The 72,089-nt window shown below is 43.5% G+C and overlaps 1 pseudogene; it reads right to left on the minus strand.

Annotated features, from left to right (window-relative positions):
- Positions 1-15,458: 15,458 nt before the first annotated feature.
- Positions 15,459-54,382, minus strand: LOC137372253 (nucleolin-like; annotated as a pseudogene).
- Positions 54,383-72,089: the final 17,707 nt, after the last annotated feature.

Consider the following 72,089-nt stretch of genomic DNA (forward strand, 5'->3'; position numbering starts at 1 on the left):
AGAGCCACACCCTTCCCTTGCTTCCGACCCCACTCTCCCCTGCGACCCCCACCCCGTGAGACCTTTCCTGCCCTGACCTACCTGAGGCCTGCTCCCACGATGCTCCTCGGCCTCCGGTAGGTGCAGCTACCGCAGCAACCATCGCCTCCACAGTGGTGCTGCTGTTGCCGGCCTCAAAATGGCTGGCAGCTCTGCAAAGACGGGACATCCGGCAAAGGGGTCCTAATTCCTATGGAAGGCCCGCTGCTGATCAGCTGCAAAATCCAGCCTAAGTATCTAATATGGCAGGCTGGACATGTTCACTCATTATGTGCTGGAAATGCTAATCGGGGTCCTAACGTCTGTTTCATTCACACACAAGCCAGTCCAAACTAATTTTTAGGTCAGTTTTTCTGTATACAATGAAGGGGAAAAAGTTGTAGTGTTGGGTGGATTAGTGTGGTAGCAAAAGGAATGGGTAGTGGATGTTGAAGGGAGTAGGGAACCCAATCGGAACAAGGGGATGAGAAGAATTATGTGATTTAAGAGGAAATAGGAAGGGAGAAATTGAAGGCTACATTTTCTCCACAACCCTGCCCTAAATGCCACCTTATACCTTTGGTGCCTCCATTACCTACCACACTATTCGTTACATCAACTCCCATCAGAAAGGGGAAAAAAAATGAAAAAGAACAGAGAGAGCAAAAGAAAGTGAAGAAGCAGAAGGTAAGAGAGAGAGAAAGATGGAACTAAAGGAAGAGAGACTGAGAGACAGCAACATAAAAATAGAAAAGACAGGTAAGAGTGACTATATTTTACAGCTTTATATAAGAGAGTGACAGATCATCCAATAGAGGTTATTTTGTTTGGTGTCTAGAATTGATGAAACCACTCTTACGGGGTAGTTATATTGCAGCTTCCACATTAATGTTGAGAGTTGATGAATCACATTTTTACCCAGTCCTGTATATCTAAAATTTGAGGTTTTCAGTCTCTGTATCTCATGCTTATCTGGTTGTGTGAGATGATCACGAGGAGGCAGTCCCACACTATTAAGTTTCACATTGGCTGGAGTATGACTGATGCTGGTGGGCAGGCATTTTTAAAGCTGTCGTTTCAAAATTAACCACCTATAAAAAACAACCTTTAAGTTTTTAATGTTGGTTATGGTAGACAGCTCTCTGTCAACACCAGGGAGTTCTTTGAACAGTAAGTACACTCTGAGGTTCTCTTCCACATTAAAAATAGTTTTAAAATCAGTGAACATATCAGTGCAAATTGGTATAAATAAAAAAGCAATGAACTTAATTTGAAGACAAAAGCACTTTTTATATAATTCCCTCTGTATAGCTCACTTCTGTTGTTTTACTCCCATTTCAAAGGCAAGGTCCCACTGAATAAGCATTTGATTCCCTTTGACTGAAAGTAAGACTCCTCCACAAAAAGAAAAAGTTCCTAATTAATATGCAATACCTACGATATCTAAAATTAATTTAATTGATTGAATAATGAGTGACATTTATTTGCCATCTTTGTCCAAATCAATTTTCCATTTGTGTTTAAATGCTTCCTTGCTTCTGTGTATGTCTACAAAAATAAAGCTCTGGAACATAATCTATTTAATTGTGGCATTTTGGTTTCTTGCTCAAAATCGTTACAACAATTCTCAGAATTATCTTTTTAAATGCTTCATGTAAATATGGTACAATATGAGAAAAGGGGATACAATATATGGCTTCCTCTAGCTTGTTACCATTTCCTAACCATGCTCTGGCACTCAAGAGTTTATTGACAGCTGAGCACACTGTGGTAAGTAAGCATGTTGCTAATGCTGACAGCTTCTTTTTATGGGATGAGTAGATGATGGGGATGATAAAATACAAATGACAGTTTAGTCCCTAACTATCTGTCTGTCCAGAAAGCAATGCAGCACACCACACATCATTATGTAAAGGTATTTTCCACCTTCATCATTAATTGATGTCAACGGGCAGTAGTTTTCAGTGAGTGATGTTACGATCACAGTGAGATCGTTAATGTGAAAAATACGAGATATGAAACCCCAAACCAATTTAAAGAATTATATGACAAGATTTCATGTTTTAGGACTTTAATTATAATAACTAAACTAAAAGAAATCCCCAATAACTGAATCGTACTTTGTAAGTATCTGATACCCCAGATTACAAAGAAAGGTTTTTTTCTTATTATAATACTTGAAAACCCCACACCACACTTATACATTACACAATTCTTTTTGATGGAAAAATCCTTTGTGCTTCAAAGTCCCAAACACCTCCCAGTAGCCATGGGTTGGATCTCCCAGATCTTTTAAAAAATCAACGTCCTCTTTGCTCACTTCCCTGAGCACTTCTGACCTGGATGTCTGTGAATAAGGCGATTCCTGGTGATCCAGTTGGTTTTGAACTTCTCCACAAACTTCAACTTTCAAAACAGGTTTAGGTATTTTCAGCCTTTTGCTGTGTCAGGCTGCCAAGGGCAGGTGTTCCTTCTCTCTCTCTCTCGAGGCTGCAACCACTGGTTTCCCTTCTTACAGCCTGCCCTGAGGCTGAAACCATTGGTTTCCTCTCTTACAGCCTGTCTGCCTTTGGAAAATCTATTAAATTTATCTAGACTCAAAAGTCAATAGCTTATTGTCCTATTCCAGTATGCAAAGTCCAGAAGTCTGGTTTCACAGAGCCACCTGGGCCTTCTATTGTTCCTAGGTGTTACCAGCTGTTTGGTACATCTTCAGAATTACTGACTCCTTTTTTTACGACCCCAAAGTCTGGGAGGGTGAAACACATTGTTCTACAGGTGGTACCACTGCAGTCTCTTTTTTTTCTAAATAAATCTTTGATCTGTCTTGTCCTTTATCAGAGTGGATGTGAGGTCACCTGACCTTCCAGACTCCATCTTAAACTGATCAAAAAATCACAATTTTTAAACCATCATGTTACAAAGTCCAATGTTCATAACAGTGGGCAATAGATCACAAAATGTTGTCAATAAGCACAGATTGTGAACTGCACAAAATGGGTGAAAGCTTATCCTATTTTTAAAAATGCATTTTGGTGCAAACAGCGACAAATGATTGATATATCACACTATCATGTGTGTCAGAAAATCATGGAATACAGAGTATTTCCATAAAGACCCAACCTCATAACCAATGCATAATTCTAGTGCTTATGGATTATGCAGTGAAGCCATCAAGATACATATTAATCATGTTCCACAATTATCCAGCAACTGCTTTCTTTATGCCACGGAAGTAACAATTCTTAAGGGTCTATTTTCAAGCTATTTATTTTTGTGTCATTTTACTGCTGTAAAATCTCACTTCAGACAGTAAAAGTTCTTTTAACTGCAGCTGTGCTAGCAATATACACATAGTTGCACACACAATGAGGCCAATATTGCAAGACAAAATACAATTTGGCTTTATGTGCTTGATCTGCTGAAGGAGCCCGGAAAACAGAATTTGTTCTTTTTTTGAACAAAGTATTAAAATCAAGGTAAACATGAGCTCTTCAATTTTTTATACAGTAACATTAAAAAACAGAAACAATGCATTCTGAATATTAACTGAGCTCCGTAATTGCTGCAACTAAGCACAGAAAGAGCCAATGCAGATGTAGCTGAGGAGAAAACTGATGAATGGAATAGGACTCAGGCAAGAATAACTTGCAACAGATCTTTATATTTTGCAACATATTCTTAATGGTTACACCATCAGAATCTAAAGGGATAAGGAGGATGAAGTAATTTTAACTGTGGCAAGCTCTGGGAGGACTGTAATATTTGGAAGAAAGCTCTGAAAAAGGGTGGAATCTTATGAGTGCCAGCGGCGTTCCCGGCAGCAGGACCTGAAGTTGTCGCAACTTCCGCTCCTGGCATAAATCCTGTTTTTTATGTAAATTAGCCATGCGGGGATGGGCACGGGGAACACATGGGATCATGCGATGGGGGTGACCTATCATTGGTGGAACCCATCGTCACTGCCCCAAGCACCATGATTGTCATGGATACAAAACATTCTGTGCCTGCAACCTCAAGGGTCAGCAGCCTTCCTTTCATGCAAGTATCTTCACACCAACTTAAATTGAAGCTTTTACTTAAATCAAAATGTGTTTGCCCACCTTATTTTGTGAAAGTCACCACCAACTACACATTTTTTTTCCCTGCAGCCAAAGTGACTCAAATGGCAGCCAGCAGGCAGCATCCCTCCCTGCAAGTTCTCCTCCAGGCCATCAGGGAAAGACGGGAGGTCGTCTTCCCTGCAAATGGAATTAGAAGACTCTCCCGCCGCACCAAGGTGTCCTGGATGGAGGTCGCAGAGGAGATCTCGAACCATGGGGTCACTCGTAGAACATGAATGCAGTGCCACAAGCGAATCAATAACTTTCTCAGATAAGCGAGGGTAAGTGATCCTGGTGAAGCTGCTCCATTGGTTTCTTACATGACCCTATGTCTTTAAGGCAGAATGCAGTGGAATGCGTGAGCAGCCTTGGTGTCATGTACTAATTGATGAAGATTGGTGTTGTTTATGTGATTGGATAGCCAATGCAGAATGAGTGATGTTGATACATGTGTGCAATGGTTCTGATACATTATCTGCCATGTCATTAAATCTGTTGCAGGAGAAATAAAGCCACAGCCAGAGTGAGACAGGAGGAGGAGTCCCTGACATCAGGCTGCTGACCACGGCTGAGGAGAAGGCTTTGGAGATCGCAAAAGAGGAGGGAGGCACGCTCATGATGATCCTCTGTTTGTTGCTACGAGACGTCTGCTGGATGTGCAGCAAAGCCATGTGGAAAATATGTTGGAGATCCTGAGGTCATGCGTGGCTTTGTGTGTGCCATGGAGGAATCCATGCAAGCCATGACATCTGCCATGTCCCAGGCATTTGAGCATGTGGCTTCCTCAGTTGAGAGTTTGGCGAGAACCGTGGCAAGTCTGTTGGACCACTCAAGAGACATCTGACCTGACCTGCTCTCCATCGCTGTTGCCGTGGGCTCCATGCAGCAGAGTCTAAGAGAGAGGGTAACAAGGAACCTGGACCTCCTTTCAGGTGCTCCTTCGTCTCAGGGAGACAGGCAGGTGCTATCGTGCACACAGATGGAAGAGGAGCACATGCCACATGCCCCGGGGCCGCCTTCTCAGGACACCCCAGGGTAAGTAATGCGTTGTCCTTCCCCCCGATATTGACCCTCTTACCTCCAGCAGGCAAGTACATAGGGGATACTCAAACGCCATTACTGCAGACCCCAAGTAGGATGGAGCTATCAAAGCCCCGGTCCTCCAGAGGACGCCCAGCACGGTCATCCACAGCAATTGGGCAGCGCACTGAGCACCTCAGCTGCTAATATTGGGGTAACACCTAGACATAGTGGGAGAGAAAGGAAATTGAAACAGTTTTGATCACAAAGGTGGCACGGGTGCTGTGCAAATTGTCACGATTGCAAAGATGTATTTAACATTTTTACTTAATGCAAAATTTGATCCATCCTCGGTAATATTTTGCTTGGTTGTAGAAGTCATGACTGCTTCCTGGGAAATGCGTACAAACATGCATGATTCTTCTCCTGTGATCGCAAACCAGATGTAATTTTAAAGAGTGGAAGTCTTTGCCATTGCCAGATGGATACAAAGAAGTCTTTTGGAGGCCTATGGCAGGAACGCAATGATGTTTGCAAAGCATCTCAGGAAATGTCCAGTGTCCATATCTCATTGAAATTTCAGCCTTCAATCGTCAATGATGGCTGGTTTCCTATTGATGATTAATACCTTTTTCCAATACTGTCATGCCTTACCTTTTTTTCTACTGTCATAACATAACGCTGCTTGCAGTGTTGTGTAATCGAATTCATCATAGCCCATAGATGATTTCAAATGCTAATCACATGAAAGTGCAGCATTAAGACTGCAGTGATCAATAAGGGAATTTCTATGGGGAATTGTTAAGTTTCTCCTCCCAACATTCCTTGATGATGTGGCTTATTGTTGGCTGAAATGTGCATAAATTAGGCTCTCCCTGATGTCCCTTGCATGTCTCTCCCTGGCCCTCATATCGATGAGAGCATCATTGTCATTGTTGTCCTCCTCCAATCCCTCTTCATAGAGGAGGACTGGTGTTCCTCCTATTCCTCCGCCTGCAGAATGTTGCTGCATCTAATTGCAAGGCTGTGCAAGGCACAGCAGACAACGATTATTTGTGACACCTAATGTGCCCTGTACTGAAGAGCTTCTCCAAGGCAGCGGAATCGCATTTTCAGTGTGCCAATGGCGTGTTCAATGATGGCTCTGGTGGATGAGTGAGCAACATTGTACCTCTCTTCAGCAGGGCTTTGGGGATGACATACTGGTGCCATCAACCATGTATAAGGAGGGTAACCCTTGTCACCCAAGACCCATCTGTCCACTTCGACTGCTTCGTCTAAAACTGCTGGCAACTGGGAGTTCTTCAAAATGTAGAAGTCATGACAGCTCCCTTGGAAATGCGCACAAACATGCATGATTCTTCTCCTGTGTTGGCAAACCAGGTGTAATTTTAAAGAGTGGAAGTCTTTGCCATTGCCAAAGACAGCAGGCTGGTCCCAGGGAGCTCTAATGGCCACATGAGTACAGTTGATCACCCCTTGCACTCTAGGGAAGCCAGTGATGGCGCCAAAGGCCGTAGACCTAGCTTCCTGGCTGTCCTCATCTCTATGTCCCAGCAACGCCACCAGGAACGTTGGACACTTCTGGGACTGCAACCCAACTGAGGACAGAAGATGTCGGGGCATCCCGGAGAACCGGTAAGTTTCTTGGGCCTCACCGGGGGCAATTGGTCAGGCCCCGTCAAGGCAAGGGTGGTTGATTGGGGGGATGAGGGGTAGGTTGGGCATTGGGGGTGGTTGGGGCATCAGGAGCCCTCCATTGGGCACAGTGTGCAGATCATGAGGGGGCCCCCTCCAGGCCTTCAGAAAGCCACCTACTTTTAACAGGCGGCTTTTCCCGAGCCTGGGCTGCTTGCCAGCCATAGGTAAAATCACCGTGGAGGTGGCGGAGGCCCTTAAGTGGCCATTAACTAGCCACTTAAGGGCCTTGAATGGTCTGGGGTGGGCGGGCTGTTTTTTGCCGCTGCCACCCTGCGTAAAATGGCAGTGGAGGCGGGAGCGTGTTGGAAAGGGCCTCCGGAGCCTCCTGAGCCTCCTGCTCCATCTTACGCCCCCCCCCCCCCCCCACAACCATCCTGCTCTTTGGGGGGACGTAAAATTCCAGCCTAAATCGTAACTGTGCATAAGGCAAAGAATATTCATGTCACTTAAATTAATACAAAGTTGCAGTCTGCCACCACGCAGGGGGACCCCAGAATGCTGCAAACCCGCTGCCGACTTAATTCCTCGAAAATAATCCGCTGTCAGGAATCCGAAAAAACACCTCCTGTCTAACTACATCACCCCGCACGCCCCCAAGTCCTCTGCAGTGGACTGCATAAAACTGCCCCCAAAGTCCTGAATTTAAATATAATTCTTTGAGCTGATTTTTCTGATAATGCTAAGTGCACAGTTATTAGACAAAGAAGGAAATATCTAAATAAGTTGAATAGTTTCTTAAGTTGTATGCACTTCTTGACCTTCTGTATTAACAACACACATTGAAACAGATGGGGAGTACATGAAAAGAGCTGCTCCTTCATATTATATTAAGAGATGTATTTATGTAAGTGAGCTATATGAAGGGAACACTATTATCCACAATAAGTTAGGAAATATTTATTTAGCAGGAGAATAATGTGCTTAACTTCAGGGAGCTTTCTTACAAACCTCTTTTAAAGTTATTTATGTAATGTACAATGTATCCAAAGAACAGCCCCCTTTTCAAGAGGGTAATTTCTTGCTCACCATGGTCTGTGCTGCATGAGATCTGCTAATATTTATAATTTCACAGCAATTGCATTTCAGACCACCACACTGCGTACCTTATATTTTCTATAAAACCAGCAAATAATGTTTAAAAAAATTAATAGAGAAAAATATCTAATTAGTTTCTGAGGTTTCTTCGGACTTTGAAATTGACTGGAGGGGTTGTTGAAAGGAGCCAAGCAGCTGGCAAACAAGAGGAACTTCTAACAAGAGCAATAATCACTACAAGATCAACTTTGACCACTTCCCAGTCGCAAGTACCAGAGCAATGGTCTTACAATAGAAAAATATTCCAACTGTGCACCAAGCTCTAGATGACCCAAAAGTAATGCAGTGGAAAGGCTAACTTGTTAACTGAGGGGCACATATTCATTGACAAGAGCCCAAGGGTCAATTTCTGGAAACGTCAACTTTTGATCCATGTTAATCCCCATGAACCAGAGTCAGAGATTTAACCCTCACACAATTTAACTCACAGGAACCCAATCTTTTTTAATATCCAAAGATATATATATTCTGCTAATTATTTTATTAGAGTTGAAAAGAGTGTTTATTTTAAATGAATTTGATCTTTTCAAGATCTTAACAAATGCGCTCAATGGAATTGTGGATAGTGACTCATGGGGAAAATTATAAAAATTTTAGAATCAATTAATGAAACCAATAATCTAGTTGGCAACTGTACTAGAATCTCAGCTTGTCATAATAATGGTAAATCTTAGCACAGATGGTGTTCACTCTGAACTACAAGAAGGTAGAGCATAAATCTACCACTGGGAAGCCCCATGACTGGTATAATAATTTTGCATTTTCAAACTGCAGTATGCTTAATTATAATCAGTAATGACACACTAACAATGTGTTGAATGAACATTTTTATTGCCTCTCTTCCATTGCCCAGTTAAATGTTCATTTAAAGTATGAGCCAAGCAGCTGAGGCATGTGGTTCATTCTGCTTCAGATCCAGACAACTCAGTGGGGGGAATTTTTCCAGGCCATTCGAGGCAGGATCGTAATCAGCAAGAAAATGCATCGGGCTGGTTTGCCAATTTGTTACTGCCTTTGGACTCTTTTCAGACAGCGGCAAACAGCGAGAGCGGAGCCGGAGTATAAAGAGACCGGGAGAGAAAGAGAGAGTTCACTCAGACAGTGGGAAACAGCGAGAGCGGAGCCGGGGCACTAAGAGACCGGGAGACAGAGTGAGAGTTCACTCAGACAGTGGGAAACAGCGAGAGCGGAGCCGGGGCACTAAGAGACCGGGAGAGAGAGACAGAGTTCACTCAGCGAGCCAGCTTACCTTCTGGGAGCAGTCCAGGCGCGCCAGAGTTTTGAAAAAAAAAGTCAACAGTGACATCACAGGAAAGCTGCAAGGTGATTAGTTGGTGAGTAGCAGCTGTTAGGGAATAACTCTAAATAGCTGGTTTCGTAAGTAAAGTAAAGAGAAAGGTCTACAGTTCTTTTTAATATAGTGTTTTTTTTTGGGAGGGGAATCAAGGTATCTAGTGTAAATCTAATTTTTGGGTAATTTAAGGGAGTAAAAACAGAGTGAAAAATAAAACAAAGAGTGACATCACAGGAAAACGTTAATTTCATTGGTTGGTAAATAACTGCTGATTTGAATTACCTATTCTAAGTTGATTTCAAATTAAAGGTGAATAGGACAAATATTTTACAGATTAAAAACTAAAGACCAGTTGGAAATTTTTAAAAACAAATTAAAATCTAATTAAATAAAATAGAGATGCAGGGCCAGGCGATGTGTTGTACCTGCATGATGTGGGAGCTGGTGGACCCCATTGTGGTTCCTAGTGACCACATCTGTAGCAAGTGTTGGCTGCTCGAGGAACTCCGGCTCAGAGTTGATGAGCTGGAGTCTGAGCTTCGGACACTGCGACACATCAGGGAGGGGAAGAGTAACCTGGATGCTGTATTTCAGGAGGCAGTCACACCCCTTAGATTAACTACCATGACAGGAGGGTGTGACTATGAGTGAGGCAGGTAGAGGGATCCAGTGCTGCAGGAGCCTCAGCCATTGTCCTTGTCCAACTGGTTCAAGATTCTTGCTCCCTGTGTGGACGAGAACAGAGTCTGTAGGGAAGATGAGCAAACTGACCACAGCACCGTGGTACAGGGAGCCATTCAAGTGGGGGGAGAAAAGACAAATGTAGTCGTATTCGGGGATAGTATCGTTAGGGGCATAGCCACTGTTCTCTGTGGCCAGGATCGAGAGTCCCGAAGGCTCTGTTGCCTACCTGGTGCCAGTGTTCAGGATATCTCATCTGGGCTGCAGAAGAACTTGGAGTGGGAGGGGAAAGATCCAGTTGTCGTGGTCCACGTTGGTACCAACGATACAGGTAGAATGAGGTTAGAGGTTCTGCTGAGGGAATATGAGCAGCTAGGGGCTAAATTAAAAAGCAGAACCAAAAAGGTAATAATCTCTGGATTACTACCTGAGCCACGAGCAAATTGGCAAAGGGTCAATAAGATGAAAGAGCTAAATGCATGGCTCAAAGATTGGCGTGGGAGAAATGGTTTTGAATTCGTGGGACATTGGCACCAGTACTGGGGAAGGAGGGAGCTGTTCCGATGGGACGGGCTCCATCTGAAACATGCTGGGACCAGAGTCCTGGCGAATCGTATAACTAGGGCTGTAGTTAGGGCTTTAAACTAAATAGTGGGAGGGAGGGTTCAGTTACATGGAAAAACAGGAAGTTAAAGAAGAAGGTAGGAGTGCAGGTTAGTGATGAGGCTGATTGTTACCAAACTGCAAGAAGTATACTGGTTAAACCAGAAGAGAGAAATAATAAACAGGCGAATAAAGCATCAGTGCTGAGGGACAGGTTAGGGGGTATAGCCCAAATAAGAGTTCTATATACAAATGCACGGAGTGTAAGAAATAAACTAGATGAACCGCAGGCACAAATTCAAATGGAAAATTATGATGTGGTGGCCATTGCGGAGACGTGGCTGCAGGATGGTCGGGACTGGGAAATAAATATACCTGGTTATAAAGTTTACAGGAGGGACAGGGAAAATGGCAGAGGGGGTGGAGTAGCCTTACTGATTAGAAATAATATCACCTCATTGGTGAGGGAGGATATAATGAGGGAATTGAGGAACAGAAAAGGATCTAAAACAGTGATGGGTGTTGTGTATAGACCCCCGGTAGCAGTTCTGAGGTGTTAGATTGTATAAATGCACAAATTAGGCAAGTGTGTAACAAAGGCAGAATAGTATTAATGGGGGATTTTAACTTACACATAGATTGGGAGAGGCAGACTAGCACCTGTCAGAAAGGTAGTGAATTTCTGGAATGTGTCCGGGATAGTTTCCTACAGCAATATGTCCTAGATGTAACAAGGGGGCAGGCAATATTAGATTTAGTTATGAGTGATGAGCCAAATTTAATTAGTCGCCTAACTGTGCATGAACATTTATCAAATAGTGATCATAACATGATCGAATTCAGGGTAGCGTTTGAAAGTGAAAAGCATGAATCAGCTACTAGAATTTTAGACTTGGGTAAGGCTGACTTTACCGGGATGAGACAGAGACTGTCCACGGTAAACTGGGTAGATCTGTTAATGGGTCAAACGACTGAAGAACAGTGGAGAATATTTAAAGAAACATTTAACGAAATACAGAGTGAGTCTCTACCCCTGAGAGGAAAAACTCCACTTCACAGAAAAAACAGCCATGGACAACGAAAGAGATTAGGGATCGCATAAAACAAAAAGAAATGGCTTACAAAAATGCAAAACGCAGATCCAGCCGAATGGGATCGATACAAAGACAGTGAAGAGTCACAAAGCAGCTTATCAGAGCTACTAAAAGAGATTATGAAAGGAAACTTGCAAGGGACATCAAAATCAATAAGAAGAACTTTTATAGTTACATAAAGGGAAAGCAGGTGGTCAAGAGCAATGTAGGCCCACTAAAAGCTGTTCTGGAGATATTGTCATTGATAATGGGGAAATGGCAGACATGTTGAACAATTACTTTGCCTCAGTATTTAATTTGAAAAGGAGGATAACTTGCCGGAAGTCCCGAAAAAATTAATAGCCGATAGGGGACAGGGACTTAATGCAATTAACGTAAGTAAATCATCAGTAACAAGGAAATTAATGGAACTAAAGAGTGAGAAATCCCCAGGACCTGACGGTTTCCATCCAAGGGTGTTAAAGGAAGTAGGCGAGCACATTGTAGATGCCCTAACTATAGTCTTTCAGAGTTCCCTCGATTCAGGAGTGGTCTCTCTGGATTGGAAAGTTGCATATGTCACTCCACTTTTTAAGAAAGGTGAAAGGGGGAACCAAGGAAATTACAAACCAGTTAGCCTGACATCTGTGGTGGGGAAGTTGCTGGTGTCTATAATCAAGGATAGGCTGACTGAACACCTAGAAAAATTTCAGTTAATCAGGGACAGCCAGCATGGATTCATGACGGGAAGGTCAGGCCTGACAAATCTCATTGAATTTTTTGAAGAGGTGACTAAGGTAGTGGACAGGGGAGTGTCCATGGATGTTATTTATATGGACTTCCAGAAGGCATTTGATAAAGTCCCACATAAGAAACTGTTAACTAAGGTAGAAGCCCATGGAGTTGAGGGCAAATTATTGACATGGTTAGAAAGTTGGTTGAGTGGTAGGCAGCAGAGAGTGGGGATAATGGGTAAGTACTCCGATTGGCAGGATGTAACCAGTGGCATCCCGCAGGGATCTGTGTTGGGGCCTCAATTATTCACATTATTCGTTAACGACTTGGATGATGGCATCGTAAGTCATATATCCAAATTTGATGATGATACAAAGTTAGGCGGCATTGTACACAGTCTAGATGATAGCATAAAATTGCAAAGAAATATTGACAGACTAGGTGAGTGGGCAAAACTGTGGCAGATGGATTTCAATGCGGGCAAGTGTGAAGTTATCCATTTTGAACCAAAAAAGGATAGAGCAGGATACTTTCTAAATGGGAAGAGGTTAAGTACAGTGGATGTCCAAAGAGACTTGGGGGTTCAGGTGCATAGATCTTTAAAATGCCACAAGCAAGTGCAGAAAATAATCAAAAAGGCTAATGGAATGCTAGCCTTTATATCTAGAGGATTGGAGTATAAAGACACAGAGGTTATGCTGCAGCTGTACAAAACCCTGGTTAGACCCCACTTGGAGTACTGTGAGCAGTTCTGGGTACCACACCTTAGGAAGGATATATTGGCCTTGGAGGGAGTGCAACGTAGGTTTACAAGAATGATACCTGGACTACAGGGGTTAAGTTACGAGGAGAGATTACACAAATTAGGCCTGTTTTCGCTAGAATTTAGAAGGTTAAGGGATGATCTGATTGACGTCTTCAAGATATTAACAGGAAAAGACAGGCTAGATAAAGATAAACTATTTCCACTGGTTGGAGATTCTAAAACTAGGGGGCATAGTCTAAAAATTAGGACCAGACCGTTCAGGAGAGATGTTAGGAAGCACTTCTTCACGCAAAGGGTGGTAGAGGTTTGGAACTCACTCCCACCAACAGCAGTTGAAGCTAGAACAGTTGTTAATTTTAAATCTGAGATAGATAGACTTTTGTTAAGCAAAGACATTAAGGGATATGGGCTAAAGGCAGGTATATGGAGTTAGGCCGCGGAGCAGCCATGATCTCATTGAATGGCGGGACTGGCTCAAGGGGCTGAATGGCCTACTCCTGTTCCGATCTTCCTATGTTTTCTTGAGGGCAGGACACGTGCGCAGACGGCAACCTGCCCATCAGCTGCAGGAAGCCAATTAAGGTAATTATGGAGGCAAGTAGCGGGCATTTTTGGAGGGCTATGGAATTTTGCTAGCAGACCACGGGCACTCTCCAGCCCCCCCATCCCACAGTGTCCACAGCTCATCTACTCTCAGGAGGCAGGAGCAAAGTGGGAGATTGGAGAAATTGGCAATCGTCAGAGCATTCGCAGGAAAATGCTTGCAATTGTTTGCTTGTCACCTGCAGATGGATCCACCAGACAGTGCTGGACATGAGGAATTGTCTGCCGGTCCCATTGGTAGTATGGCACCTTCATCTTGCGCTGTCCTCTCCTCCATTTACCATAGCAGCACACAACATTGACAATTCAGGTGCTGTGATTGGCCTTCCTGTATTCCCAGATTGCCTGGTGTCCCTAACTGGACAGCGCTCTTGGAGGCAGTTTCCTAATTGGTCTAGGAAGATCACGCCCATTGTTCCGCCACATGCATGTTCAGGTTTGTGACCCAGAAATCAGTCGGACGTTGAGCTCAAGGTTTGAACGGGAAAATTCTGCCCAATGTTCCTCCAGCTGAAACACTTGGGCTGAATTTTATTCTGGCAATTGGGGTCCCTTTAAGGGACGAGCTCCCACCTCTAAGAGCTGCCAATTGGAAGGCCAGCAGCTTTGCAGTACCTGCAGCACCACTGGGAGAGGTGGCCATTACCAGTACTGCAGACTGATGAAGACCCTGAGTCAGGTGAGTGGGTTCAGGGTTGCTGGGACCATTCAGGCAGGCCCCAGCAACAGGATGGGGGTGAGTGTTAGTGAGGGTGGGGGAGGTCTTCCTAGACTAAATTAGAAGGCATCAGGAAGACGACAGGCACTCAACCACTTCCCCTACCTTCTTTTCTGTAAAACTCTTAAGCAGGATGTCTCACTTCCCTCTAAGGTCCTGATCCCGTACTATCAATGGCACGAAACAAACTTTGGATACAATTTCCACTTTATGTGGAACACCTTTATTAACTCACCAAGCAATAGTATATACTTACAACACCAGTTGCTTAGTAGACCTGCGTACAGGAGCTCATTCCTGGGTGGTCAGATCTGCTGAACAAATTCTTCCGCATGACTTCCTGTGACTGACCAAGTCATGTTTCCCGGCTGCAGCCACAATGTCCCTGTGAGCTGTGGCTTTATAGCCCTTCTAGCCCACGTTCCTCAACATATAAGGTAATGTCTCGAATTGGGTCATCTGGTTGGGTTTCAGTGCCTTATCAATCCTACTGCGGCTTTGCAAGCATGTAGTCAAATCCTGCTCTCAGCAGAGGAAAGTTCAAATTTCTTTTTTGAAAAGTTACTGGTCTCTCCCGAGATTGTAACAAAATCATTAAATCAGAGGTCACATGTGTATGGCAAACCAAAATGTACAGAAGTATTTATCCAAATGTTCCCCTTTTCATCAAAGAAAAATTTGCATTTACATCGCAACTAAAATAAAACATAGGGAACACATTAGTAAAACAGAATACTTAATAAATTTGACAAAACCCACAAAGGTGTACCAACAATTTCTGCCTTTACTTAATTGTAAGTCCATTCAGAACCTTAGGGAGCTCCCACCATACTCTAAAGAGCATAGCCATCCAGTCCAGGCAGAACTCTGGAATATCCAACTCTGAGGCAAATCAACAGAGGCTCTGTCTGAACACAAAGAGGTATAGCAGTCCTATTAACCTTTATTAATCAAATTTGATTTTCTTTCCTTGAGGAATCGTCTTTCCAACTCTGAATCCTCCAAATCCACCCCTTCCTATTTTAGTTCTTCCAAAGCCTTGACCACCTCACTGCCTTACATCTTGCGGTGTAGCAGAGTCAAGTGTAAGTTTGAATCCATCAATTTCTCCATCTTCCGTCATTTCCTTAGCTGACTTTACATCTTCTTCTGATGGGAAGTTCACAAAGCCAAAACCTTTTGATCTTTCAGATTCTCTGTCTGTTGCAGTTCTAGCACTCTCAGCTCCTTTAAAGGCTTATTTTAAAGTATCTTCAGCTGTATCATCAGAAAAGCCACGAATAAACAATGTCTTGCTGGGACAATCACCACTCTGTGCCCTTGGTTGCTGAAGTCCAACCTCACAGTTCTCCCTGCAATTTCTGTACTGCTGTGATTCTCAAGAGCTTCTTTAGCATCCTCAATAGATTCAAATTTAACAATTGCAAATCCTTTCGGCCTGCCATTTCTTTCTGGTATTTTGACCAATGATGATTTTTCAAAAATACTCTGAAGGGTTTCTTCTGTTGCAGAATATGCCAAGTTATTCACAATGAGTGTGTCAGAATCTGGTTGCATTTGTCTACCCTTTATATTTAATGTACTCTTATTGCCAGGGAAATTAATAATGATGTGCCATGTTTCTGTTCCAATGCTGTTTCTGCAGCTGCTTCATTTTCAAATTCAATATATGCAGTGCCCCAGTCCCTGAAGCCTCACGAGAAACAGGAATTCTAATATCAATAGCATCCTTAAAAATCTCTTAGAGGCCATCCTGAGTTATCTTGAATGAGAGATAGTTGACAAGCAATGTCCTGCAGTCCCTTTCTCTTTTGCTATCTGCATTGCTTTCCTTGCTTCGTGCTTTGTCAAGTTTGACTCAAGTCCCAACACTTTGTTTCCATTAAAGTACAATGCCTTTTCCAATTGTTCTTCAGCCTCAAAGTCTACGTACCCAAATTTCCTGCTAGATCCGATTCGGACATCTGCGTCTGAAAATTAATTTTTGGTGAAGAAGGCATTCAGGGTTTTCTTTAGTTCCTCAACGATCTTTTCAGCATTCAAGTGTACAACAAATAGCAAAAAGGATGCATCAATTTCAGTCTTATGCTTCTGTTCTTTTTTCTCTTTCTGGTTTTCTTTGGCACAACTATCTCAACTTTTTTCTTTGCTTTTTTAGTCACAGTAGCTGCACACTTGGGAATAGATTTCTCTTCTGGTACATGGAGGGTTACCAGTCCAAGCTTTTGACTTGTTTCAGCTGAGATGAGGGGAACCCGCAATCGGGCAAAGTGCTGGAAAATGGGATTCGAATAGATAGGTGTTTGATGGCCGGCAGAGACACAATGGGCCCAAGGGCCTGTTTCTGTGCTGTATAATCTCTATGACGATGTGCTTAGTGTCCACTATCTGGAACTGAAGTTCTTCTTTCTTCCTGTTGTATTGGACTCTCAGCTTGGTTTGTCCTCTTGGGATGAGCATTGCTCCATTATTGAGCCTCACATTCAACTTCGGTGGCTTCATATTCAGGTCACCATCTTGTGCAATTTCACACAAGTTTGCGAAGCTCATGATGTTGCACGTGGATGCAGTCTCACAGCTCCAGTGACCCGGGTTCGGTTCTGGGCACTGCCTGTGCGGAGTTTGCAACTTCTCCCTGTGACCGGGTGGGTTTCCTCCGGGTGCTCCGGTTTCCTCCCATAGCCAAAGACTTGCGGGTTGATAGGTAAATTGGCCATTGTAAAAATTGCCCCTAGATAAGGTAGGTGGTAGGGGAAGGTAAGGATGTGAGAGGGGAAAAATGGGATTGATGTAGGATTAGAATAAATGGGTGGTTGATGGTTGGAGCGGATTCGGTGGGCCGAAGGGCCTGTGTCGGTGCTGTATCTCTCTATGACTCTATGACTCTAAGCCCTGTCTATCTGACACCTCACATCAGCTTGATGCTCATCTTCTGCAGTCATCATACCAAGAGACACAAACCACTTTCCACCTCGAGACCTGTCAGCACCAACAGTTTTATGGTGGAGAGTGATTGTCAGACTCATTGTCTGACATTTCTCCATCAACCATCTTTACAGGCTTGCTATTCTTCTTTCTAGCAAAACATTTGTGTGCAAAGTGGTTCAGCTTCTTGCAGTTAGAGCACCACTTTCCCCATGCTGGACAAGCTTCCCTTTCCTTCTTACTTACATCCAGTACTCTGGCCTTGATCTTTCTGCTGGCCCTTCTGAAAGTTGTGCTTCTTTTTCATCATTGACTCGTGCTTGGAAGACTTGGATTGCCTCTCAGCATAGTGCACAGCCTTGTCAGTTCACCCATCAATACTCTTCAGCTGCTGATTAACCACCTCGAGCTTCTGCACATGTCAATAGCTTTCTTGAGGGTAAGCTTCTCTTCTCTCAGCAGACATGCTCTCACAGTGGGATCTCTTGTTCCTAAGACAATCCTATCTCTGATGAGATCATCCTTCCATTGCCCAAACTCTCAAGACTCAGCTAGACGTCTCAGTACAGTCACATACTGATCAATATTCTTCCTTTCTTCCTGAGCTCTGGTGTTAAACACATAGCATTCATAAATGATATTAGTAGAGGGTTGAAAGTGGGTCTTTGAAGGGCTACCCATTGAAGATATGGCTACTGACATCTGTGAGGAACTCTTGCACTGCAGCAGAGGAGAAATACAACACCTGCCACGAGTCCACCCAAGCGACAGTTGAGCAGTCCATTGTGCTGCTGAAGATGAGATTCTAGTGCCTGGATCAATCCGGTGGATCTGAAGACAACTCCAGGTACCTTGCCCCTCACTCGCCTTGCCACCACTGTGTTGAGCTCATGGGCAAGGCATGGATATACATCTCTGGGATCTTGCTCTCCAGCAGCATCACCGACCTTTCGATTGAGGAAGCATGTGCTCACATGCCTGAGACATGACAGCACTCGTGACAATGATGGACTCCTCCATCACCCGCACATGACTGTGCATTGCCTTTGACAGGTCTGCCAGATGTTCCCTTACCTCTCTCTACAACTCTAGCATGTTCTGTGCTGCTGACAACAGAGGTTCATCCTCAGCCGGAGGCTCAACATGGGCCAGACCTGCCACAGTGATCTGATTGTCAGCTGCTTGGACGAGTGTGTGGTACTCTCACCTGCTTGTGACCCTGCATCTATGCCCGAGCGCATATCCACTGACGTGAGAGTATCTGCACTGGTGGAGGGTGCAGGGGAATGGTATGACAGTGCACCCTCTGAGGATTCTTCCTGCTCCTCCTCAGAGGACAATGCGTTTCCAGTGGCACCAGTAGACGATCTTCCCTCCGAGGTGCCATGATCTGCATGAGAAAACACAAACATTTTCGGGTTCTGCTGCATGGATCTGCCCAAGCCAACCATGTGTGATATGGTTCTCTAGAAGGGCAGTGGTGGACACATGAAAACAATGCCTTCTCAGTCTCTTTATTGGACACTCCATTCTCTCCGTCTGCTATGGAACAGCCATCCTGGGAGCCCACCAGTTCTAGGGCCGCCTCCTCTTCTGGGGTCAGTTCTTGAATGTCCGTGAACCCACCTCCAGTCTTTGCCCTTTCCCTAGAGTTGTGGGCCATTTTCCCCTGCGAACAGAAAGAGGGACATGGTCAGTCTTTCCATGAAGACCAGCAGGACACTTGTTCTGGTGGCAGCCTTTTAGCCCCTGATGGGGGCTTCCAAATATCTCCTCCTCAAGTCCACTCTCAAGTTATGTTCAGGGCACAGGCTAGGACAGAAGGCCTGCTGTCTTGGGGATGCAGCCATGTATCTGACATGATCTGCCTCAGCCACCCACCACCCCTTTGCAGCCAATTCCTGACTATCTTGTGTTCTATCCCATGTGGCCACACGCAAACTCCAAAAATGAAATGGTCTTTGACCTTCTTGTGGCACTGGATCCAGTTTCGACAGTGACCCCATGACTGCTCTCCTCCTCTGCGATCTCCGTCCAGCCTTCCTTGGTCAGCAAGGAGAGTCTTTTCCTGCCATCCCTTTGGGAGAGGACCTCCCACCTTTCCCTTACAGCCTGGAAGAGAATCTGCAGGGAGGCATCATTAAACCGTGGGGCCGCCTGATGTCTTCCACCTGGCATGGTTCCTCCTGGCTCCATGTGTTATGAAACCTTAGTCCGTAGCAGAGCAGCGCAGGGTCTCCAGTCAGGGGGTCAGCAACAGAGCAGCACAGCAGCACAGGATCTACAGTCAACCAGTCAGCAGCACAAAGGCAAACTAGCATCAAACTCACCAAGTGAAGCAGCAGTTCAAGCAGAGCTAGCAGTGCTTTAAATATGGTGCTGGCACTTGTGTTCATCTCAGCTGATGGCACCATTGGAGACTCATCACAACCCCTGACCACCCCCCATCCTCCTGAATTCAAATGGACCGGCCGCCGCGTGATCGCAGTCAGACGGCTGCACACATGACGTGCGTCAACGGCACCCACATCCGGTGCCGCTGCTGGGACCTGCAACGGGCTGATAATATTCAGTCCATTGTGTGCAATATCACAAAAAAAATGACCTCAGTAATATATAGTTCAAGTATTCTATAACAAAAGTGACAAAATGCATATCCTGAAAATGTGGGCTGAACTACCTTTGTCTGCCTTGGTCCAATTACCATGTGATGAAACCTTGCAGAATATGTCCAAATACAGTGGCAACTCTAAATTCCACGGGTTATAAATTGATTAGCCACTGAAAACTGCACAGGGATCAGAATGTGCAATTTATCCACGCCAGTTGAATGGAATGCAGGCTGCACGCCATCTTTGGGATGGTGGGACTGACGTATGAGGAGAGATTGTGTCGGTTAGGATTATATTCTCTGGAGTTCAGAAGAGTGAAGGGGGATCCCATAGAAACCTATAAAATTCTAACAGGACTTGACAGGGTAGATGCAGGAAGGATGTTCCCGTTGGTGGGGGAGTGCAGAACCAGGGGTCATAGTTTAAGGATACGGGCTAAATCTTTCAGGACTGAGATGAGGAGAAATTTCTTCACCCAGAGAGGGGTGAGCCTGTGGAATTAGCTACCACAGAAAGCAGTTGAGGCCAAAACATTGTATGTTTTCAAGAAGCAGTTAGATATAGCTCTTGGGTCTAAAGGGATCAAAGGGTATGGGGAGAAAGCGGGAACAGGCTACCGAGTTGCTTGATCAACCATGATCATAATGAATGGCGAAGCAGACTCGAAGGGCCGAATGGCCTACTCGTGCTCCTATTTTCTATGTTTCTATGTTTGTGCTGCCTGCTAATCATAAAGATGGCTGTGTGCAGCTAGCACTTCCAGAGCTGTTCATTGGCTGCACGCGTCAGCAGGGGGCCCAATATCATTCGTAACTTCCACTTCTTAAAGCTAGCCAGCACTTCTTAAAGGGTGGGGGGTTGGGGGGAGGGTGTCATTATGGCTGCAGCAGGTGCTGGGAGTCATTCTGTACATGAATCTGACCTGGGAAAGAGAGCTGAATGGCTGACCATGGGAGAGTGCAGATCCCCAGCTTTTCAAATACTGCTGGAGATGTTTTGGTGGGGGAGGTGGAAAGGAGGACTGATGTTCTGTATCCTCAACAGGCCAGGAGACCCTCCAGACACATGATGACAAGGCAGTAGGAACAGCGAACTACAGAGGCCAATGCCAGGAGTGTAGCCCAGGGACCTGAATGCAATTCTGGAAAAAGTTGAATGATTTCACACGAGTGGTCAAAGTCAGTGAATGCATCTTCAGATGCCATGTCCTACCATCTGCGCAACTAGTCTCAGCCACTGCTCAATTCACCACATCTCCACCGCTCATCTACCAACAACCTCTGTCATCAGAACTCATACCTACCATTCATATGCTTCACCTCACCCTCATTGTTGCAAGCCTCAAACCCACATCTCATAGCTTGCGCATACTGGAAGTCATTCAATCTGGATAGCTAAATCACCCAAACAGATTGCATGACACTTACCAACACTCTTCCCTCTTTCAGGAGAAGCAAGTGCTCAACTGGAGGCGACAGGAACTAACCAGATGGGGGAAGGCGCTCCTGCAAGTTCTCACCCTCATGGACGAAGCAGCGCTGGCCATTATGGGAAGGGCCATTGCAGAGGCCATGACCACCTATGAGGCTGAAGCAATTGAAGATGAGAGTATCTGCATACATAATCCACCTTCTCTCAGCACACTTCTCCCTTATCCACAGTCTCTTCTGAATGGAAGCTGCTGACGTTGTAAGCACACACTTCTTACTTCCTCATATCCCCTCATCACAACCCTACCATTGTTCCTTTTCCTTTCAGGTACCCAAGAACTGTCACCTGCCCAGCAAGTGGAGGAAGACCAAGAAGACAGTGATGACTCGATTTCACAGTTGCAGCCAGAAGGACTGACACTGTGCACAATTCAGAGGACAGGATAGAGGTTGGATCTGCACATGGTGAGACAGCAGACACAAGTGTGCTGCAGTTAGGGCAGCTGGAAATGATAGCTCAAGTACCAGCTCACCGGAGGGCTAGGTTGCATCCAAGTTCTGTTGCAGGAGACTCAGATGATAACTTGATGGGTCAGATTACAGAAGAAGGCTAATGGGTGTACACACCCAAATGCTTGGTACACTGGAAAGCCTGCTGGAAAGTTTAAGTTCAATGTCGAAGAACATGGAAGAGTTTGTTACCAACTTGGCACAGGGATTTGCACAGAGCATGGAGCCCATCCTTTCCAAAATAGAACAGGTGGCCACCTCCAGCAATATACCTGTGGAGTCAACCATGAAGGAGCGCCTGATGGCTGCTATCTCAAATTCCATTGAAGCACAAATAGCATTTTCCTACATCTGAGTCCTGCAATGGAAGCTCAGATTGATGTCATGTAATCTCAGTTTGCTGCCATGGAAGGTCAGACTGCTGCCAACATAATTCTGGACACCAGATTGCAAAGGGATTTGCAGGGGCATTACCGTACACCTGCAATGTATTCTCCAAGACCTGCTCCCTAAAGACTGTCAAAGATATGGCCTCTTGCTAAGAGTCCTTCTCCCCCTCCTGCTCCCAGCTTGCCCTGCTCGACATGACCTCTGCTCTTTCTCCCAGTCACACTCAATGCAAGAGGAATCCCTAGCAGGCCACCCATGTCTGGAAGCAACTGATTTGTGGACAAGCCTTTAGGTCACCAACAAAGTACTTTAGCATCATCCAGACCACTTCTTGTAGATTATGGAATCTTTTAACAAGCATGGAAAAGCACCCAAAATGTGCAGAATTGTAGCAACAGCCAGAAGAAATAATTCAGCAACTAACCCTGTAAATAGTTGATAATCCCTTTAAATAACATTGGTGGAGGGGTCCTTCGTGCTGCTGAACCTTGTGTTCAGCTGTGAGAAGCTAAGAGAGGAGGTGGGCTGGAGCATGGAGCTCCAAAATACCAGCTCTGTCAAATCAGCATTGTATGATGATGGCTGTCACGATCTGTCTGCTCTGCATTTTCCGCCGGACATTAGTTGTGCGTGTGCTAACCCCTTTCCCAATATGGCTTCCAGTGCAATTTATGTCAGAAGTGTGGGCGCACCCAGCAGATATCATTTTGGAACATTAAGAAGCTCCTAAAATGGATGCTATCGAGCCCAATCTCATCCCCCATATAAACACAAGATTTCTAGTCTGTTATAAATAGTGTTGTACAAGCTACTCAGCATTTCAGAGGAAACAAAATTACTTTTATTGGATGAACAAAATAATCACTCCCTCAGAAACAAATGCATTGCAATTAAACAGTAACTCTATCGGTGAGTGATTTCACAGATTTTAGTCAACTATATTAATAAGCGGAAAGTTCTCAGGTCTCTTGAGTTAAGAAAGAAGCTTATTAATGAAAGGAATTACTAGGATACCAAACTTAGAGGACAATTAAACAGGGTTGTGGACATGCCACCTCTGTGCATGCCAGGTGACCTGATGTACCATGATCATTCTCTGTTACTTTTATGAAGATGATTAAAGGAATTATTAGGTTAACAAGAAAGAAACTATTTCCTCTGGAGGGGGAGTCCAGGACAAAGGAGCATTACCTTAAAATCTGAGCTAGGCCACTCAGGGTAGGCTGTCAGGAAACATTTCTTACAGAAAAGGTAGTAGAAATCTGGAACTCTCTCCCCAAAAATGCTGTTGTGGGTCAATTGAAAATTTCAAAACTGAGTTTAATAGCTTTTTGTTAGCTACAGTTATTGAGTGATGTGGAACAAAGGCAGGTAAATGGAGTTGAGATATAGATCAGCCATGATCTAATTGAACGGCGAAACAGGCTCCAAGAGTTGAATGACCTACTTTTGTTTCGATGTGCTTCCTATGTTCTTTAAGTCTGCTAAGAAAAGAAATTGCATTCATATATTGCCTTGAAACATTTCAAATTACATCATATGCAATTACTCTGTAGTGCAGGAGCTGTTGTTATGATGCTACTTTTGTTTTATTATCTAACTACTCTTCAGAACAGTGGTCTAAATCAAATCTATCATTTTCATTTGATTTCACATTTCTATGGAGATATGGTCAACTCACTTAATAGAACCTTCCAGCTTCATTCAATGACTGCTTTTAAAAGAGATTTTTTTGTCATTTAAAATGCAATTCTACTCAGTGACTGCCCTGTCTCCTCCTGTACTACTCCCACCTCAGTTTTTACCTATATCCATGACTCTGGCTCTAGCATTGCTTCTGCTCATTCCATACCCAAATCCAGTGGCGCAGTGGTTAGCACTGCAGCCTCACAGCTCCAGTGACCCAAGTTTGGTTCTGGGTACTGCCTGTGCGGAGTTTGCAAGTTCTCCCTGTGACCGCATGGGTTTCCTCTGGGTGCTCTGGTTTCTTCCCACATGCAAAAGACTTGTGGGTTGATAGTTAAATTGGCCATTGTTAAAAATTGCTCCTAGTGTAGGTAGGTGGTAGGAGAATTGAGGGGAGGTGGGGATGTGAGCGGGAAAATGGGATTAATGTCGGAATAGTATAGATGGGTGATTGTTGATCGGCACAGACTCAGTAGGCCGAAGGGCCTGTTTCGGTGCTGTATCTCTCTATGACTCTAATGACAGAATATACAACCGTTTCTTGCTGCCTCTTGGCTTAATGCAGCTCTTGTGTTTATGTTGCCATTAGTCAGCCCACACACTGCCAGAGAAGAAAGAAGCAGAAAGACACATACACTTTGCAATCACTGCTCTTAAGTGTCCTTGAGTGACTTCTATGTTCAAGCATTAATTTTGTAGCTTATTCAAACTGTACAAGGACCAACTCGATCTAAACTCTGCCACTTCAGTTTAGAGTGGAATAGAAATGAAGAAGTTAGGTCAGCCTATTTTTTCATCTAAATGTTATGATGGACAAATTAATGTTGCACTTCCTGAGCATTGTGTGGTTAACACAATCGATATGACAGTACGTTAAGATCATGATGACCCTTTCTCACCAATTATCATTGGTAAGTTTTGTTATAACATTTTACAATATTTTAAAGTGCTGTTGATATGTAAAGGGAGGTTTTTCTGGGTCTGTGCCCGGGCACACTGAATCACCTGGGCATGAGGAATATTAAAAAAACAGGTGGGTCAGAGCACACACCTGTCAAGGAACCCACCTGATATTCTGATATTCGCTGCACCCAGATGACCTAGGGAAAGCTCCCCTCTAGTGTCAGTAAATGAATAAAGCAAATTTGATAATCTGAAAAGTTTTATGGTTCCAATTTTTTGCTAAATAATAACAAATCTGCAGTAGTTGGGATAGATACAGCTCACCACCACCTTCTCAAAGGCAAATAGGGATCAGCAATAAATACTGGTCTTGCCAGCACCATCCACATCCCATGACCTAATTAAAAAAAGATAGTTTTTTTTTCCAAATCTTCTAAATATGATGTTCCCATTAGAGTAACCTCCTCACAGGAAAGCACTGTAGTAGTGGATAAGGAATTTATTCAAGAATGTCATCTGAGGTAACTCCAAATCCTAAGACCAAACATTTGAGCCAGAAAGGCTATAATTGCTGTCAGCAAATTGCCCACCTCTTACATTATATGTTGCTTCTTTCGGCATGAAAGGAAGAAAAGACTTGTATTTCTGTGGTGCCTTTCAAAGGCTCAGGACGTTCCAAAGCAGTTCACACAGCCAATGAAATACTTTTGAAGTGTAGTCACTGTTATAATATATGAAAAAAGCAGCAGATTTGTGCACAGCAAGATCTCACAAACAGCAATGAAATAAATGACTAGGTAATCTGTTTTAATGATGTTGGTTGAGGGATGAATGTTGGCTAGGACACCAAGAGAATTCCTCCTCTTTAAATTGTTGCATGGAGCTTTTTAAAATCCAACTTAGAGGGCTGTCAGGGCCTTAGTCTAACATCAGAAAGTCAGCACCTCCAACAGTGCAGTACTCCTTCCAATATTGCACTGTAGTGTCAGCCGAGATTATGTGCTTAAGTCTTTGGGATGGAACTTGAATCCATGATGTTCCAGTTTAAGGCCAAGTGTGCTGCCACTGAGCTAAGGGTGAACAAAAGCAAAATACTGAGGAAACAAAAGCAGAAAATGCTGGAAATACTCAGCAGGTCAGGCAGCATCTGTAGAGAGAAAAAAAACAGAGCTAACATTTCAGGTCTATGAGTTACAGATGAAACCTGTTGTGCAAGAACTTGCTACATTCTCTGTTAGAGTACCACTGCTGCCACTTTTTCTCTCCAATATTATTGGTAAAAATAAATCAGATTGAAATAGGGCAGTTTCAGCAGGGAGAAAATGCTTACGCCATCAGAGCATGATGAAAACATAACCTGCTGGCATGACAGCTTAAAGAAACCACTGCACTGTGTTTCCTTAACACAATGAATTACTCACCAATTCCAGCCTGTGTTGCCATGTCTTATTTCAAGAAACTTTATTACTTCTTTTCTTATTGTCAGGCAAACCTCCCACCTGCCAAGACTGAAGCATACATTATTTCGCCACATGAACAAAACTTAAAATTGCAAGCCCTGACTAGAAGGACATTTGCATTGTACCAGACAATGTTGAAACAATGGAGACCCAGTCGTTGCTTCCCCAATACACATAAGTGGTCAGACCAGATTTAGTCACATGACTAACTGGCTGTTGCAGAGTTTTGAACTGAGAGTTTTAAATTGGAGAAAACAAGATTTGAACTGAGGCAAAGCTGTGTGCTCATGGAGTAAAGAACTCTCCTGGAACTGAAGCAAGAATTACAGCCTCTCCTGTCTGCCTGCTTCCATCTCCTTCCCACAGAACTGAATCTTGTGAAAACACGTGAAACTTAAAGAGAGAAAAGTTTCCTATGTAAACAAGGTTTTCAGAAGACTACTGGACCCCAACGAAAAGCAAGACTACTCACAAAAGGATAACAGCGAGCTCAAAGCACAGTAACAAGAGATTGCATCAAACTGTTCTACTTATCTTTCTTCTGCTCTTTTCTGTCCCGATTTGAATGTGTGCAGCAAGTGTGCATGCTCGCGTGGGCGCATTGTATATCCGTAGGCATTATCCGTATTAGAGTTTAAGTTTAAGGTTTAATAAATTTCATCTTTCTTCTTTAAACCAAAGAAAGCCTGTTTGTGCTAATTTCTTTGCATTATAATTGGAAAGTTGTGAACAAGGATTCACAAAAGGGGGAGCTCAAAACACCGTATGTCTAAAATTAAACCCTGTTGCAATAAGACCAGGTGAAGATATAAACAGACCCCTAGACACCTTTCACACCTGGTCGTAACATTATCTAGATGATACAGTATTTACACATATTGGACATTACTAGACAGTAGCCAGTTCCCCAATACCAATATTGCTTGTATTCCAATCAAGGACTACTTCCTTCAGTTGACCAGATCTCTAGCATAGGTATATCGGAATGGATATATTTGCCAGTCATGCAATACCAGACTTGATTGAATTGTTACCTTTTATCTGGGAGTGTTCAGATGCCGGGAAGCTCTTGAAAATGCAATAATTTGTATTTCGTGCTTTTATGTATTAAATGAGCGCTGCTTTCATTAAAAATGTGTTCAGACAACCATCCGTTGTTTTATTTACAAATGCAAAGCATAATCACATCAAAACAATTCTGATTGCTCATATTATCATGACCAAATGACACTTGTTTACCTGGTTTTCTCCCTTCATTAACAAAAGGATTGTTGGACACAGACATCCTGTACAGATAAAGACAGTTCTCTAAAGAGAGCTATGTTATGAAAAGAGCATTCTTCAAAAACTTCTTTTTACAGGATATCACCAAAATCTATAAACTGAAAACAAGTCAGAGGCAAAATATGTTTTGGGAATTGGTCAGTTCAACTAGGTTAAATTAAAACTTGATTAAAAACTCACAAAAACTCCTTTACTATCTGAAAAGGAAAACTGTAGCTGCTGTGAGGTAGACTCTTTTCTAGAAATTTCAGCAGTTCACACAGAAAGTCATGTTGAATGATCTGGAGTTAGTTCAGGTCAAACTGACCTCAAAGTGAAAAAGTAGCATGATTCACTCATCTCTATCATTGTCTGTGTTTGGTTATTTTAAAAATAGCATTTAGTCTTTTTTACACCACTGTTTGGGCCATTAAATCCCATGCAAGAAAGAGGATGAGATTCATCACCTTCCACTAAATCAGCATTCATATATTGCCACGCAATATTAGTATCAGGAAACCTTCTCATAAAAGAGAAAAAATAGTGAACAAGTAAGTACGAGAGAAAAATGTGCAGTTACTGCTATATACAAACATATTTGCTCTTTCTTTATCAATAAATAATTTTATTGTGATTGTGATTCTCGGATTATAGGGCATGTACCTATTTACTATTTCTTCTATTTAACTGCACATTCAACATAGGCTAGAAAATTTTCAACTAGTGCAGCGAAACTAAATTAGTCTCAAAAGATCTGTAATCAGGCCATAAATGTAATTTTTTTTTGTGGTGATGCCCCTCTATCCTTCAGATGGGGCATTAAACTGAGACCCCTTCTGCCTGATCTGGTGGAAGCTAAAGATTCTACAGAAACACTCTTCATCAAAAATGGGACAACATTTAATCATCTAACCAATACTACCAAAAAGCGTAATCGTCACTCATCCCAATGCTGTTTGTGGATGTTGCTGGTGCAGGTTGGCTGCCTTGTCAGTGTCCATCATAACATTCACTGTACTCTAGAGTAATTCAATATGTGACCAAGGTCCTGTTCATTGCCCCAATATCACTTTATGTGGCTTGGTGTCAAACTTTATTTGCAAATACTCCTGTGAAGCACCTTGGGGCATTTTATTACATTAAAGGCACTATAGAAATACACTTTGTTGTTGTTTAGTTACTTTGAGAAATTGCTGAAAATAGAGACATTTTGTCGAAGCTTTTCATCTTGCACTGATAACTGACGGATTGTATTCAACAACATGTGTCTTCCACTGTTTGCAACGGGAAAGGTACAGGTCATACCCAAACAGTCTGTGCTTGTAAAACTCTAAGCACAGTGTCAAACATTTGATGTGATTCTGCGATTGGACAACATTTGCTAAATAATGCTCAGTGTGCAAAGAATTATACCAATAACCAATTTCAGTTTGTCAGTCAGGCTCGCAGTGTGATGCATTTGCGCGTACTGGAAGCTACATATATTAAGACACAAGGTCCTGTTCTTTGCAGACAAAAAGAACATGTACACACATTGCACCTGTTTCAGCTAAGCAAAATAAGTGACAGCCATTCACTGGTTCATTCCTCAGGGCAATGCCTTGACCAATCAGAGTCAAACTGTCTGGTTTAAATTTCAAACAAAGCTTGGCAGTTAACTGTCAGTCACCATAAACTGGTGCATTCTCCATGGCAACACCTCTACCAATCAGAGTCCACTTGCCAACAAATCAGCACTCTCTTCTCATACAGTATAAATTTGTTGCTTCCCCTTACATTGGTATTCTTGTGACTTGTCCTGATGAGTGCAAGACCAAAAGTTTCGACAAAATGTCTCTGTTTTAAGCAATTCTCAAGTTCTGTCCTACCAAATGACTAGTTATTTGAGAAACCTCAATGCTGATGCTTTGTAAGGAAATGCCATGTCCCATTCTGCATAAATATTGGAGAAGTACCTAAGGACTGGAGGACAGCAAATGTTTTTCCAATATTTAAAAGTGGAGCAAGGCACCTATTGATCATTATAGACTGGTAATGAAGACATTCTTTATCTTTCATTCAGTCATGGGTGTTGCTCATTTATTGCTCATCCATCATTGCCATTGAGAATGTGGTCCTATGAAAACGCTGCTGTCCCTGTGGTGTAGGTATATCCACACTGCTGTTAGCCGTGGGCTTCCAGGATTTGACCCAGTGATAGTGAAGGAATGCTGATATATTTCCAAGTCAGGATGGTGTGTGATTTGGAGGGGAATGTGCAGGTGGTCATGTTCCCATGCACCTGCTGCCCATGTTTGTCTGGTTAGTGGATGTTGTCGGTTTGGAAGGTGCTATTAAAGGAGGCTTGGTGGGTTGCTGCAATGCATCTTGTAGATGGTACACACTGCAGCCACGGTGTTTTTATAATAGAGGGAGTTTAAGGCTTCAAATTAACACCAAAGAGCACAGAAATAATATGAGCCATCATAATTTTAAAAGTCACCAATAGATGAGCTTTGAACAGGCATTTGACAACATTCCTTATGTGAAACTAATAGGGAAGATTAATACTCATGGGATAGATGATAAATTGAATAATTATTCAAGAACTATGAATGAACTAGGCTTGAAGGGCCAAAAGGTCTTTTCTCACTGAAGATTTTCTTAAGCTATCTCATGCATTCATTTAATTAAAATGGATATGGACAGGGCTGGCTCATCTGAAGTCCTCTCTCTTCACAATTTCTCTTTTACAAAACTGAATAAAAGCTGCAGCGAGCTGATGTAGAAGTAAGTACACATCATTCCTTTAATTTAGACCTACACCAGCGTTGAGTACATGGTGAAATTTCTCAGGAGACAGGCAGTGTCTTGTTTTCTGTGTGATGAATCAAACCACAGAAAGTATGCGTTCGCAAGATTTCAAGGGTTGTTAGTTTTAGAAAGAAACAGGCATACTCTTATTTTTGAAAGAAGAGCTTTACCTCTATTCAATCCTAAATGTAAGCTTCCCTTAAAGTATCCGGTATTCCTGCAAAAACAACTTTAAGCATGATGCAGTAGCGTCTCTTTGTAGGACTACCACTCCTTACAATATATACTGCTCACTTGTGATTCAAACAGGGTCTTTGAAATCTATACAAAAAGAATTGCCCCCTTAGATCACATTAAGGGTGAGGTCAGTAGGAGCTAATCTGTTTTCTTTGCTACCTGGGAAAATAAATGATTTCAGACTGATTTACAATGATAACTGCAGCTAACCCTACCCAAGGACAGCAATCAAAGAAAATAATATTGATCCCCAGACAAGAACAGTTCATTCAGGAAGCAGGCAGGGATGACCTCTGTCAACCTCTCTCTTTCCCGAACTAGTAGCTGCAACAGCAAGGCTGAACCCAAATATCTAGGGATCTGACATATCAGCTGCAAGACTTAAAATCTCGATGTATGCAGATTGTGTCCTCCCATACATCAGAAACTCTGTAGCTGCTATCCCCTCACTATTGAATGTTGAATGTAATCCAGTATATGGAGCTCTATCAGGTTACACAACCAATAATGTCATGATATGATAGACGTGAAGCCTTATCTCTCTGATTGATATCCTCAGTTAACTTGCAATTCATCTTTCTATTTGATTGGGCTGACAAGGGCTTTGCCCATCTGGAGATATCCATCACACCTATCATAGATAGCCTATATAATGGCAGCTATTCTCCCTTAAAGTGCATAAAGTGCTTCATTTGTGCCAGTCAAATTACATTTGCCCAGAGAAATGGTGCTAGATTTCAATTTGTGCAGCTGACAAAGCAAAACTGAACACCAATGTATATATGCTGGCAGAGTACATATGTGCGTAGTTTTGAAACAGACGTGAACACTCCTGCTACGGGTATAACCCTGCCAGCAGGAGTGATGTAGCATTGTTTAACATGCTCCACTTGTGCTGATGCAAGTGCCCATTATTCAGTTGCTCTCAGTAAAACAGCTGCAAGAAGAATGAGCAAGAGAACAGAGACAGTGATTACAATTGAATCATACAGCACAGAAGGAGGCCATTTGGCCCAACGTGCCTGTGTTGAATAGAAGCAGAGGCGGAGTTATCCTCTCCAATCTTTGTCCCAGAAATGTATATTTCTTCAGTCACCTCACCATTTCATATAGCTTGTCCTTCTTAAAAGAAATGTTGAAATCTCCTCCTCTAATTTCACAGTTGTTCTTCCAACCAGTAAGGAGGCCTTCCAACCACAATGGGGTCCTTCCAGCCACAATGGGGTATCATGAGATGGATTGTGGGGGGGGAGGGTGATGGGGGGTGCAGGCAGCATTCACGCTATGATAATGCATTGATGGAGGGTCCAATATCCAATCACTGGCAGTGCAATTATAAGTGGGATATAGCATCCAGTCCTTGGGGTACAGTGCTTCATCACAGGCAAGACACTAAGAGCACACAATACTTGGTCTTTACAGTGTGGGAGACAGTCTAAATGTTTTTCTCCCTGTGGCTCTTACTCAGCCACTTAAAAGGGTAGAGGAATACCAAGGTGAACCTTCCAAGATGGAGCATTTTCAGAACTCTTTAGACGAGATGGGAGCTAGAGGTTTTTTTGGGGGGGGAGAGGGCATGGGTGAAAGGGAAAAGATTGCATAGCTAAATTAAAAGTCCTACTCCCTATTTACTCCTGAAACATTCTGGTTACTCCCATTTCAACATAATTTCTGGAGATAACTAGAGCTCTTGCCCAGGGAAGCCTGATTTAATTTGGTGGGTGGCACGTTACAGGCTAGAAATGAGTACATGCTTCCTGGACACTTTATGGGAGGCCCAGGCCTCCATTTAACACTTTGTTATGATCGAGGTGGGAGTAATGCACTGTTAATTCAGTCCCATTACTCCACAGGTCATAGTATATTATTAAAAGTTTTCCCATCTACTGGAAATTAGCCAAATTAAACACTTTATTAACCCCCCACAATAAGACAGATCAAACCAGGTATCTTTAAACAATAACATTAACTATTTATTAATAAACTAAATCTTAAACAATATTGAGATAAATTTATGTCTAAAAACCTTATAACTTCTTATTTATCCTAACCTTCATGCACACACACATACATTCAAAATCCAACGGTTAACTGGTTTCAATAAAATTAGAATGATTTCTTAGGAATAAATAAATCACTGGGTTGTAAGTCTTTGTGGTTTAAGTTCCCAGTTTGGTGAGGTGTCCCAGAGCCAAACAGTCAGATGCCATTTGAAGTCTCCAGGCGAATTCAACTAACAGTCTTTAGTGGATAGGCGTTCAAAGCACTACGGTTGCAGCAGGTGTCACACAGTTCTTTCTACAAGGAGTATAGCAACAGGTCTATTTGGATTTTTAAATTGGCAGTCTATCAATAGAAACATTACTGAGAAATCCAGAACTCACAGAAACACAAAAAGGCAACAGAAGGTCACTCCTGAGGCAAAGTCATCTTCGAGATTCGAAGTAAAAAGTAATTTACTACCTCCAACAATGCAAATGTTCTTTTCCAGGATTTTTTTCTCCCCTAGGCAATGCACAGCCTGTAGAATTTTCTGCTAACAGAGAGAGATCTTGTCCTTCAGTGAGCATGCTTCGCTGGTCTCCAGATCAAACTGGTTCCGGCCAGTCTTTACACACATAGTTAACAGATACATTACAGCAGGTGACCCCCTCTCTCCCCTTCTGTTGCTTAGGAAACAGGCATACTGCTGACACACTGTGCCCAGAGAGAGAGAGACCAACTCTCAGTCTTAAAGGTATACTGCCCTTAGTTTTTAAACAGAGGAGAAAAAAAGCTACACTTACATGACAACTTGAAAAAATCGGCACTGCATGTCAATTTTCTAGGCCAGTTTGCGAGATTCCAATCCCCCCCCTCTATTCCCTCTGAGATAGTTTCCCGGTCTTTACTAATCAGTCACTTCTCCATTCCCAATGCCCCCTCCTCCACTTCCATTTCTCCTCCTACCCTGCCCTCTCATCTTTTCTTCTCCCTCTTCTATTTCCATCCCTCCACTCTTCCTTCCTCACCCTCCCTTTCCTTCTCCAGCCCCTTGTCTGTTTCCCTCCTCTCTCCCTTTCTTCCTCTTCTCTGTCTTTCCTCCTTAACACCCCATCTCCCTTCTCCACTCTTCCCACATCTCCTCTTACTATCCTCCCCTCTCCTCTTCCTCTCCCAATCCCTCCCTCTTCCTCTCTTCTACCCCTTCCCTTGTTCCCTTACTGATTCCTCCTCTACTTTTGCTCTCCCTTGCCTGGGTCAAATTATAATGCCTTTCTGTAAGCCTGCTTTCCCTAAATACTGCACTTAATGTTCACTTCTGCAAGTCTACAGGAAATTAACTGGTATATTTAAATTCTAATTAAAAAACAAACTTATTACACACTTACTGCCAAAATATACATATTTTCACATCAGTAGCTTGGGCAACATTTTGTTGGCAAATGTCATGTAAGTGAGTGCATATTCCAGGAAGAACAAATGTTCTGTCCTCTGATTACCTACTAAAAAAAATCCCTTCAATTACATCACTGTCAACTTTCTGAATTGTGTATTGAACATCCATCACAATATTTGTATTATGATTTGATGCCAGACGAGAATGTACACTAAAACTGGAAGTCACAGGCAATAAGGTAAAAAGACAACTTTTAATCTCCTCCAAGCGGGAAATTTACACTTGTTTTCCAAATTCATGGTTCAAGACAAAAGACTCTGCTTGCTAACACATTCACAGTACTACAAGCTGTAGATAAAACTCAGTATATTGAATGAGTTAATTTTCCTACTCTATAGCACAGAGTGCTTCTGCAAAGTGTCTTCTGTACTGCAGGGATACGTGATTGATCATCACAACAGAAAATAACATTTGCTTAACCAAGCAGAAATTCTCCCCTGAATGCATAAACGAGGTTACATCCTCCTTACATTTCACAGTTTATTGTAGTCTGTACTTATCTGCATTTGTAGCTGGTTTAAGTATGGGAATCTGAAAGAAAGCTAGGTGCAGTTCTTGACCCTAATTATCACTGCTTTTCGCAAAGACACCAAATGGCCACTTAATGTTCTCATGTCACGACCAATAACAGGCCTGCTCTCCGTGATAGCTCTGTAAATAAACAAGACTATGTCTTCGCTGAAGAGGAACAGGAAAGCATCTCAGGAGAAGCAGCTGATTGGTGAGTAGCTGGTGAGTCTTTATTTAAGTCGTAAATTTAATAGTCTAATAAGTAGAGATATGTGTCCCGGACAGTCATATATGCAGGAAGTGTCGTCAGCTGCAGCAGCTCGAACTCCGGGCTTTGGAGCTTTAGCAGCAGCTGGCATCACTATGGCGCATCCACGAAGTGTAAGAGCTTCGTGGATAGCACATTTATAGATGTGGTCACCCCACAGCTTAAGGGTATGCAGGCAGCGAGGAATGGGTGACCACCAGGCAGTCAAGAAGGACCAGGCAGGTAGCGCAGGAGTCCCCTAAGTGCATCTCCATCTCCAACCGATATTCAGTTCTGAATAGTGGTGCGAGTGATGGTTCCTCTGGGAGTGCAGCCACAGCCAAGTCCACAGCACCACAGGTGGCTCTGTTGTACAGCAGTGCAGGAGGAAGATTGGGAAAGCAATAGTAATAGGGGATTAGATTGTTAGAGGAACAGGCAGGTGTGTCTGCAGCGGCAGATGTGAATCCAGGATGATATGCTGCCTCCCTGGTGCCAGGGTCAAGGATGTTACTGAGCAGCTGCAGAGCACTCTGAGTGAGGGGGGTAGGTGAACAGCCAATGGTCATAGTCCATGTCAGTACCAGCAACATAGGTAGAAAGAGGGATGAGGTCCTGCAGACCAAGTTTAGGGACCTAGGAAAGAAACTAGCAAGCAGGACTTCAAAGATAGTAATCTCCGAATTACTCCCAGTACTACACATTAGTGAGTATAGAGGTAGGAGGATAGGATAGATGAATGAAAACAAGAAATTCTGGAATCACTCAGCAGGTCTGGCAGCATCTGTGGAAAGAGAAGCAAAGTTAACGTTTTGGGTCAGTGACCCTTTTTCGGAACCCCGCTTTTGCTTTTATATTAGGATAGATGAATGCGTGGCTGGAGAGATGGTGGAGGAGAGAGGGCTTTAGATTCCTGGGACATTGGTTCTGGTGGATATGGGACCTGTACAGACTGGATGGGTTGCACCTGAACAGAGCCAGGATCAATGTCCTTGCAGAGCGCTTTGCTCGTGCTATTGTGGAGAGTTTAAACTAATTGGCAGGGGTGTGGGAACCAGGAGTTAATATCAGTGAAGAGAAACAAGGTTCCCAAAGAATTGGGAGGGACAGATAGCACTAGAGTAGGAAATAGTATGGTATTTGGTAGGGTCAGAGTAAGAGGGAATGAAATAAGGTTTAAATTAAGTTTACTGTGTATAAATGTGAATGCGCAGAGTGGGGTAAATAAGGTTGGTGAGCTGCAGGCACAGATAGTCACGTGGAAATATGATGTTGTGGCAATAACAGAGATCTGTTTTTAAAAAAGGCAGGACTGGGTACTAAATATGCCTGGTTACAGGGGGCTGGATTTTGTTCTCCTCCAGGTGTCAGTGTCCATGGTGGGGGAGCCCTGCAGATGGCTCCAGATGAGGCCTGCCACAGACTTTGAAACCATGAGGACTTGGCCCGATCCTCCCAGCGACGGCAAGGCTCCGTGGCAGCTGCACCAACACTGGATGATGGGACCTCAATTAAAATATTCAAATCAATAAAATGAATAGATTTAAATAGACTTACCTGCGATCTTGAGAGCCCACCGTGATTCAGCATGGCGGCCGGCACCCCCGTGCCTTCAAATCCCCATCCAGGGAAACACGGCGCCACACTGGTGGGGAGTGGGGAGGAGGTACGATTTTCAGTGTGGTGGGAGGGGGGTGGAAACGGGGTCAAATAAATGTAATGGATGTAAGGGATATTGGGAAGGGTCGGCCTTTAAATTTTGTGCAGTTTGGGGGGAAAGGTCAGATGTAAAAGGTAAGTGTTTTGGGGGCAAATCGTTACTGTAATTGTTATTGGGGGAGTGGGAAAGGGGTGTTATAAATTTATTTAATTTTGGGGGGCTCCTTCTTTAAAAATTTAAATGTGCCAGCAGGACTGGCTGAACTTTAAAAATGGCGCTGGCGCCTGCGCACAGGCAGCTGACGCCATTGCCAGCGACAGACAGCCTGCCTCCTCCACGTGTTTAGGGTGGTGTGCTGTCCCAGCCATTTAAATGAGACGCCGCGTGGGAGATTGCGGTGGCTCATTGGTGTTTTTTGTGAAATTGTCCATTTTGGCAGGAAAAATAAAAAAGAAGCATATTATCTAAATGGTGAGAGATTGCAGAACTCTGAGATGCAGAGGGATCTGGCTGAAGTAGTGCATGAATCGCAAAAGGTTAGTATGCAGGTTCAGCCAGTAATTAGGAAAGCTGATAGAATGTTATTGTTTATTGCGAGGGGAATTGAATACAAAATTAGGGAGATTATGCTTCAGTTATACAGGCCATTGGTGAGACCACATCTGGAGTATTGTGTACACTATTGGTCCGCTTATTTAAGGAAGCATGTAAATGCATTCGAAGCAGTTCAAAGAAGGTTTACTGGACTAATACCTGGAATGGGCAGGTTGTCTTATGAGAAAAAGTTGAACAGGCTAAGTTTGTATTTGCTGGAGTTTGGAAGAGTAAGAGGCGACTTGATTGAAACATATAAGATCCTGAGGGGTCTTGACAGGATGAATGTGGAAAGGATGTTTCCTCTTATGGGAGAATCTAGAACTAGGGGGTCACTGTTTAAAAATAAGTGGTTGCTCATTTAAGACAGAGATGAGGAGAATTTTTTTTTCTCACAGAGGATAGTGAGACTTTGGACCTCTTTTCCTCTAAAGGCAGTGGAAGCAGAGTCTTTGAATATTTCTAAGGTAGAGGTAGATAGATTCTTAATAAGCAAGGGGGTGGAAGCTTATCGGGGGTACGTGGAAATCTGGTGTAATCAGTTCAGCCATGATGTAATTGAATAGTGGAACAGGCTCGAATGGCTGAGTGGCCTGCTCCTGCTCCTAATTTGTATATTCGTAAGTATGTATGTTTTGAGCTCAATGCCAAGATCAGCGGTGAGATCTTAAAATCCAGCCCAAGGTGTTCAGGAAAGATAGGGAAGGAAGAAAAGGCAATGGGGTAGCAGTACTGACTAAGGAGAACGTTACAGTGCTGGAGAGAGAGAGGATGCCCAAGAGGGGTCAATCTATTTGGTTAGAGCTAAGAAACAACAGACATACCATTACATTGCTGGGTGTATTCTATAGGCCACCATCTAGTGGAAAAGATATAGAGGAACAAATTTGCAAGGACATTACAAAGAGGGCAAAAATAATAGAGTAGTTATAATGGGGGACTTTAATTCTCCTAATATATCGTAATAGTGTAAAGGGCAGAGAGTGGGAAGTTTATGAAGTGTATTCAGGAGAATGTTTCTGGTCCAATGAGGAAGGAGGCACTGCTAGATCTGGTTCTGGGAAATCAGGTGGGTCAAGTGGATCAATTTTCAGTAAGGGAATATTTAGGGGATAGTGATCATAGTATCATAAGGTTTAGGTAAGCTATTGAAAAGACAAGGAACAACCCAGAGTAAAAATAATTAACTAGGAGAGGGCCAACTTCAATGGGATGAGAACAGACCTGGCCCGGGTAAATCAGAATCATCGGTTGGCTGGCAGACCTGTAACAGAACAATGGGCTGCCTTTAAAGAGGAGATAGTTCAGGTACAGTCAAAGTACGTTCCCATTCGGGGAACAGGTAAGACAAACAAATCCAGAACTCCCTCGAAGATAACAGTGATAGAGATTAAGATAAAGCAGAAAGAGGGTGCATATGACAGATGTCAGGTGGATAATACACTTGAGAACCAGGCTGAATATAGAAAGTTCAGAGGAGAAGTGAAAAAAATAAGAGAAGCAAAGAAAGAACATGAAAAGAGACGAGCAGCCAACATAAAAGAGAATCCAAAAGTCTTCTATGGCATATAAATAGTAAAAGGTTGGTAAAGGAGGAGTGGGGTTGATTAGGGACCAAAACAAGACACAAGAACACAAAAGCACCTGCATTTGGAGCAGGAGTAGGCCATTTGACCCCTCAAGCCTGTTCAACCATTCAATAAGATCATGGCTGATTTGATTATGGCCTCAACTCCACTTTCCTGTCTGCCCCCCTAACTCTTGTCTCCAATGTCGATCAAAAATCTAACTCAGCCTTGAATATGCTCAATGATCCAGCCTCCACTGCTCTCTGGAAAAGAGAATTCCACAGGCTAACAACCCTCTGAGAGAAAAAATTCTCCTCATCTCAGTCTTAAATGGGAGACCCCTAATTTTTAAACTGTGTCCCCTAGTTCTAGACTCCCCCAAAAGGGGAAACATCCTCTCAGCATCCACCCTGTCAAGTCCCCTCAGGATCTTATATGTTTCAATAAAATTACCTCTCATTCTTCTAAACTTGGATGGGTACAGGTCCAACCTGCTCAACCATTCCTCATAAGATAACCCCTTCATCCCAGGAATCAGTCGAGTGAACTTTTCTAAACCGCTTCTTATGCAATTATATCCTTTCTTAAGTAAGGAGACCAAAACTGTACACAATATTCCAGATGTGGTCCAACTAAGGCCCTGTACAGCTGGAGCAACAGTTCCCTACTTTTATATTCCATTCCCCTTGCACTAAACACCAACATTCCATTTGTCTTCCTAATCACTTGCTGTTCCTGCAAACTAACTTTTTGTGATTCATGCACCAGGACACCCAGATTCCTCTGTATCATAGAGACCAATTCATTCCATCTTCGCTGCCTCCGGAGAATCCTTGGCATCAGGTGGCAGGACCGTATCTCCAACACAGAAGTCCTCGAGGCGGGCAACATCCCCAGCATATACACCCTACTGAGCCAGCGGCGCTTGAGATGGCTTGGCCATGTGAGCCACATGAAAGATGGCAGGATCCCCAAGGACACATTGTACAGCGAGCTCGTCACTGGTATCAGACCCACCGGCCATCCATGTCTCCGCTTTAAAGACGTCTGCAAACGCGACGTGAAATCCTGTGACATTGATCACAAGTCGTGGGAGTCAGTTGCCAGTGATTGCCAGAGCTGGCAGGCAGCCATAAAGGCGGGGCTAAAGTGTGGCGAGTCAAAGAGACTTAGCAGTTGGCAGGAAAAAAGACAGAAGCACAAGGGGAGAACCAACTGTGTAACAGCCCCGACAACAAATTTTATCTGCAGCACCTGTGGAAGAGTCTGTCACTCTAGAATTGGCCTTTATAGCCACTCCAGGCACTGCTTCACAAACCACTGACCACCTCCAGGCGCTTACCCATTGTCTCTCGAGACAAGGAGGCCAAAGAAGAAGATAGAGTTCTGCAGTATCTCTCCATTCAAATAATAAACAGCTTTTCTATTCTTCCTGCCAAAGTGAACAAGTTCACATTTTCCCACATTATACTCTATCTGCCAAATTTTTGCCCACTCTCTTAACCTATCTAAATTCCTTTGTAGACTCTTTATGTCCTCTTGACAACTTACTTTCCTACCTATCTTTGTGTTATCAGCAAACATGGCTACCATACATTCGGTCCCTTCATCCAAGTTAGGCGCAGTGGTTAGCATTGCAACCTCACAGCTCCAGCGACCCGGGTTCAGTTCTGGGGATTGCCTGTGTGGAGTTTGCAAGTTCTCCCTGTGACCGCGTGGGTTTCCACTGGGTGCTCCGGTTTCCTCCCACAGCCAAAGACTTGCAGGTTGATAGGTAAATTGGCCATTGTAAATTGCCCCTAGTGTAGGTAGGTGGTAGGGAATATGGGATTAATGTAGGATTAGTATAAATGGGTGGTTGTTGGTCAGCACAGACTTGGTGGGCTGAAGGGCATTTTCAGTGCAGTATTTCTAAATAAATACTTGAAGTCCCAGCACTGATCCCTGTGGCACTCCACTAGTAACAGCTTACCAACCTGAAAATCACCCATTTATCTCTACTCTCTGCTTCCTATTAGCTAACCAATATTCTATCCATGCTAATATGTTACCCCCTACACCATGAGCTCTATTTTGTGTAGCAACCTTTTGAAAATCCAAGTACATCACATCTACAGGTTCCCCTTTATCCACCTTGCTTGTTACTTCCTCTAAGAACTCCAATAAATTAGTCAAACATGATTTCCCTTCTGCAAAACCATATTGGCTCTGCCTGATTGTATTATGATTTTCTAAATGTCCTGCTATTACCTCCTTAATAATGGATTCTAGAATTTCCCCTATGTTAGGCTAACTGGTTTATAGTTTCCTGCTTTCTGTTTTCTCCTTTCTTGAACAGAGGTGTTACAAGTGAAGAAGATGATGCCCAAGTCATAGTGAAAGATGAGGTAGTTCAGACACTGGATGGGCTAAAAATTGATAAATGAGGAAGTAGTTGATAGGCTGGCTGTACTTAAAGTTATAAGTCATGAGGGCCAGATGAGATGCATCCAAGGATACTGAGAGAAGTAAGGGTAAAAATTGCGGAGGCACTGGCCATAATCTTCCAGTCCTCCTTAAATACAGGGGTAGTGCCAGAGGACTGAAAAACTTCAAATGTTACATCCTTGTTCAAAAAAGGGTGTAAGGATAAGCTCAGTAGCTACAGGCCAGTCAGTTTAACTTCAGTGGTGGGAAAGCTTTCAGAAACGATAATTTGAGTGAAAATTAACAGCCACTTGGACAAATGTGGATTAATTAAGGAAAGACATGGATTCATTACGAGCAAATTGTGTTTCCTAACTTGCTTGAGTTTTTTGATGAGATAACAGAGATGGTTGATGAGGGTCATGCAGTTAATGTGATGTACATGGACTTCCAAAAGCCATTTGATAAAGTGCCACATAACAGGCTTGTCAGCAAAGTTAAGCCCATTGAATAAGTGGGACAATGGCAGCGTGGATACACAGTTGGCTGAGTGGCATACAGGAAACAGAGTGTAGTGGTAAACAGTTGTTTTGTGGACTGGAGGAAGGTATATTGTGGAGTTCCTTGGGGGTCAGTGTTAGAACCATTGCTTTTCTTGATCTATATGAATGACCTAGACTTGGGTGTGCAGGGCACAATTTCAAAATTTGCAGATGACAAAAAACTTGGAAACATTTTGAACTGTGAGGAGGATGGTGATAAACTTCAAAAGGACTTACACAGGCTGCTAGAATGGGTGGACAAGTGGCAGATGAAATTTAATGCAGAGAATTGTGAAGTGATTCATTTTGGTGGGAAGAACGAGGAGAGGCAATATAAAATAAAGGGTACAATTCTGAAGGGGGTGCAGGAGCAGAGGGACCTGGGTGTATATGTGCACAAACCATTGAAGGTGGCAGGGCAGGTTGAGAAAGTGGTTCATAAAGCATATGGATTCTGGACTTTATAAATTGGGGCACAGTACTAAAGCAAGGAAGTTATGATGAGCCTGTAAAAATCCTGGTTTGGCCTCAACAGGAGTATTGTGTCCAATTCTGGGCATCACAGTTTAGCAAGGATGTGAAACCATTAGAGAGAGTGTAGAAAAGATCATGAGAATGGTTCCAGGGATGAGGAATTTCAGCTACATGGATAGATTGGAGAAGAGAAGATTAAGAGGTGGTTTGATAGACATTTCTAAGTCATGAGGGGTCTGGACAGAGTAGATAGAGAGAGACTGTTCCCGTTGGTGGAAGGCTCGAGAGCTGGAGGACACCAATTTAAGGTAATTGGCAAAAGAAGCAACGGCGACATGAGGAAAAACTTTTTGATGCAGCGCATGGTTAGGATCTGGAATGCACTGCCTGAGAGTGTGGTGGAGGCAGATTCAATTGAGGACTTCAAAAGGGAATGGAAGAATTATCTGAAGTGAAAACATTTGCAGTGCTACACGGAAAAGGCAGGGGAATGGGACTAGGTGAGTTGTTCTTGCAGACAGCTGGCATGGACATGATGGGCCGAATGGCCTTCTTCTGTTCTGTAACCATTCTATGATTCTATGATTTCCTTCGGAAGTAATTGTGTAGCTTGTGCTGGTGACCACCATTTTTCTGCCTGAAGATGTCCTGAGTGTGTCAGCCTGTGTGTCACTGACCTTTAAGGTCTTTTCCTCACATTGGGGAAGGCCCTTGATCAGTAGACGAAAATTGCAATTGTGACCTTTAAACATCGAATCAGTTGCAAGCTTGCCCATTACATTTTTTTTCTCCATTATGCATTCTGTGGACTCATCTCCACACTTCCACCGCAGCTGGAACTCCCGAATATTGCGGAGCATTTTCAAATAGAAGCGATTCTGAACTATAAAGGAGATACTAGCTTTTAAAATGGCTAAAGATCAGTTATCGTATGCCTTTTTGATAGATTTCTGCTGAATAAAATAATATTACGCAATATAGTTCCCGATCTCTTTGCTTGAGTAACCTCCACTACTATTCTCTTCCATTCCCACCATGACTCAGGCTTCAACATGATATTAAATAGTTCTTAGTTTGTTTTGAATAAGTAAATAAGGTAACAACACCCTTTTGCAGATGCAATAATATATTGAATATGGGACTACACTATCAAACTGTCCAGATGTTAAGAGTTCATAATCCAACCGTATGAACATAGGAGCAAGTGTAAACCATTCAGCCCCTCAAGCTTGCTCTGCAACTCAATTATATCATGGCACATTTCAACTCCATTTGCTCACCTTTGCTCCATATCCTTAAATATCCTTAATTAACAAAAATCTATTGATCTAGTCATGAAAATTCCAATTGTTCCAGTATCCACAACCTTTTGGAAGAAAGGGTCCAGATTTCCACTACTCATTGTGTCAAAAAGTGCTTCTTGATTTCATTCCTAAATGGTTTAGCTCTAATTTTAAGCTTATGTTGTTGTGTTCTGGATTCCCCCATCAGAGGAAATACTTTTTATGTATTGACTCATCTGAATTTCTCTTTTATTTTAAACACCTCAATTAGATCACACCTCATCCTTCTAAACTTAAGGGAATACTAATCAAGTTTATGCAGACAAATGTAACCCTTTAAACCCCTATTATCATTCTAGTGAATCTGTGCTGAATCCATTACAAGACCAAAGTTGAGTACCAAAAACTGAATGCAGTACTTCACATAGGCCCTAACTAAGGCTCTGTACAACTGAAGTATAATTTTCTCACTTTTGCATTACAACCACCTTGAGATAAAGGCAAACAGGTCATTAGCCCTTTTCCATCAGTACACCAACTTTTAGTTATATGTGAACACAGACAAACAAATCCCTTTGCTCCTCCACAACATCTGGTCTGTCATATAAAATAAAATTCGGACTTGTCTTTCTTCGATTGACCTCCTGTTTCTCTGCTATAGTTTTCTGCTACAGTTTTGACCACTCACTTTGTCTGTCTATGGCCCTTTGCAACTTCCTGCTGCCATCTACACAGCATACTTAATGTCATCTGTAAACTTGGATATACGACTCTCTATTCCTTCATCTAAGTCATTGATATGTATGGCAAAAATCTGGGGAACACTGCTTGTCACATCCCACCAATAGGATAACATTCCCTTTATTCCTACCCTGTCTCCTAGCTCCCAACCAACTAATAACCATGGCATGTTTTAAAAATGAATTACTTAAATCCAGTAACCCTGTAGGCTAGCATCAGAAAAGAAAATTACAGTGACGGTTGCTGTTTTGTCTTTAAATGGAAAGGAAATGTGCCTAGTCAGTATGGCCATCCATGTAGTTGACTTATAATGCCATCCGATTTGGCAGAGTTCCAGGGCTGGGTAATAACTGTGGCCATCCCGGAATTGTCCATATTCTGAAAGCAATGCAAAAGTACAAAGCATAAACAGGATTATGGTGTTTAGTAACATTCAACATGGGCACACATAATTTACGCTAAATATATAAAATGAAACAAAGGTTCGATTAAATTACAATTCACTTCGCATATCTTTGGAGCTCATTAAAGTGATGAATAATGGCACTTGAGAAAGGAATATCTATTTTGCATCCAGCAACAGCATTAAATACTCATATATCAGAAATGGCATTGGATGACAACACTTTAGGTCTCCTTTTGACAATGACCCAATAATATGCCTTTACTGGAATATTAATAGAATTTCAAAAATGCACCCAAGATATTCAACATTCTAAATTATCCATGTTTTTGACATCTTACAATACAGAATGACAAATTAAATTGCCACGATGGAGTTGTTTGAGCTTATGATGCCTTCAAATACTACAATTATTCAAAAAGTAGCATTGACAATATTTAGCACCTTTCAATTGGCAGAAGTCATTTTCCTTCTTTTGCTGAACTGGGTGTCAGGGTGTTGGGCCATTAGCAGTGATTATGAATATAATCAGCTGGCTTTAGACTTAATGGGAAAATGTTTCTGCTTGCACACATCTAGCATGGATTCTCTGTCACTAGGAGTGCGTATTGTCAAACCATGTGCATGCAGCCCATGATTTACTGCCTATTAATGCTAATGAAAAGTGGGCCACATATTTGCAATTTCATCATTTGCACTCCTGGCACGTGAGGCTCCATGCAGGGAGCACACAATTGTAAAATGAATACCTTTAAGGACTGTTGATTCATTGAAATGAGTTACATTTACAATACAAAATTCATAAAAAGCCTAGAAATCTGATTGGGCCCAAATTCGACCAGCAGGTGATGAGACGCATTCAGTACGAACTTGTTGCAATTGACTCAGGCGCCACGTAATATACGTGCTGCCTGATCATTATCACATTAACGCTATCTGTGCTACTCGTTGGCTGCATGCCGGTAGAGGAAGGGCCAGACATTGGTCACCTATGATGCCACTTCAAGGCAGCCAGCACCACTTAAAGGTGAGGTGTATTCTGGCTATAGATTCTGAGAAAACACGTGGAAAGAGAGGCATGGCTGAAGCAAGTACTGAGAGGACACCAGGATCTTTTGATGCTGTATTGGAGGCCCTGGTGCACCCAGGGAATAGGAGGTGTGACATCTTCTTCATTCCCCCCTACCCCCAGGCCCCACCCCACCCAGAGGGAAAGAAGCCATTGAGGCATTAACTTTGTCATCACCAGAAAGAGATTGCAGAGTATGTGACTGCCAGGAGGTTAGATGCTAGGACATGGTGGTAATGCCGGAAGAAATTCAATGATCTCATTAGAGTTATCAAGGTAGAATATTATTTTCTCTTTTACTCTCTGATCACAGCTGCACCACTTACAGCCTCATCAAACAGAAAACTCACATCATTCATGATTCCCCTCCCCACTACCCTTCATTCTCCTGCAGTCACTGCACTGCACTACACCATATCTCCTTCTCCTCATTCTCACACTCATTACTATTACGATGCTCACTTAGCCATAGCTCATGTCTTACACACAGTCCATTAGCTTTTCCAGCATGTGGCACATTCTCCAAAACACCTCGCAAAACACCCCAAAAGGAATGCATGACCATCCAGCTTTGATTGTATTGGTACTTCATGAACAAGAATTCAGGAATTGTAGCTCTTTATAAACCCAATGAATTAGAAACTGCCCAGGTTACTTTAAAATATTGTAATAAACTTGAGAATGATAATACCACAGAGTCGAGAGATGGACAGAGAAGCTGAGCTGAACTATTGAACTTGATGAGAAACTTGTTGTGCTGTACAACATTGTAATGCTGAGCTGCAAATCCTTCCAAAGAGGTCACAATGCGAACTCTGTGCATGTTTCATCTATGCACTGCAGAGTTCCTCAGAGAGAATGTATTCTGAACTTAACTGGTGTACTATGAACTTTCAGTTTATTACACCTGGCAACTCGATGAGACTGTTTGACGGAAGGTTATTGACCTGAAACGTTAACTCTGGCATGTTGTTTGCTCAATGGTATTCCTTGTGGCAGAATGTCTCTCATTGTAGGCATGCCCTGCAGCAATACATTAGTTTCTGACAAGAGTCATGAGCCATGCCTGGAGGGGCTAGCCCTTGTCACTCAATAGCCAGCCTATAGCTTGGCATTCCAGTTGGTATAGAACTGACACAAATAACTAGGGAAAGGTGTGCAAGTCATGACTGCTATCAGGATAGTGGGCACAGATCGACAAGATGTGTTACCTCTGGTCACAAACCACATTGAAAGAGTGAAATCCCATTCAATTGATATAGATGCCAGGTTGATGATCGGGAGTATACAAGGCAATGTGTGTGCAGTCTATGGCACCTTGCACCTTGGGGATGCCTGCCATACAGGTGAAACCTAGTGCTCTCTCTGCCCAAAGGGAGAAGATGTAGGAGTTCCTCCTGGTGTAAGGATTCTCAGTGATCTCCCTCATGCACTGTGAACTGTGAGATGTCACCTTTTTCACAAGTTGCAATCTAAACGGAGCCCATGGCATAAAAGCTAAAGGCCACGACAACATTGACAGCCACAGCTGTGCTCTTTGCCCTGGTGCAAGTCTCAAGTTGTGGCTGTAGCGGGTCACATACCTCAATAACAGCCTCTTTGATGAACTGAAGGTACCTGAGACATTGTTCCTGAGTAAAGTAGATGCCAGAGAAATGCTCCCTAAATATCCACTGTGGATAATAGTCTTCTGTGCAGTGGTCTATTCCTCCTTCCTCTTGTGGCAGCTGCTCCAACTCTCAGGGGTCTTCCACGCTACTCCCTTCATCCAGCTCTGTCAGCAGCCCAAACAGACCACCCTGCAGCAAACTTAACTGTCAGACAACCAAAATTAAGTGCGAGATCAGCAAAATGTTGCTCTATCTAAGTAATGTGAAGTTTTCAGAGTGATAAAACACACATAAAAACAGCCAGAAGTCAAGCTGCGACCTGAAATGAGAAACCAGCCATTAACCTGCAACTTCTGTAATGATGCCCTTAAAGAACACTGGTGAGGGGGTCACTCTGCCAGTGAGCGCCTTGTTGTCCTGTGCAAGTTCAGCACTTGGTGAGTGAAGCGCTGATGTGTTTGAAAATTGGGATAGGATGCTGCAAGAAGTACAGGGCCCTAATTGAAATAAATCATTCTTCTGTTTAAATAATGCTGATATGTGCTGCTGATGCTGGCACATCCACTTTCACCAACATGGCAAGCGGCACACTTCCGGCTACAAATATGCCCACACGATACCCAATATATTGCTACCCTAGTAGGTTGATTGGCATTTGAAAAAATGGGTGCTGCACAGCCAAATTTCTTGGCCAATTCTTTAAATATCATCATTCATTATTAAAATTATATCAATTTGAGTGGTCATGATATATACAACAAAGAAAGGCAGAGTCCAACTCAGAGTCTGTGTATTAAAAGACAGCCTCAGAATTTACTCAGGCCATTCTGGCAGAGCAACTTGGACTTTCAAGACACTCGGAGAAAGGATTACTGTGGCAGTAACTGTAAGAAAGAAACAGCATAATCAAAGTGCAGCTTACCTAACAGTTCCCAATTGCTGGTTCTGGGAGATAGTTTATATATATTAAAGCATACAATAGTAAAACACTAATTACGGATGCTAATATCAGTTTAATAGGGAGAATGAATTACATTGCTGAGCTTATGCATCATCACATGCAAAGCGAACATAATTTTACAGAACTGCTGACTTTTCCAGGGTTTGCAAGGTGATTAACCAGAACTGTGCTGCCATTTAGACTCTGGCCACAATGCTGATGATATACAGCCACTTGTATTAAATCATGAAGGTCAATACTGACTGTGATATGAAATAATTTTTTTTTTCGTTCACGGGATGTGGGCGTCGCTGGCCAGGCCAGCATTTATTGCCCATCCCTAATTGCCCTTGAGAAGGTGGTGGTGAGCTGCCTTCTTGAACCGCTGCAGTCCATGTGGGGTAGGTACACCCACAGTGCTGTTAGGAAGGGAGTTCCAGGATTTTGACCCAGCGACAGTGAAGGAACGACGATATAGTTCCAAGTCAGGGTGCTGTGTGACTTGGAGGGGAACTTGCAGGTGGTGGTGTTCCCATGTATTTGCTGCCCTTGTCCTTCTAGTTGGTAGAGGTCGCAGGTTTGGAAGGTGCTGTCTAAGGAGCCTTGGTGTATTGCTGCAGTGCATCTTGTAGATGGTACACACTGCTGCCACTGTGCATCGGTGGTGGAGGGAGTGAATGTTTGTAGATGGGGTGCCAATCAAGTGGGCCGCTTTGTCCTGGATGGTGTTGAGCTTCTTGAGTGTTGTTGGAGCTGCACCCATCCAGGCAAGTGGAGAGTATTCCATCACACTCCTGACTTGTGCCTTGTAGATTGTGGACAGGCTTTGGGGAGTTAGGAGGTGAGTTACTCGCCTCAGGATTCCTAGCCTCTGACCTGCTCTTGTAGCCACGGTATTTATATGGCTACTCCAGTTCAGTTTTCGGTCAATGGTAGCCCCTAGGATGTTGATAGTGGGGGATTCGGCGATGGTAATGGCGTTGAATGTCAAGGGGAGATGGTTAGATTCTCTTTTGCTGGAGATGGTCATTGAGATGTTCATGACATATCATTGTATTGATTTCTTTCTTTCTGCCACGGTACGTATCGAGTTAAAAATCAGATACACTCACCGTTGTGCTACACAAAGCCCCAGAATATGGATGTTATGACTGCATTAGATGTTCAAGGAAGGGTGCATGCCATTCAATACAAGCAAAATCTGAGTTTTGTTAGCGTATATGTTTGATGGGAATCTCTTTGAGTTTGAGAGACACATAGTTATATTTATAAAAGCAAAATACTGTGGGTGCTGGAAATCTGATGAAAGGTCATAGACCGGAACCATTTACTTTGTTTCTCTCTCCACAAACCTGTTGCGTATTTGCAGCATTTTATGTTTTTACTACGTATTTATATTTCCTTTGTCCCATACAAAGTTTGAAAACATTTTTTCTCAGTGTATTTGCTCATTTGGGGAGACCATCTGAAGCCACTGGAGAGAAATTGATAGGCTACAGAGACTCTATGGATGATCAGAAAATAAGAGGAGTAGGCCATTGAACTTTCAGTGAGCGAAATCAATTGGACTGTACAGGATGAAGGTTCGGTATTCATCCAATTCAGCCTTTTGAAAGAATCTTCGCCTTTCACTGATTTCTCAACCTCTGGGTTTTGTGCACCCATTCTTAGCTTATGCCCTCCCTTCTTTACATTTGGAAAAGAAAAATCCTCTGAATAAAACACTTCGTGAGCCTGTATTCCATGCTCTTCAGCCTCCAAAGCAACAGGGACCACCTCCGCCTGGGATCTTCCTATTCAATTCTCTCTGAATTGTAAAGTTGTCAAGGTCACAGCAAGCTACCACTAGGTGTAAGACATGCTTAGAAGCATATTGTGGTGTTTCAGGTCGATGTCCTTCAGGACCTCAATTATTTTCTCAATGACCACTCAAGCTGATGAAGCAACCTTGTTGGAGCACTCTTCAGCTTCTGTTCTTGCCACTCACAGGGCTATAAGCAAAGCATTATTTCCCAACAGCTGTCCTTACACTTGATCATCTTTGTTCAGTGGATCAGCGAGTCTGAAACTTCAGAGCACAAATGTGCCATGGCAACTGCCTACAAATTTGCAATTCGCGTACAGAATTCTTTAGAGCTGTTCAGACAATTTGCATATTAAGTGAGTGGTATCCCTTTCTGTTAGGAAAGGTCAAACAGTTAAGTGTTCGTGCTTGCGATGCCATTTAAGTTCTATCTATTATACCGTGAACTTTGACGAATCAAGTACTATGACATACTGCTGCCCACAGTCATCCCAAATTGTATGAGTTCACCGACTTACGGGAAGATTGTTTCTGTGAGCTATCGATGCATACCTAGACAGCAACCTGGATAATGTTGCTAATGGTCCCCATTGTTGCTTGAAAGGAACTGACAGTACAAAAATAATAAACACAGCGTTAACTTTAGCAACCACTGGCTGAGCTTGATGATATATGTCACAGATAAGCTTGTCTGTCACTCTTCTTGCTGGTATTGTTCAGCCACAGACTCTTCAGTGAATCTTACTTATCTCCTGCAGGGCTCCTCACTCAGATTTTCATAAGATCCACATGGCCTATAGACACTTGGGGGGCAGAGTTGGGGTGTGTGTGGTGGGTAGTTGGTGATATCGGAACGACCACATCCTCCAGATATGCTGCTTCATTCTTCTTTCCTACCCTCTGTTTTTCCTCTGCTCTTTATTAATATGGGAAGAAACTCAAAAGGAAAATACTTGTAGGTGGGTGAAAGTTTCCTTGGAGCAAACAAGCCCCAGTCTGTTGGATGAGTGTCCATCTTCTTATATCATCAAAGAAATAAAGTTCTCAAAAATATTGCTGCTTGCTGTATATTGAGAGGAACTTGTAAAGAAAGAAAGACGCCAAGATGGCCAGATCACGGTTGAGATTTTACTGAGCTCCCGACCTCGGGCTCCATGGCGGAGGGGTGGGGCCGAAAGATTGTTTCGGCAGCGGTCCACCACGGAGTCCGACACCGGGAGTGCCAGGCGTGATCTTCCCGGCGGTAGCGAGGCTCCGTGGCAGCCCCACCCCCACAGGTTCCAGCTTTGAATATTTAAATTAAGTACATAAATAGATTTAAATAAAATTCACTCCAATCTTACCTTCAGGCCGTGATCTTCCGAGAAGCGGCCAGCACTCACGCGTCTTCACTTTCCCGTCCAGAGAAAACAGGCGCCACTGTGGTGGGGAAGGGGGGAACATTTAATTTTTAGTGCTGGTGGGGCGGGGGGAAGAAATGGGGTCAGATTTACAGTACTAGTGTAGGGGAATAGGGAAGGGGTGACCGCAGCACTTTGTTCATTTGTGGAGGGGGGGATGGTCAAGTGTTGAAGGTAAGTCTTTTGGATACACCAGCTTTACAACTTCAAAAACAAACAAATCTTTGAGAATTTGTACACTTTCCAAAATAACAACTGACTCCTTTTCTTTCAACAATATCTATAAATCAAGTCAAACAACTGGTTTACAAAGTCTTCCTGATCTTCTCACAGGTTTTGGTGTAGAGTCTGGTTTTGCACTGTCTGGTTTTAGTTCAGGACTTTCAGAAGATTTTGCTTCTTTTTCTGAAAGTGGTACTTCGGCACTGAAATCTGAATTGATTCACACTTTGGCAAAAGCTTGCCATCAAGTAGGTCATGCTCAAGTATTCGATGACCCCTTTCTGGGATCATATGATCCACATGGATGTTTTGCAACAGTCGGGTTGACCATGACCATGATTGTAAAGGAGTTTTAGGCAGCTTATTTCCATAGTTTTGACAAATAGTACATTTGCTAACCAATGATTCTAGATCTCCATCTTGAGCAGGCCAATAAACAGAACTTCTGGCTATGGATTTCATGCTAACTATACCCATGTGTTCATTGAAGTTCTTCCAGAAACTTGTCTCTTAAAGAATTAGATAGTACCACTCTGTGACTCCATTTAATGCATCCCTGTTCACATGACAACTGGTTACATCGATTGTGGAATGGTTTCAGTTCCTCACCTGTATACTGGTCAAATTCTGTCCAACCATTCAAAGTCTGTTGGCAGACTCTTTTTAAAACTAAGTCCTTCAGCTAGGAGTTTCAGCTGCAATTTCAGTTGCAGTAATTGGGGTTCCTATTATGACGATCTTATTTTATGATTCATTCCTGGGATGTGGGCGTCACTGGCTTGGCCAGGATTTATTGCCCATCCCTAATTGCCCTTGAGAAGGTGGCGGTGAGCTGCCTTCTTGAGCAGCTGCAGTCCATGTGAGGTAGGTACACTCACAGTGCTGTTCGGAAGGGAGTTCCAGGATTTTTACCAAGCGACAGTGAAGGAACGGTGATATAGTTCCAATTCAGGATGGTGTGCGGCTTGGAGGGGAACTTGCAGGTGGTGGTGTTCCCATGCATTTGCTAGCCTTGCCCTTCTAGCTGCTAGAGGTCGAGGGTTTGGAAGGTGCTGTCTAAGGAGCCTTGGTGCATTGCTGCAGTGCATCTTGTAGATGGTACACACTTCTGCCACTTTGCGTCGGTGGTGGAGAGCGTGAATGTTTGTGGATGGGATACCAATCAAGCGGGCTGCTTTGTCCTGGATGGTGTCGAGCTTCCTGAGTGTTGTTGGAGCTGCACCCATCCAGGCAAGTGGAGCATATTCCATCACACTCCTGACTTGTGCCTTGTAGATGGTGGACAGGCTTTGGGGAGTTAGGAGGTGAGTTACTCGCTGCAGGATTCCTAGACTCTGACCTGCTCTTGTAGCCACGGTATTTATATGGCTACTCCAGTTCGGTTTCTGGTCAATGGTGACTCCCAGGGTTTTGATAGTGGGGGATTCAGCGATCATAATGCTATTGAATGTCAAGGGGAGATAGTTAGATTCGCTCTTGTTGGTGATGGTCATTACCTCGCACTTGTGTGGCATGAATGTTACTTGCCACTTATCAGCCCAAGCCTGGATGTTGTCCAGGTCTTGCTGCATTTCTACACAGACTGCTTCAATATCTGAGGAGTTGCGAATGGTGCTGAACATTGTGCAATGAGCGAAAATCCCCACTTCTCACCTTATGATTGAAGGAAGGTCATTGATGAAGCAGCTGAAGATGGTTGGGCCTGGGACACTACCCTGAGGTACTCCTGCAGTGATGTCTTGGAGCTCAGATGATTAACCTCCAACAACCACAACCATCATCCTTTTTGCTAGGTATGACTCCAACTAGCAGAGAGTTTTCCTTCTGATTCCCATTGACACCAGTTTTGCTAGGGCTCCTTGATGCCATACTCGGTCAAATGCTGCCTTGATGTCAAGGGCAGTCACTCTCACCTCACCTTCACAGCTTAATTTTGAGTCTTCATGCGGAAAACACAACTGCGTTAGCTACAGCATTCTCTTTTGAGCTACAATAACAATGTTGTAGTTGCATTGCGACTGAAGTACAGCTCACCGCTGCACCCTCGATGCTACCATTGTCAGTATTGCAGAGTTTGGACCCAGAATAGCTTTAGGGGTTTATGATCTGTTCCTAAATTAAGTTGATACCCAACAAAAATTGGTGATGCTTTTTGATTCTGAAGATGATTCCAAGCACTTTTCTATCCTTTTCTATCTGCGCATAGTTGATTTCACTGTTGGTCAGGGTACGTGACACAAATGCTATGGACTTTTTCTTGACATCATCTATGACGTGACTGATCACTGCTCCAACTCCAACATCACATACTAGCTTCAAGTCATGATTTGTGTCATAATGAATGAGTAATGCATCACAGGTCAAGCTTCTCTTACATGTATCATTAGCAACTTCTTGTGCTTTACGCCATTCCCATTTCACATCTTTCTTCAACACCTCATGCAGTGGAGCTAACACTATTGCAAGCTCAGGCAGAAATCCTCAGTAGTATTGAACAGTGCCTAGAAAAGATCTAAGCTCAGACACATCTTTTGGCTTTGGGGCATTGACCATTGCCACTAACTTTTCTTTCACTGCCTTTTTCATTGATTTTCAAGCCAAGGCACATTACCTCAGATTGCACGAAAGCACACTTGTTCGTTTTTAACTTCCCATTGTGAACATTGAGCCTTTTCAACACTTCATCCAACACTTGATGATTCTCTGCCTCTGTTGCAGTCACAATCAACACATCATCCTGATCACAAGTGCAATGTGGCACTCCTTGCAAAATCTTATCCATTGTAGCTTCGAAGATTTTTGGAAAAGAATTCACACCATACATCAGCTTCATGTAGGAGGATAACCCCATGTATGTGTTTATTGTGAGATACTGTTGACCCTCTCAATCAACATTGAGCTGTGCATAAGCATGGGACAAATCCAACTTCACGAATAATTTGGATCCCACTAACTCTGCATATAAATCTTGAGAAGTTGGTATTGGATACTGCTCATCATCCCGTACTGCCTGGTTGATAGTGACTTTGTAGTCTCCGCATAGTCTTACAGTTTTGTCTGTCTTGAGCACTACTACGATTGGGCTTGCCTAATCACCATGGTCAGTTGTTACTCGCACACCGTTTCTCTCCAACTTCTTTAGCTCCACTTTTCCACCTGGGTTTTGAGAGCATAAGGAACCAGCCTAGCCTTGGAATATATTGGTTTTGCATCAGGCCTAATTTGGATCTGCGTTTTCACACTGATTATACCTTCATAGCTATCCTCAGAAATGTTCCAAAACCAAACTACTGTGGATGTTGGAAATTGGAAAAAAGTGCTGTGAATACGCAACATGTCAGGCAGCATCTGTGTAGAGAGAAACAGAGTTAACATTTCAGGTCTGTGACACAGAATCTCACTGACTGAATATACTCGAAAATATTCCTGTGGTTATTCAATAGCTGATCAAATTTTTTGGGCAGCTGAACTTGGAAAATATGTTTCTAGTCTAACTTCAGCTTATGATGAAACAAAAGAGCGCCAAAAATGAATTTTGAGACTGCCTGAGACTTCAGGCCTCAGACCTCCTGGTTGGAGTGCGTGCAGTAGGTGCATGCCGTTGGTTCTGGGCACAAAGAATGGACCATAATAACATTTTCTGTTCCCTTCTGTTTTGCAGTCCCATTTTTGATTCTGTGGCAGAAGAGATAAACAAATAAACAAAGTGCCCAAATTATGCATGTTTTTTAACCTTAGGCCTGTAGGAAATTAGGCTGCGCAGGTCAGCCTATGAATCTGGCCCTGAACATCATTCATACCCAATGAGAATAATGGTAAGTCTATTTCTTCTTTATCTTTCAATTTTTCTCCATCTGGTTGCCAGATTGCCATAAGGTATTCCTCCTACCTGTTTATATTTTGCGGATGTGAAATAAAGATTTCTTCAAATATGAGCCAGCTCCTAGCCTGTGACTCATTTTTACCTTATCTCGCAGTTTGAAAATATCATCATACAGCAGCATATTTTCACTTATCAGGTGCATCCTTTCCTGTGGAAAAAATCAGCTTTTTTCTCTGAAGCTGCCTGAAAGTCTTGCCGTTCTGTTACCATGCTTTTGGCAATTGAAAATAAATGCATAAAGTTGATGAGTTACATTAAATCTGCCTGCCAAAATTATTAAAAAGACACTGCTCTTTCATTTACTGGGCCTTGTGGCTACCCCAGAAACTGCTAAATGAAAACAACACCCCAACATGGATTTATTCAAGTAAAGGATTACGTCGAATTTACAACACAAAAACAGTCTATTTGGCCCAACATGTCAATGCTGGTCTTTAAGCGCCACCTGAGCCAAATAATGAGCAACAAGAAAATGAAAGACTTGCTAAAGGATTACTTTGTTATTGTTTTGATGCATATTGCATTTTAAATTAAATCTAAACAGGAAAAATCAGGAGCTGACTCTCCTTGATTTGAGTGTTTTATTTGCAGTTATAAGTTGAGCTGATGTTGATCTTTATTCTGAGAGTAATTTTTTGAAACAATAACCTAAAGGAGGGATGCCAACTGGGAAAAAAAACCTTACAGGTGAATAAAATTCTGTAAGAGCAGGGGTGTTCTCCCCGGTGTCCTAGGCTCTCAACCAACCTCACAAAAAGAGATTATTTGACCATGATAACATGTTGTTTGTGGGATCTTGCTGTGAGTAAACTGTCTGCTGCATTTCCTACATTACAATGGTGACTATACTTCAAAAGGATTTTATTGGCTGTAAATGTTTTTGGATGCCCTGAGATGGTAAAAGGCACTATATAAATCTAAATCATTCTTTTATTCTCTTGCCACACATATATCACAGCTAACTTTGAATGTATGACAAGATATGTGGACATCAACTCTGCCCAAGACAGAGTCACATCACACAGCAATGCTTATGATTAAATCTTAATGGGGTCAGTTTTACCTTTCGGGCACGTAACTGGAAGAATATTTTGCCAGGGCACCATTTTTGTGGGTGAAGAAGACAAAGTAATATTGATACCTCTGCAACATTTAAATGGAACTATGGAGCTGCAGGTATCAACAGGGGTCCTAATGCAACTTGTTGTATTCAGCCTGGCCCAATATCTACCAGGCTATTCTGCACGATAAAACCAGGGATATGGTGATCAAGCCGTGGGGGTGGGATGGAGGAGAAGAGCCCAGAGCAGCAGCTGCCCAGGTTATTTTTGTTGACTCTTATAGCCCCACAAAAAATAATTAAACCTACCTTTTCTGGACCTGTTCGGTTCTATCACCTGTGAAACTGGTTAGAGAGTGCAAAGCGCTTAGTCTTTTTACCTGAAGTCCTTACAGAATTTTCAGAATCAATGTTGATGAAGTCTTGACAAAGTGCCACAGAATGTCTCCTGATGTGTTTCAAAAGTCCTCCTCAACTTTCAGTAGTAGGTGAAAAGTAAAGTTGCATACAAAATTCTCAGCAATGTCTTGTTTACTTTCAATCAGCTGGTCGCTGTTAGGCAAGGGTGTTAGGTCAAGCACTATCCACCAAAATGCTGTGCAGCCCTGTTAATGAGTGTAAGCAGGCAATTTAAGTACCATTCAACCTCTTAAAGATCCTTGGAGTGGGCGTTCCTAGTGTAAGCTTCAACTCTTTTGCCAAGATGGTGTCTTATGCGAAACATAGGTTAAACCAGTGTTCCAGCTCAAATCTCCACCTTTGCCACCTCAGAAGTTCTTTATCAGCTGAAGGTACAGTTGAAATCGCTCCCTATTATCCCTTCAAGCTGCTGACGTGGTAAGCCTGTGGAACAGAGAGGCAAACAAATCTTTGTCCAGCACCAACAAGACATGAAAAGCCAGGGAAGTGAAATTTGGGACATTTTGCACTGTTTCATTAAAAAGGAACTCACATAAGATTTTAACTCATCGTAACTAAAACCAAGCACACAACTGTTAATGATCTTGACTGAGTTCTGAGTCCAGAACTTCTTGGCCATCAATCATGAGTGAAATTGACCAAGATATGAGAGAAAACTACCTAGATGACTACCTGACCAGGGAGTTCTGTGTGGTATATTCTGTATGGGAACTTAAAAGAACAGAAACAAGAAAGGACTAAGTATATAACAAAAGTCCCTTCTGTTCACTTTTGTTCTGTACCTTTTCCTTAAAGTGCAGATTTGGAGAGGTGACATTCTGATAGTCTCGATCTAGCTGTACACTCTCTCGGATCAAACCTATCAGGTTAAGATAGACAAATACAGTGCAGAAACATCTACAAACCACACAGCTTTAACAGAACATTTTGCCTTTTCACTTGCATTCATACCATAACAGAGCTGTCTGCATCAGAGAAACTATAATTGCGACATTTATGACTGGTAAGAGTGACAGGGCTTGCCAACCCCTTTAAACATATGGAGCCATGTTTATTTTTACATCTGACATAATCAAAACAGGTCACAGACTTAAACCAAAATGACTGATTGTCACGCCTAATGAGTGACACTTGGCAGGTTTGTTGAAAGGAATTCTAAATAGAATGTAAATGTTAAGCCCATAAGTCACTGTAAAGCTGCTATCAATAAAACGAATAAAATGTCAAGTTACCTCTCAAGGGCATTTGACTAGAAGTAGAAAAAAGTTATCCAGATACCATATACATCACTGATAAACCACATTTGGAATAGTGTGCAATTTAGGACAACATAAAAGCACACTGATGGGTGGGAGAGATGGTGACAAGAGTAATCCCAGATTTTAGGATTAATTTATGAGCAGAGATTCATAAAGCTGAACTTGAATGCAGAAGAGAAGATAGAGAAGTGATATGTTTGAGGGCTTTAAAATGCTAAGCGGAATCCTTAGATTATGAGCAAAGTTGTAGTGGACAGAGATTTAAAATTCATAAGCCTCGAATGTATCAAGGAATATGTGGAGTAGACATCCGTAGTTTAGTTGATTAATTCTTTCAATAGGCAGCTGAATAACTATTTGGTTGGGAATTGAAATTAAGACTGCCAAGACAGGTATTATTTTTTATTCATTCATGCGATGTGGGCGCCGCTGGCCAGGCCAGCATTTATTGCCCATCCCTAATTGCCCTTGAGAAGGTGGTGGTGAGCTGCCTTCTTGAATCGCTGCAGTCCATTTGGGGTAGGTATACCCACAGTGCTATTAGGAAGGGAGTTCCAGGATTTGGACCCAGTGACAGTGAAGGAACGATGATATAGTTCCAAGTCAGGATGGTGTGTGACTTGGAGGGGAACTTGCAGGTGGTGGTGTTCCCGTGCATTTGCTGCCCTTGTCCTTCTAATTGGCAGAGGTCGTGGGTTTGGAAGGTGCTGTCTAAGCAGCTTTGGTGTATTGCTGCAGTGCATCTTGTAGATGGTACACACTGCTGCCACTGTGCGTCGGTGGTGGAGGGACTGAATGTTTGTAGATGGGGTGCCAATCAAGCGGGCTGCTTTGTCCTGGATGTTGTCGAGCTTCTTGAGTGTTGTTGGAGCTGCACCCATGGTATGGACTAAGTTAATCAATAATTCAAGGAACTCAATGACTCTGTAATGTTAGGATGGGGGGCAGGTGGGAGATAATGTTATCTGTTGAGCCTTTTAGAGTGTAGATATGGGTATAGGACAGAAATTCTGGAATTTTACTTAAATGTCTTTTGGGATGAGAGGGTATTGGTACAGACATTACGTCAGGAGTGAATTAAGTATAGAGCCCATACAGACACTCCTATAAGACAATAATATGCCTTGCAGACAACTTGAATAAACACATTGCCAGCTTCCACATGCATATCCAGCATTACACCTCTGTCATCACCCATAACTGATGCTGTGCTGTCAGAATCCCTGCCCATCATGTTGTGGATGTGCCAAAACTTCCGGCAGCGAAAAGATGGAAGGCCTCCTGCTTAACTATTGCCAGAAACTCCATTTAGAATCATACTGAGAGGTTTAAATCATGAGGGCAGGTTGCATAACCTTGGTTTGTATTCTGTTGAGTATAGAAAGTGGAGGGGTGATCTGAGAGAGGTGCTTATAATGCTAAAAGGATTCAATAAGGTACATATGGAGAAATTATGTCCTCCGCTGGGGATCATCAAGAATGACGTAACATAATCTTAAAGTCAGAGGGAAATCAGGAATGCACCTTTCACACAAAGGGTTGTAGAAATCTGGAACTCTCTTCCTGAAAGGTTGTGGATACTGGAAGAATTTGAGTTTTCTAGACTGCGATTGATAGATTTTTGTTAGGTCAAGGTACCAAGAGATATGAAGGAAAAACAGGTAAGTGGAGTTCAGGTGCAGACCAACCGTGATCTAATTGAACGATAGAGCAGGTTTGAAGGGCTGAATCATCTACTCTAGTTCCTATGCCCCAGATACTGACTCCACACCCCTCTCTGGGTTCTTACTTAAACTAAACTGACAGCCTTCGTATCCTTTTCAAACCTGAACAGTGCTTCATAACTCACAAAGGTCATTTTGTACTGCTTCAATATTACCCACTTCTGTCTGAAACTCACCCTATCGTTACTGAAATCCTCATCTATACTTGCAGGCTACACTTTTCTAAATTCTGTCCTCATCAGCATCCACTCTATATAAACTTCAACTCATCTAGAATACTCTAGCTTACAATTTATTAAGGCGTTAGCTTATCACCCCCACCCTAATCAACCTCTATGGTTTCCCATCCACCACCATACTGAGTTCAAAATCTTCATCATCATTTACATGGCCTATCTGTGCCTTCAGCACGATATCCCAACTTACACCCTCTGTTCACCTGAATTTGGACTTCAGTGCTCTTCTTCTCCTCCACAATAATGGCACAGTCGTTAGTCATCATAAATACCTGGCCTTCAACCACTACAGATATATGGGCCAGAATTTTACCAGCCCATTGGAGATGGGTGGGGAGATGGGTGGGGTGAAGGGGGGGATGGTAAAATGATGGCGATAGGCATCAGGAGGGAAGCCCAACATGTTCCCGTGCCAGGGGATATTCCCAGCAGTGGAAATGGTAGTGGCCTGGCCACCCACCTACCAGGGGTAGGAGGCCAATTTATGCAATTAATTGGCCTATTAATGGCCATTTTACCAGGTTGTCAGCATTTTACAGTCCTTGGAATGCCACCCTCCCCCGACCATATGGAGAGTCTGCCTGCTGCATCAAGGTGTCCTTCCCACGGCTCCTGCGGGGGGCCTTCCTTTCTGGAGGCTCCATGTCTGAAGGACGTCTGAGTTGGAGGGTTCACTCCTCCGATTGCGGCCCTGCATATCAATAAATCTCTTACCAGCCCTTCATGGGCACCTCAACATAGAGGCACCCTGTCTTTTTCCTTACAGCCTTAGGAGTGGCCATCTCTATCAGTGATGCTGCAAAGGCTGCAGAGTTGCTGGCCATCTGATTGGGCCAGTAGCTCGGAGAGGCAGGCCACTGTCTTTAACTGGACAGTGGTCCTGGCAGCAGCCTTTTGATTGGCCATCACCAGTAAAATTGTCCCTGTGCTCACACTGTCTGTCCGCATGGACCCAGGACCCTCACTTGGAGCCAAAGCCCGGACTCACCGCTGTTGTATATTGTTGTTAGCACAGTTCGAGCATTGTTTACAGATGTCTTGCAGTCTTTGTATGGCTAACTTGTAACTCATTTGTTTTATAGACATAACACTCTCGTTAAGCATGTCCAGCCAGCACCGCTTAGCTTTTTCCAAGCCTAATGCTCATGTGACTATTCCATCATCATCACTACAGTGGGAGGGGTTATTCTCACTTTCTCAAGCATTAACCCTTTCGGACCTTTATACTACAGCCACGTGCCAGTCATGGTCTTGAGCCAACACCAGTGGCATAGCCTTTAGTCAACATAGTGGCATAGCATTCAACATTACAGTGGCATAGCATTCAGTATTACAGAGATATAACCTTCAGTTACCTCAGTGGCATGGCCTTCACCACTACAGTGACATAGCCTTCAGCTATTACAGAAACATGACCTTCAACCAACACAGACCTACGCTCTGGTATTCTTTCCCTAAATTCTTCTGCCATACAGTGTCTTTCCTCACTTTCAATTGCCTTCAAACACACCTTCAATCCCCTCGTTAATTCTTACTTGGTGTCTGATATCCTTCATCTCTTTTAAAGCATCTTAAAATGCTTGACTGAGTTAAAGCCTCCATATAAATTTAATCTGGTGTGATTGAGTCAACACAATAAATGTTTTCAGCATTGCAGTTTCTTTATTGAACTCATCAATGTAGCATGTTTACTTCAAGGTTATGTATGCTTTAAAAACACCTCAAATAGCCCATAAACTCACAAAATATATAAATACTTTTGGGAGTGAGTCAGAAATCTTCCCTTCACTCAGAGGCTAAATTACATTCAACATTTCTCTCCCACTGTAATTGTGATTAATATCCACACATCTAAACAGTCATGCATATACTTCAGAATTTGAATTGATTAAGAAAACCTATTGACATGAATCAAAGGCTCTTCCATTCCATAGCAAAGAATTTCCAATTCAAAAGCATATTTATTTTCCTGAACAAATGGAATGCACAAGGCAATTATATTAAGTTGATTTTAGCCACAACTTGAGAACCAACATGTCGTTTATTTCAGAATATTAGATGGCAAAGGCATGTCTTGTGAAAGCATGACTAACATACTAAAAGACTATGGTGAGAGTAAACCCACCAACATGTAAGTTGTGAGTACAAAAGCAAAATGCTACAGAAAATGCTGGAAATACTCAGTATGCCGAACAACATCTGTGGAGAAAGGAACAGAGTTAACCTTTCAGGTGGATGATGGAATGTCCTTGACTTGAAACATTAGCTCTGTTTCTGTCTCCATAGATGTTGCATGACCTGCTGAGTGTTTTGAGCATTTTCTGTTTTCATTTAAGTTACCTGTACCTTAAGAATCATTTTATTTGCAAAGTAATAGTGACTACCAATTGGGGAAAGGCAAGAGAGTTATAATTTGTTAATTATCTCCACACTTTTGACTGCATCAATTGTTCCTCCTGCACCTTCCAATATAGGTTTGTTTATTCAGAAGAAGAGCTATTTGTAAAATTATCCCTTTTAGGACCAGTTCAGAATCTACACATGCATTGAGGAGCTCAAGGCAGAGCTTGTCAAACTTCTCTGGAGTAAGCTTGTTTAAAGTGCCTCTGACTACCCTACATAAGAAATATGCAAAAGAAAAGGCTCACACTGTATGACAAAAAAAAATGGATCTTATAGACCAGAAAATACAATCTCACTTAATTCAGTACAAAGGAGCTACCAACCTCTCTGGGTCACATAATTTGAAGGCAACCCTTCAATAATATTCACTGATTCTAATGCATAACATTGTGTTCTGCGTTCATATTCCAACCGTGAACTCCTTTTTTTTGCCTCCAGCACGAACATTAAAATCTGTCTTGCTCTCCAGACAAAAGAAGAAAACCCAGAATCAAGAACGTTATCAGATTTGAACGTACTTTGAGTGTAGGTCAGGTATTGCCATTCTACTGTTGTAATTTCTTTGAAGTGAAGACCGACATCACGACAGAGAAAGTTATCTGCTTTATTCTGTGTTGATGGCTTAAAACACCTCATTGGACCAGCCAAAGACTATCATTCTATCATAAAACCAATTGAATCACCTTCAATAAGCTTCAGGAGTAGTCCCATCACCAATTTACTGTTCTTGCTACCATTCCAATGTGTTTACTGCACAGATAATATGGTAAGACTTTCTTGACAGCATTTTCAAATACTGTTTGATGGCCAGGGGCTTAGCTGCAAATATTTTTTGAGCTGAAATTGTACAGTTTTTAACTTTTTGTTATTTAAGTTTGGTCTTGGACACTGGGCTGTCAGCAATAAAGTTGTAGAGTTTGGAATTCTAGTATATGGGATAAACATTTGCCTGTTCCTTTTTTTGGGTGCAGGGGTCACGACACAAGACAAGGCGAGCCGCTATAAGCAGTGTCCAAATCACACGCAGCTTCCACAGTGCGGACTGTGACACTGACCACTCCCTGGTGTGCAGCAAAGTTAGACTCAAACCAAAGAAGCTACATCACTCCAAGCAGAAGGGCCACCCGCGCATCAACACTGACAGAACTTCTTATCCACAGCTGTTACAGAAGTTTCTAAATTCACTTGAAAAAGCCCTTCAAAACACTCCTACAGGGGATGCAGAGGCCAAGTGTGCCCACATCAGAGATGCCATCTATGACTCAGCAATGACCACCTTTGGCAAATGTGAGAAGCAGAATGCAGACTGGTTTCAATCTCACTTTGAAGAGCTGGAACCTGTCATAGTCACTAAGCACACTGCACTGTTGAATTACAAGAAAGCCCCCAGCGAGTTAACATCCATAGCACTTAAAGTAGCCAGAAGCGCTGCACAAAGAACAGCCAGGTGCTGTGCAAATGACTACTGGCAACACCTATGCAGTCGTATTCAGCTGGCTTCCGACACCGGAAACATCAGAGGAATATATGATGGGATTAAGAGAGCTTTTGGGCCAACCATCAAGAAGATTGCCCCCCCACCCCCCATCAAGTCCAAATCAGGGGAAACGATCGCTGACCACTGCAAGCAAATGGATCGCTACCTCGAACTGTACACAAGGGAAAATGTCGTCACTGATACCGCCCTCAATGCAGCCCAGTCTCTGCCAGTCATGGATGAGCTGGACGAACAGCCAACAAAATCGGAACTCAGTGACGCCATTGATTCTCTAGCCAGTGGAAAAGCCCCTGGGAAGGACGGCATTACCTCTGAAATAATCAAGAGTGCCAAGCCTGCTATACTGTCAGTACTCCATGACCTGCTTTGCTTGTGCTGGTATGAGGGAACAGTACCACAGGACATGCGCGATGCCAATATCATCACCCTCCATAGGAACAAGGGTGACCGCAGTGACTGCAACAACTAACATGGAATCTCCCTGCTCAGCATTGTGGGGAAAGTCTTCGCTCGAGTTGTTTTAAACAGACTCCAGAAGCTGGCTGAGCGTGAGTACCCTGAGGCACAGATCGGCTTTCGAGCAGAGAGATCCACCACTGACGTGCTGTTCTCCCTTTGCCAGCTACAGGAGAAACGCCACGAACAACAGATGCCCCTCTATGTTGCTTTCATAGATCTCAGCAAAGCCTTTGACCTCATCAGCAGATGTGGTCTCTTCAGACTACAAGCAAAGATCGGATGTCCACCAAAGCTACTAAGTATCATCACCTCATTCCATGACAATATGAAAGGCACAATTCAGCATAGCGGTGCCTCATCAGACCCCTTTCCTATCCTGAGTGACGTGAAACAGGGCTGTGTTCTCGCACCTACACTGTTTGGGATCTTCTTCTCACTACTGCTCTCACATGCGTTCAAGTCTTCAGAAGAAGGAATTTTCCTCCACACAAGATCAGGTGACAAGTTGTTCAACCTTGCCCGTTTAAGAGCGAAGACCAAAGTACAGAAGTTCCCCATCAGGGAACTCCTGTTTGCTGACGATGCTGCATTAACATCCCACACTGAAGAGTGTCTGCAGAGACTCATCGACAGGATTGCGACTGCCTGCAACAAATTTGGCCTAACCATCAGCCTCAAGAAAATGAACATCATGGGGCAGGACGTCAGAAATGCTCCATCTGTCAATGTCGGCGACCACGCTCTGGAAGTGGTTCAAGAGTTCACCTACCTAGGCTCAACTATCACCAGTAACCTGTCTCTCGATGCAGAAATCAACAAGCGCACGGGAAAGGCTTCCTCTGCTATGTCCAGACTGGCCAAGAGAGTGTGGGAAAATGGCGCACTGACACGGAATACAAAAGTCTGGGTGTTTCAAGCCTGTATCCTCAGTACCTTGCTCTACAGCAGTGAGGCCTGGACAACGTACGTCAGCCAAGAGCGACATCTCAACTCATTCCATCTTCGCTGCCTCTGAAGAATCTTTGGCATCAGGTGGCAGAACTGTATCTCCAACGCAGAAATCCTCAAGGCAGCCAACATCCCCAGCATATACACCCTACTGAGCCAGCGGCGCTTGAGATAGCTTGGCCATATGAGCCGCATGGAAGATGGCAGTATCCCCAAGGACGCATTGTACAGCGAGCTCGTCACTGGTATCAAATCCACCGGCCATTCATGTCTCCGCTTTAAAGACGTCTGCAAACGTGACATGAAGTCCTGTGACATTGACCACAAGTCGTGGGAGTCAGTTGCTAGTGATCACCAGAGCTGGTGGACAGCCATAAAGGCGGGGCTAAAGAGTGGCGAGTCGAAGAGACTTAGCAGTTGGCAGGAAAAAAGACAGAAGTGCAAAGGGAGAGCCAACTGTGTAACAGCCCCAACAACCAATTTTATCTGCAGCGCCTGTGGAAGAGTTTGTCACTCTAGAATTGGCCTTTATAGCCACTCCAGGTGCTGCTCCACAAACCACTGACCACCTCTAGGTGCTTACCCATTGTCTCTCGAGACGAGGCCAAAGAAGAAGGTCATGATTTGGAACCTGCCCATACCGTGTCCATTGGAGGTGGGCAACATGTAAATTTAGTGCTCTATCTCATTACCATGATTGCAGCATATGGCCATTGGAAATAGGATTTAAGAGCAGGAGTCGGCCATTCGGCCCTTCTATCCTGCTCTGCCATTCGATAAGATCATGGCTGATCTAATTGTGGTCTCAACTGCACTTTCCAGGAAACTATGAGACCATAGTGTCCAAGACCAAACTAAATTACAAGGGAGGATAGACTCCCTTGTCTATCAAAAACCTATCTTACTCAGCTTGAATAAAATCAATAACCCAGCCTCCACTGCTTTCTGGGGAAGAGAATTCCACAGACTAACAACCCTCTGAGAAAGATTTCTCCTCATCTTCGTCTTAAAAGGGAGATCTCATTATTATACTGTGTCCCCTAGTTCTAGTCTTCCCCACAAGAGGTATCTGAGTGGGTTCCTCACTGCTGGCATTCTCTTCTCTTCTGGTTGCCTCTGCACTCAGCAAGTGCCTGAACAGCATTGTGCTGAGAGCACATGGTGCCACCAGCCCTCTCTTCTTAAAGGCAGTCTGTCCCTCCTAAAGGGAGGTTGCACTGAATAATGTTGCTGGAGCCTAAAACATGGGACGTGGAACAATAAAGCAGAGAGAGGGTTCCAGGGTGATGGAGACATCAGTGGTGAGGCTAGGCAGGAGGAGAGATGCTATGGTTCCATAGGGACCTAGGAGACCCTCAAAAATGATCCTCAGAAGGGAGTAGGAGCAGGGGGACAGGGAGGACAACTCCAAGAGTCTGGACCTGAGCACCTAGCAGCAGTGCTACAAGAAATCTAACAACCTCATGTGGGCATCTTCACATACATCTCCTACCCCTCACACCACCAATCTTTCACACTGCTAGGCCCATCACTCACCCAGTAGCACCCTCTGGCATTTAAGATTCAGACATAATATCCAAAATACTCCATTTCACCCTCACACACCTACCAATGCTGTGAGCCTCACACTGCCTCCATACACCTCCAACGATTTTTTTTCATTCATTCATGGGATGTGGGCATCGCTGGCCAGGCCAGCATTTATTGCCCATCCCTAATTGCCCTTGAGAAGGTGGTGGTGAGCTGCCTTCTTGAACCGCTGCAGTCCATGTGAGGTAGGTACACCGACAGTGCTGTTAGGAAGGGAGTTCCAGGATTTTGACCCAGCGACAGTGAAGGAATGGTGATATAGTTCCAAGTCAGGATGATGTGTGGCGTGGAGGGGAACTTGCAGGTTGTGGTGTTCCCATGCATTTGCTGCCCTTGTCCTTCTAGTTGGTAGAGGTATTCAACAGCATTAAAACACAGCACACACAATCATTGACATACTACCCTCTCTCTTGCAGGACAAAGTAGTAGACAATAGAAGGGAGAAGAGCAGAACTACTGGGAGACAAGGACACATGTATTTTCTGAGCAGGGGTCGGCAATGTGTCCATACACTGACACCCAGTATCCGTGACAAAGAAATTTGAGGTCAGTGGTCATTTTAAATGTCTTGTTCCAGGTCTTTAAACTTGTGTTTTAGATAACCTAGTGGCTAGGTTTTTTTAAACTGGGTTATCCAACATACAGCCCACGGGCTAGAATCCAGCCTGAAAATCCTCTGTGACTAATAGCGGGCTGCCCATGGCTCGGCTTTGATAGACGGCTGTCCTATTAAAGTGTACGTCAGGCAAGAGGGTTAGGCGGGGCCTGTGTCTGACGGACAGCAGCTGCCCGTCTGTGATTGCTCAGTGTCTGTGACTGACAGCGGGTTGAGCGCTGATTGGTGGTTTGTGGCAGGTGTGCTGGGCTAGGCTGTCCCTGCTGATATTGCATGGTTCAGGGAGTGAGCGGGAATGGTTACTGCGGGGGAGAGGGAGATAGAGAGAGAGAGAGGCCGAGGGGAGAGCAGGATGTGGACCAACACAACCAGAGGCATGGGGCGGAGTGGCACTGAGGAAGCAGTCTGAGAGTCAGGCAGCCCTTTAAACAAGAGGCCTGGAGAGCAGTGGGTGGGGACAGAGAGAGAGAGAGAGGAACGTGAGAGGGGAGAGAGAGAGGGGAGAGAGAGACGGACTCAGAGGGGAGAGAGACAGACAGAGAGGGGGGAGAAAGATGGGCAGAGGGAAGAGTGGTGGGCACAGAGAGGGGAGGGAAAGAGACCAAGATCACTCCTGACAGATGGACATCGATCTGAATTCTCTGCATCGCTGCATCAAGTGTACGGGTTGACACTGACTATTGCGCAAGCTAAAACAATGCCAGGCATTTCACTGAATAAGGAGAAATGTCTTTTAAATTGGATTGTGTTTTGATGGCATTAGGCTGGCTGTACACTTTTTATGCGGATTAATTGCCCCCATGTCCATGGCTGTGTCAATAATTTTGTCAAATGTCCAGTGCTTATGCCTATCCCTGCTCCTGAGTCCTATGGAACATCATGGGACTGACTGTAACAGAGTCCAGTGGTATCCAACATCGCTGAGAACATCGAGGATGACATTTAGTGTGTTTCTGCCTATTTCCCTTCTCAAATCCTAGCATACCATCATCCTGCGATCTGGAATGATAAGCAAGCTGATGATGGTGTGACTTTTGCTTCCACCTCATACCCCTTCCCTCACGCCAACCTTCCTCTTCTTATGTCCTGCTTTCAGACACTCAAGAACTGCTGTCTTCCAAGTCACAGCAGCCCAAGGAGGAAGAGAGAGAGCAACAACACAACACTAATGAAGAGACCCATCACTTGACCTGACACTCGCAGCCACCAGCTAAAATATTTGCACTGCACATGCCTTGGAGGCAAGTATACAGCTGGGATCAGCACGTGTTGAGTCATCTGGGTATGAGTGGGCTGCAGCCAAGCCATGGTGGAAAGGGTGGTTTGTTTGCCAGCTTAACAGACTGTGAGGCTGCAGATGAGTTCTGCTGCAGAGGACTCAGATGAGGAGAGCATTGTCAAGTAGCATGGAAGAGTTCGGCTCCAATTTGGCAGAGGGCATCACACCTAGCTTGCTTTCTCCACAGCCTCGGCTCCATCTCCTTGCTGTCCTCATATCTGTGGCAGCCTTTGTGTGGACCGGTTACCTATTCCTCTGTCCTCCCAATGAGTGTCCAGCAGCACTCTCTGACATATCCAGGAACTCACCACAACACCTCCAAAAACACCCCAGAATACTTCCTTTTGATCACAGACCTGAAACAATGGGCTGGATTTTGTAGTCCTCTGGAAGGTGAGATTTCAGACAGAGGGGCTGGAGAATCCATATGGAGACTATTTATGAGGAGAAGTCTACAAGTGAAGGATGAGGGAGAGCTCAGGGGGGCTGCTTGCATGGACCAAAAAAAGTTTTAAGCAACACAGAAGTGAAACCTCAGGGAGATATTGATGAAAGCACACTAGTGTGAATGCAGGACTGGCAGCCTTTTAAAGATGGCACCTGCTCCAGCATCTGGTGATGCTGTGAATGGCTTCACCATTGCTGCCCTACCACATGATTTGGGGGGGACGGCCGCCATCATTATGGCTGCTGACATCACAGGTGGGACCAATGCCATTTTGCACACCCGCCGCCACTCCCGGCGGGATTATAAAATTCAGTCCGTTAACTCTGTTTCTCTCTCCACAGATGCTGGCTAACCTGCTGAGTATTTCCAGCATTTGTTGTTTTTATTATCTTACCTGCAATTCGGGTGCCCAGCCCTATAAGAAACACGAATGCATGGGTCCATCTTGCAGCTTAATGCTTGTTGTTGGCAGAGTGATGTACAAATATATTGCCTGGGCCTGCATGGTCCAAGCTCAGGTATCCAGCTATCACATCAGACGGTTGAGCTGTGGGACCTTAGGATAATGCTCCTACCCAGCCTTCCGGTGCATGGTGAGAATGCAGCATGGGCACCCTTATCAAGAAGGCACACCATGCAGACTGCGTGAGATGCACAGCACACCTCAGCAAAACAGTCCCATGCCTCTGTAGCCCTGCTTCTACCGACACTACAGAGATGGACTTTGTGCCCAATGTGTATCAACATGGCGCCCATCTTTTTTTCCGATACTAAAATAAACTGATAGAAATGATTGGTTTCTGTGTTGGACTTTGAATCTTACCATTTCCTGCAGTTCTGCTGTTCTCCCTTCACTTTCTTCCACTTGGACTTTGTCAAACATATTAATTCCAGAACAAACAAGAATTTAAACTGGCATAGACCTCAATCTTCTATTTTTGCCAAAAAAAGTCATGCCACAGGATACTTTTATATCAAATGATTTGAAAAGGTCGTTTTAAAACCGTTAAGGTAGCCAGGAGCAGTTTATTTAAAGGAAGCTTCTCTGTGCATTTAATTCTATTATTTGACAATAAGTTTAGAACAGGTGGTACCAGATGGTTCTGTTTTAACACAATCTAACCAATATTTCAGTGATGCACAGTTTCTAATAATAATTTTATCTACACAATTATTTACACAATTACAAATGAGACAAGGAACAAAGTGAAGCCAAATACATAGGGCTGAATTTTACCAGTGCTCTGGGGACAGAATGGGAGGTGGGGGAGGGGTGGGGTGCTGTAAAATGGCAAGGGAAGGTGAGGGATGGGGAGTTGGTGCACTGACGTTCATCTTCCGGCTGCCATCCCATCTTGTCAGTGGTGGGGAAGATGGCAAACAGCCCTCCCCCCAGAGGCCAATTGAATCACTTAAATGCCCAATTAAGGGCCTATTCCCACCGCTGCTGGCATTTTACGAGAGACGATTGGAGTCCTTTTCCACATGGGGAAACTGCCAGCTAAGCCCTGGCAGCCTCCCAGCAGACTTGGGGAGGAGGGGTCCTCATATTCGGACACTTTTTGGCCCACGGAGGAACCCGCCAGTGGCAATGGCCACTCCCGCAGCAACAGCGCCACCTGCCCTCACCCAACCCCAGTGCCCCCGCGGGTACCTACGAGACTGCCGCTGACAAGATATATCCCCCCACTTCCGAGCCTGTCGGCAGGACCCTCGCCACAACATCAAAATCCAGCCCATAATAAAAGGACAATTTTACTTCTTGGCAGAAAATATACTGATGTTCTTTGACAAACCAAAAATACGGTCAAGGGAGATTTCCCTGGGTTTATGCCCAGGTGCACTAGATTGCCTGAGTGTAATGGATACCAGAAAATGAGGCAGGTCGATATGCATGCTTGGAAAGGAACCTACCCAATTTCGTTCTAGTTAAAATAATGGATGAGTATAACAGCCAACTCCTTTACAGACATATCATCTGGTGAGCCCAATTCCTGTGTATTCCCTGTGCTTTAGAAATCCAGTGCACCTGGGTGCAGGACCAGGAACATCTCCCCTCTAATGTTAATCACACAGATGTGATTTACTCGAATCATAGAATCACAGAATAGAACAGCCAGAAGGTGGCCATTCGGCCCATCAAGTCTGCATTTGGATAGACTGGAGAAACTGCAGTTGTCCTCATCACAACAGAGAAAGCTAAGAGCAAATTTAATCGAGATGTTTAAATTCATGAAGTCTTTAGCTAGAGTAAGTAAAGAGAAACAGTTTCCAATGGCTGAAGGGTCAATAACCAAAGGGAACAGATTTAAGGAGATTGGCAAAAGAACCAAAGGTGACATTAGGTAAAACATTTTATGCAATGAGTGGCTAGGATTTGGAATCCACTGCCTGATAGGGTGGTGGATACAGATTCAATCGTAGCTTTCAAAAAGGAATTGGATAAAGAAATACCCCAATCAACTAAACAGGACATAGATAGGCTAGCAGAATGGGCAGACAAGTGACACATGGAATTTCATACGGACAAGTGTGAGGTGTTCCATTTTGGCAGAAGGAATAGGGAGAGGCAATATAGACAGAGTAGTGCAGTTCTAAAGAGTGTGCAGAAACAGAGGGACCCAGGTGGCAGGACATATTGAGAGGAGCTTGAAGAGCTTCTGGGAACTTGGGCTTCACAAATTGAGATATTGAGTACAAAAACAGGGAGGTTATGCTGAACCTTTATAAAGCTC

This window comes from Heterodontus francisci, chromosome 1 (genome assembly GCF_036365525.1).
Source record: "Heterodontus francisci isolate sHetFra1 chromosome 1, sHetFra1.hap1, whole genome shotgun sequence".
Lineage (NCBI taxonomy): Eukaryota > Metazoa > Chordata > Chondrichthyes > Heterodontiformes > Heterodontidae > Heterodontus > Heterodontus francisci.